The sequence below is a fragment of the Neovison vison genome, chromosome 6 (genome assembly GCF_020171115.1).
Source record: "Neovison vison isolate M4711 chromosome 6, ASM_NN_V1, whole genome shotgun sequence".
NCBI classification, from domain to species: Eukaryota; Metazoa; Chordata; class Mammalia; order Carnivora; family Mustelidae; genus Neogale; species Neogale vison.
In genome coordinates this window covers 111720102-111792190 of record NC_058096.1, presented here as the reverse complement: position 1 = coordinate 111792190, position 72089 = coordinate 111720102, and the positions used below count along the sequence as shown (strand labels likewise).

At 38.3% G+C, this 72089-nt stretch overlaps 1 pseudogene; it reads right to left on the bottom strand.

Moving 5' to 3' along the window:
- Positions 1-29967: 29967 nt before the first annotated feature.
- LOC122910117 lies at positions 29968-65669 on the bottom strand (annotated as a pseudogene).
- Positions 65670-72089: the final 6420 nt, after the last annotated feature.

Genomic DNA, 72089 nt, shown 5'->3' with positions numbered 1-72089 from the left:
AGTCTAAAAGTTAAAGAATAAGGAACACGTGAGGTTGCATTGTTAATAGGCATGCTGCAATGACCTAGAAATTCCTCCATTCCAGAAATGAATCCTTCCTTTGAAGTCTTATAAGAAATATTACAGGTGAAAAAACTCACTGTCTCTTTTCCAGGAAATATTATCCAGAGAGCAATCTTTGAAGTGTAATCCTCCAGGGTACAGAAAAAAAGAAGATGGGGAATCCAAGTTTTAATTTTGTTCTATTTCCTCAGGTTCTAATCATCTATGGCCATTCTCTTATCATCCCTTCTGGATTTTCTCTTTTGACAAATATTTATAGTGGAAAATCAGAATAAATAAAAATGTGCTAATAGGAGAGAATGGAGTTGAAATGTTTTATCTATAGCATTGGTGAGCATCTCTAACCAGGTAGTAAGAATCTGGGATAACATAATACCCTCCAGCAAAAAATTTTGAGAATTCAAGTAGATATGGAAAAAATACCTTATTAATTAAAAAATAGCACGGATTTACATTTTTTCTGTGTGGCTATGTGATGAGAGTGAGTTTCCTACTGTGTAAGATTCTGTTGACTTTCTACACATAAAGGATGGCAGTAGAAATTTTGACCTAAGACATTGTTTTCCTATAGAAAGTGATAGGCATTTACAAACATTTCTTGCTTTTTGTCACAAGTCTGGAAAGGGACAGAAGCTAAACTTTAAAGTTCAATCAATGCATCAGTTTTCATAATAAGTAACTAGCCAGTTGCTTGAGTTTAACCACCTTCATGCTTTTCTTCTTTACATAGGCTTGTACATGTCAACACAATCATGTCAGCAGGAGAAAATATGACATGATGAAAATATTCAAATGGGTTAAAAAGAGAACCTATAAAAGCTCAACCAATCCAAACTCTCAAAACACAGTATTTATAGTAGAAAAAAAGGAATAAATATTAATATTCACTCCTAAATTCTAGGTGAATGTGGGATGTGTGAAAAACCTGACTACACCTAAAAAGTACTCAAACAGCAATGCTTTGAAAGATATTTTTTTCCTATTCCTATAACTTTGTTTTCTTTTTAAGAGTTAAAAATACTTTGAGGTGTTTCTTACATTGTTGGTTGGGACCAAACCTGGCCTGAAGATTAAATTTGACCTCAGAATCTACTGTAGGAGGTTATGATGTTTTGGAAAGTCTATTTTAACCATAAAATAAACAAGCAATATCATATAATTTCATAATAGGGCACTACCATATTACTTTTGATATACACTAAATAAAGGATTATTGGGATTTAACTTACTGACAGCAAGAGAACTTTTGAAAAATTAGTTTTTTAAAACCCACTGCTAACCAGTAACTGATATTTTAAGTAAATGTTTATTGATTAGCAACTGTGTCCTCCATCAATTGTGAGTTTCATTTGGGGGCCTGACTCCCTGAATAGGGCATTTGGTGTATCTATGTTCTTGGCTTCAAACAAATAAAATATTAACCCTTCCCCATTGTGTGATAAATACTTGGCCCTAGATGCAGAGCCAGTGATTATTATTTATTTTTAATAAAAAACTCTCTGGAAGTCCATATCATGTTTAAAAAATAATCAGCTTATATGAATCAAATGGCGAATATATAGTACATTTTTTAATGGTACATTCTTTGCATAAAATAAATTTCTATAGGTCAAGGTAGACAATTGAAGATGACTTTGGCTTGTCCAGTGTCACATAGCCAGTAAGAGAGAAAGTGGGGACGCAATTCCCTGACCAAGGGACATATTTTCACTAAATCACACTGCTTTCCTCAACAACTGGCATTTGGTACTGGCTTACCTTCAAATTATCATGATATAATATATCATGAACAGAGCAGCATAGATTGCAAAGTCAAAAAAAAATCTTTATGGGAATCATCGCTCTGGCATGTATTAGCTATTTGGCTTAAGAAAATTCTTTCTCTTCACTGTGTCTCAGCTTCTCAGCTACAATTTCCTTAATTTTAAATAGAAATATTTACCTCATAGCACTGCTTAAGGATAACCTGAAATAATGCACGTAGTATTTTGTACAGTGACCAGCACATAGTGTGCCTTCAATAAATACTAGTACATACTCTCTCTCTCATTCTAGGGAAAGGAAAATGTCAAGAAATTTGATTGCTAGTAACAGAAACTCAACACAACCCAAGCAGAATAAAAAGGAGCATGTATTGCTCATATCCTCAAACTGTGCAAGAAGCAGGAGCCCCAGATATGAAGTCCTAGAACCAAGAACTGGAGCACCACTAGAACCCTCTCTATTTTCCAATCGCTGCCCTATTGGCTCAGATCATGACACCCTTCCACTTCATTAGAAATATGGCTGCTGGCAAACTCCAGGTCACATTTTCCTGCTCTACGACCGCAGGGGCACTGAACCTACTTCCTTGGTCTCCTATTAAGATGTCTGATTCCAACTGGTCACGTCACTCATGGACTGATCAACTAGGGAAGGAAAGCAGACTCCATTAATGCTTCAACTTTGATATTGTGCTCCACCCCTCAAAACCTTGAGAAAAGACCTTAAGTCAATATGGAAACATGCACTATGAAAACATAACTAATCATAATGCTGAGCAAAAGAGGAGCCTACAAAAGGACACAGAAAACATGGCACCACATATGTAAACTTTAAATCACACAATATAATACTCTCCTAGTACTTAAGGAATATTATATTACAGCTCCTATTACATATGAAGAAATTATAGCAATGTTTTTTAATTAAGCCAAAGTCTCAAACTTAAACTGAGGAGGGGAAAAGGAAATATAATTGTATCTCTTAATAGAAACCATTCCCAGAAGAATTTTCAAAAGTGGTGGGTGAAATGTTAGTCAAACACTAGATGTCCATTATATTTTGGTTCTTATTTATTTTCTATAAGTTGACACGGTTTCTTAAATTCAGCTGAGGTATGGAACAGGATAACTTCACCTTACCTAGCTTTAAGCTATTAAAAACTAATTGATGCAATTGTTCTTCTTATTTAACAAAGAAAGTCCATTATCATCATCATCATCATCCAAAGTACACTATTAGGTATAGAAATAAAGGTTAATTTTTTTCAAAAGATGTTAAAATAATTAGTAATCTCTTGAGACAACAAAAAAAGTGAGACACTTGGTCATCCATTACTGAAGAAAATAGTCTTTTTTGTGAAAAAATCTAGAGCCTGGTAAATATAAGAAAAGACACAGGCCTCAGATTTTTTTTTTTAATTACTGCTTTCTGCCAAAAGAGAGAAAAACAAAATCTTTGCTTTGTCATGAAAGAAAACAGAGGTAAATAGGAGAGAGGTTTTTATGTGAGTGATATCAACATATCTTTTACTTGGTTTAACAAAATATAGAAAGGTGATGGGTGGATAAGTTTTGTGCTTACTATATGCATGAAGGAATTGGTACTTCTTATTTTAAACAGACATGGCATAAAATTAAATATTAGCTAATGAAGCAGACACTTAACACTTTTCCTTTTTTTGTTTTATGAAAAGACTCAAAGTCAGATTATTTCTAAAAAGACCTGCTTAAGCAAATTGACTATTACTTGCACAATTTTTCTTGTCATTTATCATCTGCCCAGCTCCATGGACACACACATGCTTCTTGTTCTTACCTTGAATTAAAGACATACAAAAATAAAAGAAACACCAGATTTAAGTGGAGCATTAAACTCACAGAGCTTACTCTGTGAGGACTCAGATTGGGACAGATACAGAAGGTCAAATGACTATACACACTAGGGATCCAGCAGGAACAAAAACATCAGTGTGGAATGAGCATGGCAGTTGTTCAAAAGCCTATTAAAATATGACTCAATTTACAGGAATTTGACACTCTTACAATGTGCTAAATATACTGATTTTGTCTAGTGCATCTTTAAATATAATGAAAGGATTAAAAATGTGTACAATGAGCAACTGGTTCCCTTCCACCCGTGTTGTTTACTCGATGCCTTCACATGAGTGACGGAGTCACAATCCTTTAGAAAGCAAGATCTTTCTGCCTGTTTCAGGATAAAGCTGCTAATCTGAAACTCCAACTTTGGAGCTCTACTCCTAGGAAACTCACGATAGCTCTTTCCTACACTGCATATCATCAGCCTTGGGTCAACTTTTCTCGCCTTAAGAGCTTCCCTGTGATGAAGATGAAGTCTGGATGAAGAGATTGTCAATTTCCCAGAGCAGTATCACATCTGTTTTGATTTTTGCTGTCTCTTCAGAGCCTCCCACTTTAGGCTCTGGCTCATGGTAGGTGTTGAATCAAGTTTATTAAGTTAATTTATTGATTAATGCATAAACAAAGAAACAAAACAAACATGAAACAAGAAGAGCTTTTCAAATCTTCTATTGAAAGAGATCTTCTCTTGGCATCTATCATGCACCAAGTCAAGTAGGATTTCATTAATGGACATTACCACATGGCAAAGCATTTTGTAATGTGATTAGGGGACTTTTGCTTCTAAGACACCTGTTTGGATCCATCCCAAGCAGATAGGGCCTGGACATTACTGCTGCTAATATGAAGGGAGCTTGTAATGGATTAGAGTCTAGATCCCAAGGAACAGGTGTCCTTGCCATAAAATTAGCAATAACTATGAACAAGAGAAGTTAGAAACTGAAAGATCTTCTAAACAAAGGCTTGTATGTAATCTAGGCAAGACCTAGAGAGGAAGTTCATGGTCTCAATGTAGCAGCTAAATATGGTACATAGAAGATGATTAGAGGACTGGAGTTATGAGACCCAAATTCAATCCCTGATTTTGACATAATATGATTTTTTTGCTATGACAGAATATTCTGAGCTCATCTTCTACATTTCTTGCCTTAGACCTGGAATTACTCATTTCTCTAAAAATTCCTGGTTTCCTTTAGCGGGAAATTGCATCTCAGCATCATAATCTGGGTAATAGTAATGTTCAATATTACTTCATTTGGGCAATGTTTCTAGATCTCTTCAGTGGAAAGGACTAGGAAACATACATGTATTTAAAACAAATGACTTCATGAGATCATACTGATATTTGCAACTCAAATTCAGGATTACAAAGTTTTTACTTATCCTCTTTTGTATTGTCTATGCCTCCTTTCTTCCAAGAGTAGAATCTTCTCAATGATGTAGGAGCTGACAGAAATAGTTTACTTCACATGTATTTATTTCTTTTTTCCTTCACTATACACAGAACAGTCTCAGAATAACAATACTAATGCTGCAACACCAATGTAATTACTGAGGATAGGTAAACATGTTTTGCTTATGCTCTTCCCCATTCTCTCCCATGTTTATGATTGTTCGATATCTACTTTGAACACATGACCATTATCTACCAAATGTTCTCCCTTCAACTTATTTATACTTAGTTCTCTTGGTAACTATTTAATAGTCAACCCCAGAACTTAACGACAATGTCTAATGATTTTGAATTTCTGAAGCTTGTTCTCTAGCAATTCCTCAGAAGGTGTCCATGGGAAAAATACTTCCTGAGTTCTTCAATAATTGATAGCTTTTGTGTCTGCCTTTTCTAAGTTACAGTCAGTTTTCCCAGGCATAAAATCCTTGGCTACATATTCTTGAGTACCAAAAATATGCTACCCCATTCTCTTTTGGCATAAGGCATCGCTGTCAAAATGTTTGATGTTGGTCAGATTTTCTATTGTTTACTTGCAGGCTTGAAGACTATTATTGGCGTGCTCCTGGGACTTCCCCATTCTGATTCCCTCCCCACATTTTTCTGCTTCTTTTAATTCTATGTCTCTCCTGTCTGGATCTTGGTCAGTTTTGATTGTCATTTATTCTCTGTCATTTCCCCTGTCTTTTATGGAAAGTTCTGTTCTGGAAAGGATGCCTGGTTAGTTCACAAATTCTTAAGGGGCTAGGCTGCTCCAGCCTCTTCTGACCCTCCTTAGCGCAGTCTCCTTGACTTCACCCCATATTAGGCAAACCCCTCCCAGTTTCAACGCTGTTTTCAAACTGGCCTGCAGTGATTTACAATAAATACTCATAGTCTTTGTGGGGATTTTCTTCTTTTTACGTATGTCAGATAGATTCCCTCTCTTTTCACCCATCAGAGGTGTGTATGTTGGATGGTTGTTGATACATTTTGACATGTGTAGGATTTTTCTGTCACTTGATTTAATGGCATTTTTTCATGTTTTCTGTGTGTGTGTTTTAACTGTTTGCTTTGTTTTTGCTCTCTAGTTGCTCTATTTTCTTTTTATTAACATACAATGTGTTATTTGCCCCAGAGGTACAGGTCTGTGAATCATCAGGCTTACAGACTTCATGGCACTCACCATAGCACATACCCTCCCCAATGTCCATAACCCAACCATCCTCTCCCTATCCCCTCTCCCCCAGCAGCCCTCAGTTTGTTTTGTGAGATTAGGAGTCTCTTATGGTTAGTCTCCCTCCCTGATCCCATCTTGTTTCATTTTTTCCTTCCCCACCCCCACAACCCCAACTCCCTGCCTCTCTTTGTCTGGAGGAGTAACAAGATTGAAAAACTGCTGCTTTCACTGTCGTCCATCCCACCAAGGCTTAATTTTAAGTGGTTTATGGGACTTAAAGGATTGTGAAGAATTATTCTTAACCCCTCCATCAGATTGTACTGTGGAAGGCAGCTGTTCTGAGCCAGAACCAGGACAGAACTTGAAAATGCCAGGCCACTGAATTACCAAACCAAGGGGGAGTTACTGAATAAGCTTTGTACTATAAGAGCTGGGTATCATATCACTCATATCTTCAGAGACAACAAGACAGAGGAGCATGTTAAAGAGCATGTTAAGTGAGCCTTAAGAGGAATGTGTTAAGTGAGTCTACACAAAACCAGGCAAACAAATCTATATTGAGGGACATTCTGCAGAAGAACTGACCTGGATTTATTCCAAAGAAATGGCAAAAAAATAGAATATGAGAAGGGTGTCTGGCTGGCTTGGTTGGAAGAGTCTGTGCCTCTTGATCTCTGGGTGGGGTATAGGGATTACTTAAATAAAATTAAAAAATAAAAACAATTTGGTAAGGAGGAACTATACTAGTTTAAAGGAGGCATAAGACCCATAAAAACCAATAGCATTGGTATACTTTATAAAATAGGTTTCGACCTGTGTAATGGTGTATTTTAATGAGTTGTTACTCCATTCTGGATGAGAGATGACAAAGAGAGGAGAAGGGGAAAGGTCCCCATCTGAGATTATTATCTTGAAGAAGGAAACTTTGAATCTCTAACTGCTGTAGATAGACAGTTACAAGTAGAGGAACTCAAAGGACTCAGAGTGCGTATCACAAAGGTGTCTTTTGACACACTTTTCTCCACTGTTCAAATAGAGGAATTCATCTTTATAAAGCACTTTCCAGGATGCCTAGCTGGCTCAGTCAGTGGAGAATGTCACTCTTGCTTTCAGCTGAGGATATGGTCTCCGAGTTGTGAGGTTAAGCCCCAGGTCAGGCTCCATACTCAGTGCAGAGTCTGCTTAAGATCCTTTCCCTGTGTCCATCTCCACCACTCATGCATGTGCATGCACTCTCTCTCTCTCTCACTCTAATTAAATACTTTTTTAAGATTTTATTTACTTGAGAGAGAGAGAGTGAGAGAGAGAGCATGGGCAGGGGGGAGGAGCAAAAGGAGAGAGAAGCAGACTCCCCAGTGAGCAGGGAGCCCAAAGTGGGGTTCAATTCCAGGACCCTGAGATTATGTCCTGAGCAGAAGGCAGAGGCTTAACTGACTGATCCACCCAGGTACCACTAATTAAACATATCTTTAAAAAAATAAAAAGCTTTTTCTTTTTTTTTCCTGTTTTTATTTTTTTTAATAATTTCAATCTTAAAAGTTTTAGGTGTAATTCAAAGGATTTTTTTCCCCTGAACTATTAGAAAGGCTGTTGCTCTCATAAGGTCATACCATCCCCTGAATACTTTAGCTTATAACCCAGACAAAACATATGTACATAACCATGGCACCATCATTAAAATTGGGAAATGAACATCTATTCATTATGACATGTAATCGTCAAATCCCATTCACCTTCTACCCAATTGCTCTAGCAATTTTCTGTATTGCAAAAAGATCCAACCTAGGATTACATGTTGCCTTTAGTCCCACCCCCCCAACCCCGTTTCTTTCAATCTAGAACAGTTCCTCTTTCTTGGGCTCTCCTAACCTTGATACTTTCGAAAACAGAGCACATTTCAATCTATGGCTTTTCTGTCCTTGATGAATAACTATGCTGTCTTAGGAGGGCAATTTCTCCATCTGGAATTATATTGTCTTCATTTATAAAAGGTTTGAACATGGTGACCTCTAAAGCCCTTTCTAGCCTTAAAATTTCAAGAATCTGTCATAAGCTTACTCCTGTTTCACTAGACTGATTTCATGCCTCAATCCAGTCATTCGTCTTACAAAATAAGAGTTTATGAATATTTAAATGTACATCTATTCATACTGCCAGAAGTTACCATCAATGGCACATTGGCGTCTTTCCTTTTAAAAGATAGCATGTTCATATCTTTAACAACTTCTCAATTAAAAGAAGACAATGTCAAAGACAGAAAGAGACAAAGAGTTCAGTTTCACAACAAGACTGAGTCAATAAATTTAAGCCCAAGAAACTAAAGGCATTATTGAGAAATAAGAAGCTATCGACTGCAGCTGGATTCCAAATACACCTTTTATGTAGCCACTCTGCCCTTTCCACCAGAACTGCTTCTAACAGGAAATCTGCGTATCCTGGGGCAAACATAAAGTCTAAAAGAAGACAACCCCTCCCCTTCTTCTCACCATTATTTAGAGGACTCTTCAGGTTACATTCAACCTGGATGCCAGAAAGGAAGTTACCTCCTCCTCTTCAAATAAAATGCTTCCATGGCCTCTCACCTTGCTTGGGCACCAGTTTTGTATCAAGCAGTGGTAGAAAGCAAACAAATCCAATTCTCAGAGCTGCTGGCTTCATTTTACCAGTGTGAACCCAAAGCATGCTATCCTATTACAGCTCTTGAAAAAAAAAAAGGAAAAGAAAAGAAAAGAGTGGTCGAAATCAAATCAATCCCAACCCACACACACTCCCTCAAACCATAACACGGAATTACAATCCCAAGGTGGTCAAGTGGTCTGACCACAAATATCCTGGCAGCCTTGAGATTGGACTCTTGGTTTACACAGCTGAAATGGAAAGGCTGGGGCCTCTGGTTAACAAGGGGAAGGAAAGACCTATAATCAATGGATTCCCACTGTGGGCAAAAGTTGTCAAAGCTGCCTTCAGATAGATAGGAGAGGGGTGAGGGGTGAGGGCAGTTTGTGCCTGAACAAAAAGGAACAGTCAAAGAAAGGAAGAGGAAAACCTAGATATTGGGTGTACACAGGAAACTTCTAAGGTGGGTGGGTATAGTAAATGGAAGGGAAATTGAAAGATGAAAAAGACAGGAATATTATCCTCTAGCCTAGGTATGACATAAAGTAGAAACTGCTAAGTGCAACAAGAAATAGATTAAATCTTATAGATGTAGTATGATATCTGGCATTGGTGAACTATTAGTAAATGTATGATGGATGGAAAGAACGAAAGAAGAGTAAATAAAAGTGCTCAGTTCTGGCTTTGGGAAGAGAAATGACAGGGAATTAAAAACAACACTATATTTATTGTGGTAAAAACAATACTATATTAGACCCTGAAATGATGAAGAGGAAACTAACTTGACTGCACTTCGCGTGTGTGTGTGTGTGTGTGTGTGTGTGTGTAGCCACTTGATTTGAAATAACTTCTCTTGGCTCTGCGTCACACTGGGTGAAATCCCTCACCCACTCACAAGAAGAAGACAGACCCACATATGTGGGTACCTCTGTCACTCAGAATCCAGCAGAACATGATTTGTTTCCAGGAGCAGTCTTCCTTATCCAAATGTGAGGTTGTTCCTAGCCTCCAGGGAATGCAACGCTAAGGTGTCAGTAGATACATAGATCACTTCACCTCACTAGGTAATGCCATTCACCCATCTGGAGCATGCCCTGCTGGCTTTAGGACTCTTCATCCTACAGCATACTGTGGGACTCCATCACTACTATCTCTGTACATCCAAATCCTATTCCTACTTTAAGGCTTGTTTCATGGTCAAATCCTCTTGGAAGTTTCTGTAACATTCCAACAGGCAGTAATCCTTATGCAAAATCTCCTGGCACCTTGTCCCTGATTTAGGACTCTTAGTACATGCTGCCCTGTTTCATAGTTTCTGGTACCTGTCCTACTTTCTCTATAAGGCTTAGGGGGCAGAGGATTTGTCTTATTCATTTTTTGAAATTTTAAATTTCTATTCAGTTCCTTAACACATAGTGTATCATTAGTTTCAGGGGTAGAATTTAGTGACTGATCCATTACCTATAACACGCTGTGCTCATTACATCAAGTGCCCTCCTTAATGCCCATCACCCAATTACCCCATCCCCTCACCCACCTCCCCTCCAGCAACCCTTAGTTTTTTTCCTAGAGTTTAAAGTTTCTTATGGTTTGCTTCCTCTCTGTTCCCTTTTGTCTTACCCATTTTTAAACACCCAATACAAATCAAGACTTAAAAGGACTGCATAGAAGTTCAACAAATTTGGCGATAAGTGAATAATTCTGTTTATTATGTAACCAGGATAAGCTAGCTTAGGCTTCTATACAAATAATTCTAAATTTCAGGGACTGAAAACAGCAAAAATTTATCTCTCATTTATAATGCAAGTCCACTGTGAATTTACGGAAGGTTCTTCTCTACATCATTCTGACTCGAGTAGGCAAACTGACAGAGCCTTTGTTGCCCAAAACATCAGCAGTTACCATAGCAAAAAGAAAGGAACATGATGAGTCAGGAACTAATTTGTAAAGGTTTTTGCTTGGAGGTGACATATATCATACACCGATAGGATCATATTCCACTGACCAAGGCTAGTCAAAAAGGCATGTATTATTTTAAGAGGATAAAGAAATACAATTATACTATGTGACTAGAAATTCATCAAACAGCGCTAATGGTTACAAAAAGGCTCACAAGAAATTAACTTTTAGTCTCCAAGCTTGAGCTTCTCTTTTAATAGGTATGGAGAGAAGGCAGCGCCTACTAGTCTACCAAAAACAAACTCAAAAATAATTTACCTAGACTCCTGAAACAAAAATCATATGATTCCATCTTACTTTTTTTTTTATATTATAGATAGCTACATAGTTAGATGGATAAATAGGTAGATAGAGATACATGCATAGGTATAAAAATTTTTTTTCAATAAAATGGACCTATAAATCCATTAAATTTATTGTATATATAAGCAGTATGCTACCACTGGAAATAGATACACTGTTCTTAGTGAAACATATGAAACCATGAGAAAGCACTATATTTAATATAAATATATGTAATTTTTAAAGGTTAATTAAACATTATTTAATAATTATAATAATTGTTATTATTATTATTGTTAGATTTTTGGTGTGTGTGCCTTGATAGCATAGGCTTTCAGAGAAGGTATAAGTAGGAGAAAAGATTGTTGATGGGGTTATTGTAAGGCTGTATGACTTAACCTTTGACAAAGACAAGAGGTCTGTCAAAAGAAGATATAAAAGATTATAAAAGATATCATTTTGCTGTTGATCTTGAATATAAGTTGCTATTGACCTTAAAAGTAAGTTGTTGAATTACTTCCAAACAAGTACCCAAAAGAATTGAGAGATTTCTAAGATTTTTTTTTGTCTTCAGTTTTATCCTAAAAAAAGATACACATAGATAGACATGCATTTCTGGATCCAGGGATGAGGAAACAAAATTAGCAGATGTACTGAGAGGAGAAAGGGGGGAAAGAGCTAGGAGCAAGGCACTGGACTGACCAAGGCATTTAGTTTAGAATTTCAGACAATCCTCCCACAGTTACCAATTCTTGGAGCAGAAGAAAGTTCTTATATAGAACTGAGAAACAAGTGGATCCTTAAGGGAGATAAATAGGACCAAAAGCCACTTAATGGGCATGGAGGGGAGAAATACAGTCTTGGTGATCAAAATGCTTTGTATCATATTGATTTATGAAGTATTATATAAGGCCCCCATGTCAAAGCACCACTCAAGTATCCCTAAAACCTTCTACAAGTCCCTAAAAATGAAATTTCTCTTTTTTAAAAAAATTTTATTTATTTATTTGATAGAGAGAGAGATCACAAGTAGGCAGGGAGACAGGCAGAGAGAGAGCAGGCTTCCTGCTGAGAGCCCAATGTGGGGCTCGATCCCAGAACCCTGAGATCACGACCGGAGCCAAGACAGAGGCTCAACCCACTGAGCCACTCAGGTGCCCCAAAATGAAATTTCTCTTAATCCACCCATGGATTCAACTAATTCAAGAAGAAATAGAGATGGAATATCTTTAAGCATTCCCAGAGTCTCTTTATTTGCTTCTAATAATCTTTAGCTACACCCATTAAAATAGTGTCTTCCTATGTCTCTCACCCTCGAGAAGCCTCAAAGGCTGTTGTCGTTCTGCTCCGTATAACCTGGCTCCACTCTAGCACTCATCCTCCCAATTGTAACCTTTTGATATTCTGATTTTTCTACAGATTTATGTTATAAAAAAAAAATCTATACTTCAAAAAAATGTAAGTTCTGCAGTTCTAAAATGTTGCTTAGGGCAAATTAATTTCTTGGCCACAAAGATCACGGAAGATATGAGAGGAAGATGCATACCAGTGTGGGCTGGAGAATTCAGACCAGGGACCTGGCTCTGCTTTCTTCTTTTTTGCTAGACTGAGTTCCGTGGCTGAGGCTTCTGAGACCAGTGACAGCACTAAGGTGGAGAAAGCATTCTGAATGCCATGGTGCCTCAATGCCATCGTTCTCAGACCTTGTGATATCATGAGCCATGACAAATACTGTAGTGTTCCCGACGACTACTACTACTGCATTACAGGTGTGGCACACAGCTGTCACTTTGGGGACCAATTACGACCAGAGATACGGTAGGGCTTCAGTCACATAATTTTATGAGTCCTGTCTATAAAAAGAATTTGATTTCTTAAGATGCACTATAAAATTCCCCGTGCCCTGAGAGGTATAGTTATTTATCAATGAAGACGGGAAACTGAATACAGAAGAGTTCATTAACGTATTTGTTTATTGTTTAGTCAATTGTGTTTGGAGATTCTTAAACTAGTAACTGACTCACCCAGAAAAGTTTCCAACTCCAAAGTGAATGGTTTGATAGTTTTAAATACTGGGATTGTTGTTACAAGCATGTGCTTTCCTACCTTGCTACCCAGAACTTCCTGGGAAGGAAAACAAAAAAGAGAAACAAAAGTCTACATCATTACTCCTCTTTTAGCAGAAAACAAAGACTTTCTTCCTCTGCAGCTTAATTTTCACCCCCTCACCCCCACCCTGGACCAACTTAGTTCATCTGCATGTGATGAATTATGTGTATTCTGTCTAATCACCCCCTCTACCTCACTGTTCTGGGTGAGAAGAAGCTTCCAGCTCTAAATGAAATGCTTGTGATGAAACTCAAGGTCAGAAGAAATGCTGGCACTCAGCACCTGGTTTTTGCCAGGTGACTTAACGTGTGCTGTGGTCATTTATCTCTTGATAACATTTGCAACAGCATTATTAACCTCAGTCTGTAGATGAGAACTGTGAATCTAAGGTAATTGCTGAGGGAGGTCTGTTTCTCCCACTTGATCACTGCATTTGTTCAGGTCTGCTACTGTCTGAAACATGAAGGGAGGGGTTTCAGGCAGTTGTAAATATAAATGCAGACATGATCACCAGCAATTTCTCAACGACCAGAGAGCAGCATTATCGGGTCTTTTTGGTTGTCTTAATGTAATTCAGCTCTTGTATAGAGCTGTAGATTTCTGTGTGAGAATATGTTTCTGGTGAAATTCCTGGAATATACCATATGCACCTCAGTGGTAAATAAAGCCATAGTCAAAACTGGGTTATAGAAATGACTGAGACAAGGACTTGAGAGCCCATGTCTGCTCTCAAGAATCAGTAACATATATTCTAAGACCCTTCACAGAAAATGCCCAATTACTCAAAACGTTAACTTCTTTAAACCTGTAATCCTGAATTATAGAAAACTGACGAAGGGTCTAAGTAGCTCAGATTTGTGTTTCAGGGAGATGGACTTACTAGGTCTACTTCCCTCCTTAATAGACCATTCTATCCTCTTTTGATTTCCTTAGATAAGATCTCCACAAATATTTCTATGGCTAGAGATTACTTCTGAACTACAACTATACACATACATGAACATACATACAAACACATAAATACAAATGTACCCCCACACACAGATGTCCACGAATGTCCATATTTAAATTTAATTCACGCTTTAGTTTCAATCATCTTGGCTACAACTTTCAAGTTTTCTCTCTATGTAGAAAATTGATGGAGGGTAAAGAACATAGAATTTTGTACAAATAGCTTATATATGGATCATACTTTATAAGAGCTTTTATTTGCATTATCTCATTGCAATGATCCTCATAACAGGCTTACCGGTAGGTAAGAGAGATGTTACTAATTCATTTTTGAACAAAAACGGAAGCTCGGATTCATGTCATTATTACACACAAGGTAATACAACTGAACTGAGATCCAGATCATCACAACATAAATTCAGCATATATTTTTTATCATAATTCTTTCTGAAAAGTTACCATGATCCTGATACCTGCATCTATAACTATGTATTTCGCTAGCTAACTAGGTAGCTAGCTAGCTATCCATCTACGCATCCTATTCATCTTTTTTTCTATCAATCAATCACTCTATTTATTTATCCCTCTACAATCTAAATAGCCAGCCTTGTATTTTACTGTTTGAGGCTTTCCCAGAATGCCAGCAATGCTGGTGTTTATCCATTTTGGGAAAGTAATCCTCTCGCATTTGGCGGGACTCACAGAGCCCCTGGCCCATGGAGTTCCACCGATGCCCCTCAGGACTAGAAATCTTTTCTGCTCTCCTCAGCCACCGGGATGCATTTGGCCCACCAGTGTTATGCAGAAAATTTAAATACAAGCCTTTAATTTAGCAGATCCACCCACAAGGTTCCAGAAGCTTAAGTCAGCATGAGGCTTTGGGAAAATATCACTCTGGAAAAAATAGTACATGTGAGAAAAATACTGTGAATTTAGAAGCATTTGTTTTACAAACTACAGATGCAGAGTGAAAGAAAATGACATCTCGCTTTGATATGAAGCATTCCTCCATCACACATCCATCTGCAACATGTTTTGCAGCCACTTCCCCGCTAAACCTCACGGCACACAGATCTGCACATGAGGTACAATACAGCTGACCCCGTTTTACAGATGGAGAGGAATAGAAACATGGAGAGACAAGATGAATTTCTCAAAGTTTCAGGCACTTCTCAGACATCTGGCATTGGACAGGAGTAAACTAAGTCACAGTCACCCTTTCCTAAAGCTGAAAGAAGGGAACAGTGTTGGTTCCAGGCTTTCTCTCTTAAGAGAGGCTGGTTGGCTCAGAGCTGGTTCAAAGGGGATTTATCTTGAAGCCATTTTTGTGTAACAAAACATGAGTCTTTAGTAGATGGTGTATTTATTTGGGGCAGATTTTGGGGAAAGGCGGGCCGCAGTTTTATAATGGAGGGGTCTTGCAATGAAAAAGGCAGGACTCAGATTTTAGTCAGAATCCTGTCTCCTCAGGCAAGTTTCTCTGTTACATTGTGCTTTGGTGATCTCATCTTTAAAATAAAGGAATGGACTAGACCAGCAGTTCTCAAGGTATGATCCTCAGGCCGGTAGACTCAGCATCATCTCAGAACTTGCTAAAAATATGAATCCTCAAGTCTCACATTTTACCAACTGAATCAGAAATGCTAGGGGTGGAGCCTGACATCTAGTTTCTGAAGCCCTCAGGTGCTTCTGGTGTGCTTGCTGAAATTTGAGGACAACTGGATCAAAACTTCTCTATAGGCCTTCTATCGCCAAGATTCCAAATCCATCATGTTATTGAAACCATGAATTGAATCTCTCAGATAACCTTAAGAATATTTTGGGCTCAGGGTGCCTGGGTGGCTCAGTGGGGTCACCATCTGCCTTCAACTCAGGTCATGATCCCAGGGTCCCAGGATGGAGACCAGCCTTGGGCTCCCTACTCAGTGGGGAGCCTGCTTCTCCCTCTCCCTCTGCTCCTCCCCTCTGATAGTTCTGTCTCTCTTACTCTCTCTCTCAAAAAATAAATTAATTAAATATTTAAAAAGAGAGACTATTTTGGGCTTTTTGAAGCTTATATTAGTCAATTTTCAAGTTCTGTGAAGAAAGTAGGTGTTAATATTCTCTCTACTTCAGTGGCAGAGAAATCGAGATACAAGCTTCCAGAGTCTATAGGAATGAAGATGTGAACGAGTATAGTATAATATCTCTCTTCCCCTTCTCCCCAAATAAAATGCACTTATCCTTTCTTTCTGCAACTGAGGTTTTTTAAACACAGTTGACCAAAAGAGAGAATGAGCAGAACTGGAACTCAAGGGTATTCTCTCATTTACTTAATGAGCTTAATAAGATGGTACTAGCTGTTACCTCGCAGTCCCTGGGTATAATCTGGTGTAATATTAGTTGCTGGTTTCTACCTCTCTAGAATGATAGCAGGGTACATGAAATAATGTAAACTAAAGTTTTTATAATTCATCAGAAGCAAAATATAATTTAGAAACATTTCATGAGCACAGGTTTTACAGCGAGGCACCTGATTAGGGACTTTGAAATTTCCTCTTTCCTTTAAGAACATAGCCCGACATGTAGTAGGTGATAAGTAGATATGTATTGAATCACATTGGTCTATGCAGATTTCTGTGGGATACACAAAGAACAGTGTTCCATTCTACATGTAACTAAAGGAACATGGCAAGTTGAACTGTGAACAAGCCAATCAGACCTGAAGAGATTCCAAACCTTGTCAGAGAGGGAACAATGAAAGAAATAGAAGACATTTAATCCAAGGGAAAAAAAAAATGGTATTGGTGGAAAAGGAATGGCCATATTCAAACAGCAGAAGAGTAGATCTTCCATCTAGAACATGAACCAATGGATACAAAGAACCAGGACTCTTCTCAGCAGCCATGAGTTTACAATTACTGACGTTTGTGCAGTTGGAGAGGATTGGAGACTGATACAGTAGAAGGGATTTTAAAAGTTGGAAAGGTAGTGCTGACAGTTGAGTTGGAGGAGAGGAGAATCGCTGGATTACATGCTTGTGACACTTGGCCTTTTGTTATTAGGACTAATCCGTTCTCCTCAATTCCCTGCCTTATTCTGAGCCCTGGGAAATTGAAATCCCAACCTTATCACCTGGGGAGAGTTGCTTTTTGACTTCAGATTGGGCTGCAAAGTGGGAAATGCAGATAAAAATTCAGAGGGGGAGAGAAGAGAGCACATCAGGTTTTGATCTCATATCTGCCACTATCTCCTACATATGTGAGGGTCTGACAAGAGTCATATTGCAGAGACCCTCTTCCATATTCCAAATCTTCTCAGATCCTTGGAACAGCATTTGATCCCTGTCCTCTTTAGGATTTTGCCGGGGGATGGGGGTGGGTAACTCCTTCAAATGTTGCTAATCTTGAGCTCCTTTATTCCTTGCTGGTCCTTCTAAACTTGTCTACATCTAGACAAGTAAAGTCTCTTCAATTACCATGAGGAATGGCATCCAATAAGCTGGTTGGTTGCTTCAGAGCAAGGGACTCTTTAATCTGTCAGAACCATGGGGAGGGCTTGTTAAACAGCAGATTACTAAACCTCACCCCCAGAATTTCTGACTCAACGGATCTGAAATAAGGCCTAAGAATTTCATCTCTAACAAGTTCCCAAACAACGGTGACATTGCTGGTCTGGGGACTATATTTTGAGAAAATATAGCCTGATAGTCATTCTCAAATGTGGCCACAAAGAAGAATAACTTCCTGAACCACATAAAAATATAGATTTTTGAAATCCCCTTTGGATCTCCTGAAACAGAACCTAGAAGTTTGGAGTCCTGGAATCCATAATCCCTAAATTTTCTCAGATGAATGCAATAAAGTTAGATTATCTCTCCAAGATGCTTCCAAAGTCTGAGATAATGAGAAAGTGATCTGGTCCTTACTCTCTCACCTTTGGCTTGAGAGTCATGAAAAGGCTCTGGCCCTGCCTGAGAAAGGAATAGGAAACTCATTCCTTCTCTTCCTCCAAGACCCAGGTCAGCAACTTCAACTTTGGAGAGGGGTGGCTTCTCTGAATAGCTTAAGGAGAGATGATCTCATTCTCCTTTGTTTCATATCAGTACCCAGCGCACACCTTTTGAGTGAGTGCACCCATCACACTGCACTGGCATTGTTGGCTCTTAGCGCTGTCTCCCAGGGAAAATGGTGTGCTCTTGGAGGACAGAGGTTGCGTCTTATGAGTTTTGAAGGGGCAGCACTTAACCCTCAGCACATCGTTGTATCATCAAGACAGCTGGCCTGACACAGAGTGAGTTCTAGGCGTTGGGATGGGAGGGGAGATTGTTGAATAAATGAATGAAATGATGGAATGAATGAATAGACATTGTTCTTCCTCGTCTTTTCTATGACATCAACACAAAATAATGATAAACATTTATTTGGCCCTTGGAGGCTGATTTTAGTGAGTAACTTTGCTAATGCAGAGGGATTTGAAATGAGTCGGATGCCCTCATATATCTTTTCTGTCTTTTAACTTCTTGGTTCAACAAGTAATTGAAAGGAATCAATCTCCCCCTGACTGACAGTTTTGACAGCTGCTGTTCTCAGGATGTCAGTGGGTAATCTGTTATTCTTGCCAACTAAAAACTGAACAGAGACATATGCACTGTCAGTCTTACTCCTCTGATCTCACTTCTGGTGCCCAGTTCCCCCACTGCTGCCCTTTGGTATTCTTCCCTCCCCTCTTATCAGTGAAGTGCCTTTACACTCTGAGCTAGAAGCTGGATTTGAGAGCTCGTTTTCTCTGAGTATTATTACAGTGGAGTCTCCAGGTTTGCAAACGAATAGAGCATCATAAATGCAAAGCTGTTCAAATAACACATGCATCTTTTCTCTATGCTTAGCCATGGGAAGTGGATATTAAATGAATAAGAGTAATGATAAAAAGGGAGCTAACAGCATGAGTATAATTAAGCCAAATAGCTCGCTCCTTCGCGCTCTCTCTCTCTCTCTCTCTCTCTCACACACACACACACACACACACAAGCTCTGAACATTGACTTCCTCTGGGGCACACCCCAGTACACCCAAACCTCGCCTCAGAAAGGTATGCAACACCTGTCATCGTAATGTAAAGCACACACCTACCTTCACCCTGTCTACAACCAGGAAATAAATTTGACTTCCTGAGTCAAAAACTCTTTCAGCCCCTGGGAGAGATGAAAAAAAAAAAAAAAGAAAGAAAGAAAGAAAAACACTATTTTTTCCTATCCTCTTATCCTCTTGAATACTGATAGAAATGCAATTCCTTCAGTTGTTAAGATGACAGGTACTAAAAGATGAGGATCGATACAGGTGGATTTGATTTGTATTCGATGCTATAAGCACGTTTCATCGGTGCCGGTAAAATTAGCTAGCGGCATCATAGGGACGATTTGACCCTCAGAGCTGCTCTACAGATCCCCTAAGGGGGCGGGGGGGGGGCATCTTCTAGAGAATTCACTGGGGAGTGTAAGCTCTGTGCAGGCTCAGGCACTCTGGGTGGGGTTGCTACCATCTCCACTTTCTCCCCTGGAGCATTTAAAACCCTACAAAGAACCAGTCACGCAGACTAGGTTACACCTACCTTCCTGTCTCAAGAGCTCTGGGTCCAAATCACCCTTAGGATGAAAATTAGGAAGCATTTCCTCATTACCTTGGTAAGCCGATCCTGTGAGAACACAGTCTCCAGGTTACTTTTTCATTTGGAAACTTTGTGCATTCCTGTAACCCGTTTCCTCCAAAGAAGTTAGTCACACAAAAATCTTTCCTAAGATTCTCTCCTTTTAAGGAAACAACATATTCCCTAGAAAATTAACTTGTGTGTAATGTGTATGACTTTGTTAACCTCAGAAGCTTCTCTTGCTCTTTGCTTTCCTGTACTTTGGAGACCCATGTATCCTCCATCTAGAGAAGCACCGGGAGAAGCCCACACATTTCCAAGGACCTTAGGGAATCAATCTCTGTTTCCAACTGACTTCTCTCATGGCCCTTTTCAACCTGGCACAAAATGCCGCTGAGATGGAGCCTGGGTTAGTAAGCAGTTTCCCATCTGTTCATTAAATAATCGCGGTCAATATCTTAGACTTCAAGCTGCTGGTTTCATAGAAGAGAAGGTCCTTCAGAAAAACAGCTTAAAGGCCCTGGTTATAAATGCCACATTTGACAGGTGGCAGCGAGAAGCAGAGAAAAGAGATTTGTCTGATATCATTAAAAAAGCTCGTTTCATTACCCACCTTTTGTTAGTCTTCTCTTTTTCTCTTGTTATTGTTATGTCTTTTGTGTCATGCTTAATATTCATGATAATAACCATACGTATCATGGACTTTGGAGATTTTAAGCCTAGGATAAAGCAGAACTGATTGCTCAGGGTGTATTGCAAATCTTCCTTACCAGTTGTGTGATCTTGAGAATGCACCGGCCTTCTCTAGGTCTATATGTCTCAGTTAATAGGACCAGTGGAGCAGGGATACTGAATGTGCCTTCAAGCATTAATTCTCTCTGGGTTATGCTCTCAGTGACTGATAATTATCAAGGTGATTGTTATCTCTAGTGGCATGGATAAACAAGAGTTAAATGAGTGTATTTATGCACACAGGATTAATACACATGTATTATGCACACAAGATAATCTCTAAAAGCATATTGCCTTAACATTTAATTAATTTTATATTATGATTTATTTTATTCTATAGGGTTAAATGAAGAGAAGCCCTGATTTAGAATTTTGAGTTTTAGTTTCACTCTAACATTTCTATTTAATTTTACTGTATGACTATAGGCAAGTCACTTACCTTTACTAAGTTTCAATGACTTCATCTGTGAAATGATAGCAGATGTACCAATCTAGGGATATATCTATCTAGGGAAAGAGGAGAAATTTTATACTGCATTTCTCCAAACGTCCTTTTAGTTCTACCATTCAGTGAAATCTGATCTAACTCTCTAAATATGCCTGTCTTTATATATGAAATATCTAGATTATTTGGGCATAAAGGCAAAGAGTGGGGGTACAAAAAAAAAAGGCAGAGAAGATTGTAACAACAGAAGTTCCAGGGAGTTCCCTCCTTGGTTGATGAAGATGAGTATTTGTTGAGAATGCAAGGAGAGAATGATGGAGGCAGAAAGAAGCCAGTGTTAATGTGAACCTTCTCTTCCTAGGACTCTGCTTCACTCCTCCTATAATCTGAATCTGGTTTGCTTTAGAGGCAAAAAGCCCCTGGACAGCCATAGTTGGTGCTCTTCATTGAAACACAATTACTGTCAGAGAAAGCTATATTCTTCTAAGGTCTAGCAATAACTTTACAAACTCTGAATTTAAAAATTATGAACTCATAATTTAAAAAAATTAATTCATTTATATTAATAGTGATTTTAGCTAAATGACTTATTGATTTTTTAATAAAGGAAAAACATAGAAGGGAAAGCCTAGTAAAGACTTATATCTATACACTGAATTATAGCTTTGTGGTACTGAAAGATAACTTTTTAATAAAGTTTTTATCTCTTTATTTGAGAGACAGAGATCACAAGTAGGCAGAATGGCAGGCAGAGAGGCAGGCAGAGAGAGAGGAAGGGAAGCAGGCTCCCTGCTGAGCAGAGAGCCTGATGCGGGGCTCTATCCCAGGACTCTGAGATCATGACTAAGCCACTCAGGTGCCCCTAAAAGATAATTTTTAATAGAAAACCACTAAAGTACATTGAAAATGTGGAAGAAGTTATTACCCCAAAAAAACTCTATTTCTTAATGAACATCACATACAAGGAACAAATAAAATTTGTCTTGGTCTCTGGCTTCGGTACAAGCACATACTGATAAGCTGAGGGCTCTTGGGCACGAAGTCGACACTGACATAGGTTAGTTTGCTTAGAAAGTTGCTACAGTCTCACACGTGGTGACACATACACACCTACCCAAACCAAAGAGAAATGGGGGCAGAGGCATACTAAGAGAATTTTTATCACCAGGCCAGTCAGGATAAATATACTAGATTACCTACGAGTGCTCTTCAGCACAGGAATAAGTCACATTCCAGTATAAAAGATGCATTTTGTTGGGAAGTGTTCTTTATGGAGAAAGGTGTGGCAGGATAGTTTACTTCTCCACCATTTTTTTTTTCTCCTCTCCCAGCCATAATCCCACTCCTTATGGCAAATAGGCACATTCTGATTTGCTGTAGAGGGCAACGGAAGTCAGCATCCTGTATTTTAGGACCTAACTGCCATAGATTAGCTATTTATTATGTGAGCAGCCTGAAAATGATTTAGATAATAACAGAGCACAATTAACTACGCAGAGGTATTTTAATCAACCACGAGTCAGCATGTGTGGTCGAAAGACAGTCTCTTTGCTTAACGACCTTGATGAGGTTACTTCCTTCTTCAGGGTCTCAAAGGGATTGAATCAGACCAGGGGTGCTGAACATTAAAATGCCCTGGGAACCTCTGAGAACTGCTGATGCCCCAGCCCTGACACCACACCCCTGGCAAATCAGACTCCATGGTGGTGGAGTCTGAGCACTGGTGTGTTTTGAAGGCTCCCCAGGGATTCTGATGTACAGCCAAGGCTGAGAGGCACAGGTTTCTTCTCAAGGCAAGCAGTGGAGGGCATCAGTGCCAGGAGAGAATCGACCTTGGAGTTAAACTTTGAACTCTAGCATATAAAAAATAAGGATATTTGGAAGTGGACATGCATCTGTTGGGCCTACTCATGGGGAACAAGCTTCAGAATCTTGCCACTTGGCAGATGACAAGTTGAAAACCCAAAAACTGGTGCGTTTGGGTGGCTCAGTTGGTTAAACATCTGACTCTTGACTTCCGTTCAGGTCATGATCTCAGGGTTGTGAGATTGAGTCCTGAGTCAGGTTCTGAGATCAGCATAGAGTCTGCTGGTGATTCTCCTTCCTTCTCTCTCTCTCAAATAATCAATCGACCAATCATTGAAAACCTTAAAACTAAAGTCTCAAAAGATCACTTAACGTGTTTGAGGGAAACCAAGATTACTGTTTCCCATGGTAATATTCAAATCCTAAAGTTTTCTTTTCTTTTCCTTTTTAGTTTTTCTTGAGTGAAGTTGCTTGAGAAATAATACACCACCCAGCAAAATAGCACCCCAAAAGTGCTATTGCCTCATTCTGGCAAGGAAAACTGTGTTTTCCCTTAGGCCTTGCTTCGTAGGCTGGAGTTGCCATGGGAAGCAAGGCTTTATTGGGATGCCAGAACAAACAGGCTCTGAAACCACCTTAGCACAACTTAGAGAGCTGCCTATAAATCAAAGAAAGCCCTAGGGTCAAAGCCACTTAGACACACACACACACACACACACACACACACTCACACATACACATACTCCCAGAAAAATATTACAAAGGAGAAGGTGTGTCAGATCCAACTAAAATTACTGCACGTAAGTAATAATAACTGAAATTTATGTGTCCCTTTCATCCACAGTTCTCAAAAGACGCAGAATGTGCTAACATCACCTGTCTTTTGAAAGTTTTCCAACATTCTGAGGGATAAAAGAGGAGGGAGTCTGCATATAAAGTCAGGCAGGTAGAAGTGGCTGTGAGGGGCCATCCACTCTTTTCTTCTGGGCTCAGGCGCAGTTACAGAGAAACCAAGTCCTTTCTCTCCCTCCCATTGGCAGCGTCAGTTCTCCACCACTCCGGAGTATCATCTTCCTCCCACTCTGTTTTTCTCCAGGGGACTTCCTACCGGTAATAATTCTGCTGGGATGAAATTGTAACGCAGTATCTCCTAACACAACACTCATGTGCCAGTGCGGGCTTTAGGCAGGCTAACGACCTTCAGCCTGGCCACCTCTTTTCCCCATTCTTCCCATGTACTCAGTTTCCTCCTTTGCCATGAATGCCCACGATCCCACTAAAGAGTGAACTCTTTTGATGCTAGGAAAGAGTACCTTGTTATCCTTAGAGACCTAGCAATACCCAGATAGACTTGATATTTAAAAATATATATTTCTATCCTTACCTCATAATTCTGATATTCTTGTTCAAGATCACATGATTCTGCTCTACCATCTGTAGAAATGCAGAGCCAGGCCCCATCCCCAGCTAGATGGAACTCAGTAGGTTCCTGCACTCCTTTCCCTCAGGATGTGCTTCTGCTTCTTCTTCTTTTTTTTTTCCTTAATTTTAATAGTGAAAAAATTGAAACAAGATTAAGTTTGGAATCCTTACAAGAAGAGTTTCAGAAAAGAATCCCATTTTTCCATTTAATGAAGGATTATTTTGTTGTTTAAAAGACAAGGACAATAGAAAAAATAAAGAAAGAAATAAAATAAAATAAAAGACAAGGGCATTTACAGGAAGGAGATCGCCTGTAAAGGCTACCTGAATGGTTTTGCAATCACACGTTTGCCCAGCCTGTCCCTAGCTTCTGCAACACCCACCTGAAAAGTATGGATTCAGTCCCACTCAGAGCTCTGGGACTGAGCCTGACTCTAGCCATGCGGTTAATTTAATCTAGTTCAATACCGTGGAGTAGTATCTCAAAGAAGATTCATTGTCAACCTAACCCTGACATTGAGCCCTTAATGTTTAGAACTTGCTTTCTGTCTCATCCCTGACACCCAGTCAGCACCAGAACCCAAGTCCCTGTCACCCGTCTCGTGCCTGGTCTTTGTAAATCTCTTAGTATACCAACCTCCCTAGGATTGCATTCTTTCGCCATCTTCCAAATTCAACACCCTTTGACTGATGTGAAGACCATATAGAGCTAATTTTTGTGGAGGCAGCGGACGGATGGGAAGCAAATTTGGAATAATTCCCGAGTCCTACTGCAGACTTTTGCATAGGTCTTCATTCTGTTCTCATTGTGCCTGGCTCTTGATTGGATATTAGTCAAGGTGGAGCTTCACCAGAATATAAACTCTTAGGACTAGGGAGATTTTTTTTTTAAATTCTTTATTCCCTCCGTATATCATCCATGATTAGACTGGTGTCTCCTTTCCCTCCTTATTCTCTCTCCGTTTTTCCCACTCAAGAACAGAGGCAGCTATGCTGTCAAGAATGATACCTGCACTACTTGTCTGGATAAGTTCTAATTTCTCTACTCATTGGTAGAGAGAATATGGACAAGTTGCTTTATCTCTCTGAGCTTCTAATTTACTCAACGAGTAACTCAAATGAATTGTGAAAGCTGTATGTACAAAAATATGTGGGCTATTTTCTCCTTTTCCCATAATGTTATGAGAACAGAGTGGCGACACATACAAAATCTTCTTAAATATTTCCTCGGAAAAATTTTAGAGCAACTTGGTGAGGGTTTTTTTGTTTTGTTTTGTTTTGTTTTCTCCTACCCAATACTACTTGGGTTTGTTTTGGTCACAGACTCTAAACCACAGTTTGACGATCACTCATATAGTGCAAAGATTTGGTACCTGCAATTCTTTCTCCACTGTGTATTTTTCTCGAGTCTTTGACCCGGCACTTTAGCTAAAATTAAACTTCAAAGACGCCCTAAGCTAGTGGGAGAACTTCAAAGTCTTCCTACAGGGTCAATTAGCACCTATAAAATTTATCTCTGTTGTCACTAATGACTATTAAACCGAAGTGGGGGCTAATGAGGACTGATCACCACCACCTCCTGAGACTGTTGTTTTCAGTGGAGAATAACCCTTCACCGTCTACATTGACTCTCCAATGTGTGATTGGTGTAAAATTCATTAAATATTTTAGGTTTGGGTTTTTGTTTTTGTTTTTTTATGATTCTTTCAAATAAGGAGTTTTCCCATATTCCTGTGTACCTGCTAAAAAGCATAGCTTTGGGGCCTGCCTGGCCCTTAAAGTAAGTTACCAAGGCTTCCTGATGAAATGAGAACTCACCTTCCAGATGTATGTGAGATCCAAAAATCAAGTGAGCACATCAATACCAGACACATTATCTAGGTCATAAGGCAAGGCTGAACTCAAATCTTGCCTCTGCCATTTTGTAGTCTCTTGATCTTGAACAAGTTCATTGGCCCATCTGTGTCTTTGTAAGATGGAGCTAATGAAAATACAAGGAGGCTATAGTGAATGAAAAGGATGAATACAAAATACTCAGGGATCACTAGCATATGGTGACCCTGTGAATGGATTTTCTTTATTAATAAAGGCAAATAATATTTAAAGCCAATGGTAAAAATGGTCTTAAAGTTTGAATTGCTATTATATTTTAGGGATCTTTTCTTATATGAATATCTCTCTCAAATTATCATGTAATTATAGGTATATATTTCTATATAATATAGATAAAATGATTCAACATGCAGATAGTTGCTCTGGGTCTTATTTATATCTTCTAATTATAAAATTAGCATGTTCTAAATCTGTTTGGGAAGAACAAAAAATACAAAGGAACAGGAAAAAAAAGAAAAAAACAACTCCACCTATATACAATTACCCAGACATCTGTTATTTTGTCACTTTATCTTTTAAACAATTTTTACCATCAGGAATACTACTGAAATAAAAATAAAAACAAGTGTTTTAGATATATATGAAATTTCTGATAAATGTGAGAAAATTACTGGTTATTTTGCTAATAAATATTTGGCTTTTTTTATTATTATTTCCACTTTCTTTGGATTCTTCAACCTCTTCAGAGTAGGATTCTCATCCCTGACTATATATTTGAATCATCTGAGGAGCTTCAGCAACAGATTGAATTGAAGGTCAGCCTTCACCCCTGATCAATTACTAGAGAAGTTGACAGAGGGCTGGACATCTGCATTTTTAAAATTTCTCCAGATGAGTCTAATTTACATCTAAGTTCAGGAAGCCCTGCTTCAGAGGGACTGAATCCTTTACAAAAGGAACCCATCTTTCCTATCTGAAAACAATGGTGCCAAACCTTCCTTCCAGACCTGCTGTGTGGCCAAACCAATCTCTCCTCGGGGCCAAAACTCCTGGAAAAGCTTATAAATCTTGAACTATAATTCAGAACTATAATCCTTAGCTCCTTTGCTGGACCCCTCTATACCCTTCCTTCTTATCACTGGTCTTTGGAAGGTTACAGGTTACCACGTATCAGTATATTTCATTTTTAAAAATAGAGCTACCCTCTGACCCAGCAATCACACTACTGGGTATTTACCCTAAAGATACAAATGTAGTGATCCAAAGGGGGTGCACTACATTGCACCCCAATGTTTATAGCAGCAATGTCCACAATAGCCAAACTATGGAAAGAACCTAGATGTCCATCAACAGATGAATGGATAAAGAAAATGGGATATATATACACAATGGAATACTATGCAGTCATCAAAAGAAATTAAATCTTGTCATTTGCAACAATGTGGATGGAACTAGAGGGTGTTATGTTAAGTGAAATAAGTCAATCAGAGAAAGACAATTATCATATGATTTCGCTGATACGAGGAATTTGAGAGACAGGGTGGGTAGGTTGTGGGGGTAGGGAAGGAAAAAATGAAACAAGATGGGATCGGGAGGGAGAAAAAACATAAGAGACTCTTAATCTCACAGAAAAAATTAAGGGTTGCTGGGGATTGGGGGTTAGGGAGAGAGTGGTTGGGTTATGAACACTGGGGAGGGTATGTGCTATGGTGAATGCTGTGAAATGTGTAAGCCTGATGATTCATAGACCTGTACCCCTGGGGCAAATAATACATTATATGTTAATAAAAATAATCTTTAAAAAATTGATTAGTTTGCAAATTCTTTTTTCCTTCACAGCTTTTTCCTGTCAAGTTCTCCACCCCCAAACTCTTACTCTTCAACTTTAACACTGCCCTCTCCTGATTTACTAGGCAGAATGATATCATGAAGGAAAAAAAGCGTTCAGCAAGAAGCTGGTGGTGAGTTTGGTTCTCAGCCCTACCAGCCACCACATGATGGAAGGACTGAATGAGTAACACACTGTAAGCCCATGGGACCCTACATAGCACATTCTAGGAGGAACTGTTTTGTTCATTTCCCTTTTCCCCCTCTTCTACCTCTCTTTCGGATCCTTTCCCAGAGAAGATGGATACTTTTATTCACCAGAGGGCTGTGAGAATGTTTTCTAGAGAGACATTCCTACTCCACAGGGGGAAGCTGACTGCACTGACTGTCACTCTTTTGTGAGGATGAGCCACATCACAGAAAGAAGGAGAATATGGGAAATAAGAGAGTGAGAGAGTGATGGGCTCTGGTAATACCTCTATGTCCTCTTCAAGAGAATGTAGTCTGTAACTGCATTATTTTTTAAGGTTTCTTCACCGTTGGATTTTTGGTTCAGTTGGTTAGTTAGTTTGGGGTTTGGGAAAATATGTGGATGGGCAGAAGCTGTCCTTAGGAAAACCAAACTATATTCCTCTTCTCTCCAAAAACAGACTAATTCCAAGTGTAGCAATCACTTAAAGTTTCCTGAGGGTTTACTACATGCTGCTGTGTATTGTAAACCTCAAAATGGCACTCTAAGGGAGGATATATTCTCTAACAAAAGAAAACTACTCATGTTTTCCATGTATATGGCATCATTTTCCACCTCAAATTCTTGCTTATGCTTCCTTTGGAAAGACTTCCTCTTCATCACCCAAATTCCCAAAAAACTTCAAGTCTTGATAAGAATACATTCCTCTTCTAAATGCTCTTAACACTGACCTATTGTTCTCTTCATTTCTAATCTCTTTTTTAACTTTCGTTTGAGTTCCAAAGTCTCATAATGTTTTATAAGTTCTCTTAGACTATACTACAATCTTCATAATGTGATTTTATAGCAATGCTCACCACAGAACACATAGCAGGTACTCGATGAATTTTTTTTAAGATTTTAATTATTTATTTCACAGACAGAGATCACAAGTAGACGGAGAGGCAGGCAGAGAGAGGAAGGGAAGCAGGCTCCCTGCTGAGCAAAGAGCCCAATGCGGGACTTGACTCCAGGACCCTGAGATCATGACGTGAGATGAAGGCAGAGGCTTAACCCACTGAGCCACCCAGGTGCCCTCAATGAATATTTTTTTTTAAACATTTTATTTATTTATTTGACAGAGAGAGATCACAAGTGGGCAGAGAGGCAGGCAGAGAGAGAGAGGAGGAAGCAGGCTCCCCGCCGAGCAGAGAGCCCGATGCAGGACTCGATCCCAGGACCCTGAGATCATGACCCGAGCCGAAGGCAGCGGCTCAACCCACTGAGCCACCCAGGCATTTTTTAAGTGGGTATTTTTTTGTTGTTGTACTTAAGCCTACAAACCAACCGACCAAACTAGTACTATTATCATTACACATTAAAATACAAAACATCTTTCTACAAATATCAGAATGATGAACAAATGAGCAATTGTAGTAAATCAGCACAGGGGTAGAGGAAATCAGTGAAGCACATTATAGTTTAACACTTTACCATAAAAATTGAGGTTATTAACAAGTAAAGTCTCGCAGTCTCAGAAAATACAAATAATCCTTCATCACAAGTCCTTATATTTTTACTTCCTATTCTTGAGTTTAGAATCTAAAACCTAAAGATATCCAAATTAATATTATATCTAGTTATCTCTAATCAAGAACATCTTTCATCATGTTGTCCATAGAAGCCAATGCTACGGAAACATCTTTAATTAAACTCTAATCTTAACCCCTCAATGAATACAAGAAACATAATGAGAAACAGACTATCAAGGCAGAGATATGGGACCACAAATCCTAGAAGTACTACAGCCACTGACTAAATTGAGATTGAAAAATACACTCATTGCCACACATCTGTAGGCTATAGGTTCACAGAGTATTATGGGAATAAATCCATTATTTGCAGGGTACTAAAGTACTTAGTGGATTATTTTGTTATCCTATGGCTATCCCTAGCAGTTTCTAAGATGGACTCCAAATCCCTGGCAGAATTTTTCTGGAACAGGATCTGGTGCTGCAGGGATTCCTGTCTATAGTTGTGGAGCTGATTGTTCCAGGTCTAGTTTTTCCAGGCTTGGGAGCAGCAGGTCTGACTGTTCCAGAAATGGTTGCTCTAAGACTGGCTATCCCAGGTCTGGTTGCTCCATACTGGAAAGTTTCCAGGTTTGGTTGCTCCATATTGGAAGGTTTCCAGGTCTGGCTGCTCTATATTGGAAGGTTTCCAGAAGTGTTGATCAGGTATCCTGGTGAGAAGAACAGAAGCCTGGGTATTCTGTAGTTGCTGAAGTGTTCTGAGTCACAGTCTTGCTATTCTTTGGCTAATTGTTTTTCTGCAACCTCTTACATTTCATTCTCTGGTTCTAGAACCAGGTCTTAACCTTCTTATCGCTAAGGTTCAGAATGTTGGAAAGTTCTTACATCTTCTGGAGACTGAAGTATTTCTGTTTCTGTAATCTAGCATTGAGGACATAGAGCTGGGTCTGACAGAACATGTTTTTGCTTGTTTTGTTTTTCAAGATTATATTCATTTATTTCAGAGAGAGGGGGAGAGAAAAAGCACAAACAGGGCAGGAGGGGCAGAGGGAGAGGAAGAAGCAGATCCCCTGCTCAGCAGGGACCCTGACACAAGGCTCAATCCCAGAACCCCAGGATCATGACCTGAGCCAAAGGCAGACACTTAACTGACTGAGCCACCCAGGTGCCCCAAGAGAACAGAGTTCTGATCTGTTTCTTGCCCTGGGCTGCATCTTTCTGCTTCATCATGCTCTCCTCTATAGAAGATAGTAGTAGTTTTACTCTGAGACTGGTGAAAAAATCAGGGCTTCCCTGAATAAGCAGATCCATGGAGGGAGGAAGAAGAGAGATCGTCCCTGAGTGGGGTGTTTCAGCTGATGACATTTGCAAGGATGCATAATTTTCTTCAGGACCATAAATTTCAGGCATTGGAGAAGAGCCTCTAGAATTGGAGGCTTTGAGGCAAGGTGGGCATTGGGCCTGGAGCTGGTCCCACACTCATGTTGCCTTTGGAATTCTCAGTTAATACTATCTCTCAATAAGTAGTTTTCGAATTAATGATATTCCCAGTAGCCCATAGTTGTCATTTTTTTCTCCTTGCCTTTAATGAGGTTTATAAGAGTATGACTGAAACGTAACTGTAAGACCTTAACATTTCTCCTGATAATAATGCTTATTATTGCTATTATTCTAATTCTTATTATATGTTATTGAATAACAATTCTTACATGCAATTTCTTGAAAGTTATAAAAACAAAAAATTCCTCTCAACATTGGCTAAGCCAAAGTTGGTTCTTTCTTGTGTTGGTTCTTTCCAGTTTGGCAACTGTGATCATTGCTGCTATGAACTTTGGGGTACATATGGCCCTTCTTTTCACTGTATCTTTGGTGTAAATTCCCAGTGGCACAATTGCAGGGTCATGGGGTAGCTCTATTTTTAATTTCTTAAGGAATCTCCACACTGTTTTCCAAAGTGGCTGCACCAACTTGCATTCCCACCAACAGTGTAAGAGGGTTCCCCTTTCTCCACAACCTCTCCGACACATGTTGTTTACCGTCTTACTAATTTTGGCCATTCTAATTGGTGTAAGGTGGTCTCTCAATGTCTGATTACTTTCTTCAAGTTCCACTTCTAGGTATGAAATTACTATCCACTATTTCCTTTTTAGTTTGGTAAACCTACAAAACTAAAAGAAAGATAATGTGAGTGGTGATCTTTAGCATCGTGGTTCTTTACCAGGATTGAGTTTCAGAGCATGATATGATGTAAAGAGCTGTGGCCTAGAACCCAAGAGAATTGGCTTCTAACCCTAAATTGATGTCCCACTCACCTAGGTGAAGTGTGGGACACTTCTGAGTTCCTCACTTTGGACCAGTTTGAGCAGGGAATTTCTGAACTTGAGTATGTATCAGAATTATCTGACAGGCTTATTAAAATGGAAATTTCTGGGCCCTAACCCAAGAGTACCACATTCACATGTCTGGCTGGAGTTTAAGTATTTGCATTTCTAACAATTCCCGGATGTTGCTGATGTTCCTGCCCTAAGGACCACACTTTCGAAAACAACTGAAGTAGAGCACCTGTTCAGAAAAGACCAGGATGGTGAGGATGCAAGGGAAATGCCTTCACATTTCAAAAATAAAACATAATATATACAAATCAAAGCAAGACCATTATCTCAAAAAGTACAGAAAAAAAGATCACTTTTTTCCCCTTTAGCCCAACATGCCCCCTGGGGACTCCTGATTAATTTTTTGCCCATAATGCTGCATCTCAGAGGAGAAGTGCTTACCCTTTAATATTCTAGGACAGATGTGACTCCATACCCCATCTCTTGGTTCCCCAGAAAATAGCTGAGATAAGATAGAATTGTTCAAAATTGAGGCATCCAAGTGGCTTAGTTGGTAAGCATCGGACTCTTGGTTTCAGCTCAGGTCATGATCTCAGGGTTGTGAGATCATGCCCCATGTTGGGCTCCATGCCTCAGTGCACAGTCTGCTTGAGAGTCTTTCCCTTTCCTTCTCCCTTTTCTCTCCCCTTATTCATGCACACTCGCTCTCTAAAATTAAATAAATAAATAATATCTTAAAAATATTACTTTATTGATACTAAAGTTCAGCTAGAAGAGAACAAAAAAGAGGAAGCAGAAAAAATTCTAGCTTACACAGTACAAATATCTGACAATTTTATTAGTAAATAGGTTTCAAAAAACTGTAGCCCTGAGCTATTGCATGCCAGTCTCCCAAAAGGGCTACATCATAGCTGTGCATCCTTAGGAACTTCCTAGGCCTTTTGTCTGATTCCTCACGTTCCAGACAGAGCCCCATCCTTCCCTATGGCTGGAATGGGGACATGTCCCCATTCACCTAGCCTATGCTTTCTTCTGGTCACTGTGTGACTAAAGCTATTTAGGGGTAGCCTGCTTGGGTTAGCTTGAGGGACATACCTGTTTCTCTAACAGCTAGTGGGATTTGATAGTTGATAAAGCACTGACCTAGCCTAAGTCACCACCAACACCTAGGCTCTTATCGGTACATTTAGTTAGGCAAAGTCCAATAACACTTTAGTCACGGTGTGGTTCCAGCATATGTGTAATGAGAATTGTACACCTACAATAATTAGGCTGTGGGGCAGGACAATGGCTGTTGTCCTGTCACTAAATAAGTATGAAGTTGTGCACACTTAGACTAATTAAAGGAAAAGAGGATGTTCAGTTTCCATACATGCAAGGTGTTATAATTAGCTCTTTTGAGTATGACCAAAAAGGAGGAATCTATAACACTTATTAGGCACTTACTATATTCTGTGATTATAGCATATAATTTCTCAGAAATAGGATTGTCTAAAAATAAAGTAGGTTACCTGAAAAGATAATGGGTTAGATGCTACTGGCTTCACTCAAACCAGATTCATGTTCAAGTTCCACTTCTTCTAATCAGACTTCAGGTTACTCCCATTCCCTGGATCCTAGGCTTTGAATGACCCTGAATCTCTTATTTTATATTTTCTAACTCATCTTTCTGCTTCTACTCTAGCCCTTATAATCCATTGCAGTTAGAGCAGTTATTTAAAAATGTGACTATAGGAATGCCTGGCTGGCTCCAATGGTAGCATATGACTCTTGATCTCAGAGTCATGAGCTCAAGCACCACACTGGGCATGGAGCATACTTAAAAAAATAAAAATAAATAAAAATGTGAATAATACCATACCTCTACTTAAAACACTTCAATAACATTCAAATATACTTGGAATAAAAACTGAACTCCTTAAGATGCTCTGCATGACCTGACTAATGCCCAGCTCTCTGCTAAGAGATTATTCTACTCTCTTCCCTGTTCATCATACTCCTGACCTCAGGCCTTCATTCTGTTTTGTTTTGTTTTGCTTTGCTTTGTTTGACCAACCCATACTCATGCCTCCTGCAGCCCCTTCACTTATGCCCTGTCTTCTTGGTGATGTTCTCCCCAGAACAAAGCCAGTCCCAGTTCGTCATTCCAATCTCCAGCAAAATATTTCCTCTTCAGAGAAATTCATCCCAATCACCCTCTTTAAAATCTAAATGCCTCTACTTGCAACTACCAATTCTAAAGCTCTTTCCCCACTGTATTCTGCCCACAGTCCCTATTACCACTTTAAATTACTTCATTTATTGGGTTATTTGTTACTACCTTTTTCTTTTCCCCCATGGAAATGTGTGCTTCATGACAAAAGAAGACTTGCCTATTGTATTCACAACACCCCTCCCCCCAGGACCTAAACTACTATCTGGATGGAAGAAAAGGTAGACAGGGGAGAAGGAAGGGAGCAAAGGAAGAAGGGAAGAAGAATCAAAAAAGGAGTTAAAAGATTCCTTTCAACATTTCAGGAGGCAGGACTTGTTTTGCCAGCTACTACATTTTAGTTTTTAAAGGTTTTGTGTGGATTTTAAAGACCAATAGACTTATACGTAACCCATTTCAGCTCCCTTCTCCTCCGGAACAAATTATTTTCTTCAATCACTCTGTTACAGAGATGGAGAAAACTGAAAATTGGTAAGGCTGACTTGCCCAAGGTCACGTGGAATATCTGAGACAAGTTCTTTCCACTGTATCACCCTGGAATTTCTTAAACACTCCAGCCAGACTTACACCTTTTCTCTAAAGAAAGCAAGAGAGAGCAGAGTCCTTATTTTTAAACCTGCATTAAATGGAAACCTTTGGAAGAGCAGGTGGTGGTAATGTTATGAATCTGGCTCAGCAAGGGAACACTGAGGTCATGATATTTTTCACATTTAGTAACTTCAAAAATATAGGGATGATGTAAACTTCCAAAGACTTGTTGCCAACCTAGTGATACTGGTAACTTTGGGCAGGCGGTTGTATCATTGGTCAGGGAAAAAACATTCATGGCCAATGAGCTCTCTCCCATCAAGAGAGATGCTCTGGTAATGCTTTCAGATGGCTGTCTTGGATTCACATTCTGCCTACAGTAACACTAGCAAGGCTGCTTAAGTTTCCTATTAGATACAAGACAAAAATATCCTATGATGTGAAGAAGTTGCTAAGACCAAATAGTACCTACTTCATGGAGTTGAAAGATTTAATGAGTGAACATATTTATTAATGTGCTTCACACATACTCTGGCACTTAGTAAGCACTCGTTAAATGTCAATTTTTAAAATGAGGGGGGAAAAAAACAGATTGAAATGAGAGTGAATTTGAATGTTTGATTTTCTGAGTGACATCGGGCCACTCATAATTCAGCCTATTTTGAATTCTGCTTCAAATATCTCACCCTTGATGGAAGAACCACACGATCATAGGTCAGAACTTAGAGGACATTCATAGTGATCACCTGGTTACAAATGAGGTAACTAAAGCAAAATACCACCAGCATCAGCAGGGACAGAGAGACTTAATCCAGGGCAGTGAAAGACAGCAATTTAAACCCAGATCGATTTTTCCTCAATCCATTGCTTTCTTCTATGCCCCAGACAGTGATATTTATTGCACTTTGCATCTGGCCCATTTTTTATTTTTTTTTTATTTTTTAAGATGATTTATTTCAGAGAGAGAGTGAGAGCATGCATGTGTGTGCATGAGTGGAAGAGCAGAAGAAGAAGGAGGGAGACAAGCAAACTCCCTGCTGAGCTGGTAGTCCAAGGATGTGGGATTCTCCATCCCAGGACCCTGAGATCATGACCTGAACTAAAATCCAGAGTCCAGTTCTTAACCAACTGAGCCGCCCAGGTGCCCCTGGCCCATTTTTTAAATTTCCTTCTACAATAAATACTTTTGGGTCCCTGAGGATAAGATATATAGCTCCAACTTTAAACCTGAAGCCCCCCAGTAGGTTTGCATTCATTCTACCTATCCTACTAGAAGATCTCATGACCACACTCTAGATATTTCATCACATGGAGGATCAGAAACAGCAGATCCTATGCAAAGACACTTCCAGAGGTAACATTCTGTGATTCTTATTACTAATGATGATTCCAACCCAGTTATTCTTTTTTTTTTTTTTAATAAACATATAATGTATTTTTAGCCCCAGGGGTACAGGTCTGTGAATCACCAGGTTTACAGCACTCACCATAGCACACACACCTCCAATGTCTATAACCCCACCACCCTCTCCCAAACCCCCCTCCCCCCAGCAACCCTCAGTTTGTTCTGTGAGATTAAGAATCTCTTATGGTTTGTCTCCCTTCCGATCCCATCTTGTTTCATTTATTCTTTTCCTACCCCCCAAACCCCCCACGTTGCATCTCCACTTCCTCATATCAGGGAGATCATATGATCGTGTCTTTCTCTGATTGACTTATTTCGCTAAGCATAATACCTTCTAGTTCCATCCACGCCATCGCAAATGGCAAGATTTCATTTCTTTTGATGCCAACCAGTTATTCTTGAATGGTTCCCAAATATACTGTTTAAGATGGAAGGGAAATAGGTTAAAATGGTTATATCCAAACTGATTATTTAAATGTTCCTTAAAAAGATAAGTGTCAATGATTTAGAATTACATTCTATACAATATTTTATTCCCAAGAAAAAAGTATAAATGATGAATGTCTATAAAGGACAGAGAATTTTAACCTTAAATATGTGTTAATAATTCTTTTGTTTAAATATTCCAAATTTGATGGAATTAACATTTTCTATTCATTAGGAATGATTCTTTTGTTAATAATTGATAGCCTGTCGTTCATTGTTTTGTAAAAAAAAAATCCCCAGGAATTTATAATCAGAGCTAAAAAAACTAAAAATTATTTTACCTGAGTTTACACTAGCAATGTGCCCTTGTAGTTTTTTTTATATTTTATGATATAAATCAACTAATTTTTACTATTAAATTATGTAGAAAACACATTTAGCTCCATTTGATGGAACTTCAGCTTCCATTTAAGATTTAAAAGGAAAGTTAAAAAAATTCACTTTATTTCTGTGCAGATGGGGGTAGACAAAGTTACTGCTCATTGTGTAGCTATTAGTGATGTCTGCCTGAATTCTCAACAACTTCTTTAAAAAGAGTGTTTAGGTGATCAGTGAAAATCCTGGGTTTGAATTCTGGCTCTAGTGTTTCGCACACCCTCTGTTTCTGAGATAGGTCACTTCCTTTTTCTGAGTTTTGTCTTCATCTGTAAAAAGAAGGTGGAATCTACTAGATAATTCATCCCCCTCTCCCGATAAGTCAAGGATCTGTCGATAAACACCAAAAGGTTTAGGAGATGGCACAATTAAATTCCTTCTACACTCCCACGTGCTGAGGAATGACTTAGCAGCAGAAAATAACCATGTTCCTCTCAATGTGGGTTTAGCTTCTTCCAACTCCAAGCAGCTGGACGGGTAAGCAGATGTATTTGTGCTACTGCAGAAGAAAACACCAAGCCGCCTGTACTCCTCAGTGTTTGGCTGAGAGATAATTTAGGATTTTTCACTTCCACACATACTGGTAGTCCTGAAACCCTCCCAATTTGGTGTATGCTTGTGCATTACATTTCTTGTGGGGGTTCACTCCCTCCCTCTAGCACACAGCCAATGAGAGTTCAAATCCTCACCCTGCCTGACCTTAATCACTACAATAGCTTTCCAGTCTCTACTTAACTTCCCTCTTCCTCTGTCTATTTTCATCCCTGTCCCAGGCTGAAATCTCTAAAGCAAAAATCTGACCACAGCTAAGACCTGCTTCAAAAGTCAATGGTTCGGGAACCTGGGTGGCTCAGTGGGTTAAGCCTCTGCCTTCAGCTCAGGTCATGGTCTCGGGGTCCTGGGATCGAGCCTGCATCGGGCTGTCTGCTCAGCGGGGGACCAGCTTCCCCCACTCTCTCTCTCTCTCTCTCTGCCTGCCTGTGGGCCTACTTGTCATCTCTCTTTGTCAAATAAATAAACAAATTTAAAAAAAAAGAAAAAAAGTCAATGGTTCCTGATTGCCCTCAGAATAAAACCTAAACTATTTAGCTTTGCTTTCCATAATTTGGTCCCAACTTATCTTTTGGAACTCAGTTCCCTCACAACGTTCTTACCCAGACACTCTTTGTTCTACCTCAAGGAAATGTGTATTTCTCTTGAATAAAATCAGACCATGTTTACTGAGCATGCTCAAGGAGCCAGGTGCTTTTACGTACAATAGCTCATTTAATCAAAGAATATTCTTCAAGACAGGTATTAGTATCCCAGTGTTCAGGAAAGATTGACTAACTTGCCCAAGGTTCCTCAGTTTTCAGAGGGGTGAGCGGGGCACAGACACAAGACTTTCTCTCTGTGCTTTTTCAACTTGCCCATCCTCTCTTCCTGAGACAGTTTGCACTTTCATTTCTTTGCACATACTCTTTCATCATTCTAGAATGTTCTTTCCATTTCCCCATTTATTCCTTAGACCTATCTAAAATGTCATATTCTCTGTGAATATTTTTTGTTTTCTTCTAATGGAATAAACATTCTCTGTATTCCAGTACTTTGCTTATAGACACACATAATATTTTAAATTATAATAGAGATATTTGTGTGCATAGTTTAGACTCCTGTGAAAATGTAAGCTTCTGGAGGGCAAGAGCCATGTTAACTCCACACCTGTCATTTAGTACAATGCCTAGAACACAGGAGGTATTCATTAAATGTCTTTTGGAATGAATGAATAAAATTTTATTTTATTTTTACTATTCTCATGTCTAAATTTAGATCTGAGAGGGATGTAGCAAAATCAATCACAAAATATTACCCAGTACTAGGGGTTGGAAGAGAAAGAAAACTTACAAAAGAGCAGAGCTTATATTTCAAAAATAACTAATTTGTACTCAGAAACGTTGTACTCCCTGTAATAAAACTGATTACTTCTAAAATAAACTGCAACCATTTTCTTGTAAAAGATGAAGAGAAGAAGAAGAAGAAGAAGAAGAAGAAGAAGAAGAAGAAGAAGAAAGAAGAAGAAGAAGAAAGAAGAAGAAAAGAAACATCTCTACTGATACCATGGTTAAAAATAGCCATTTTGTCTAAATTGCTCCAGCATTAGTTGTATTCCAATCTTGGAGCAAAATAGAATTGCAGTCTTTCTGTCAGGATAGACAGTGATGTTTTCTTGCATGAACTCACATCCAGGCAGAGGGTTGGGTGTGTTTCATGGTGAGCACTACATTTTTAGTATATTACAACAACAATCACAAAGATACAAGGACATGGCCAGTGTAAGGCTTTTGTGGAAAGCGTTCTTACAGTCACCCAGCGAGGCTTTGCAGAATTAGTCAGGCATGCCTATTTACCCACCGAGGGAAGAAAACGTTTCAGCAATTTAACATGCCAAGTACATATCATTTGTATGGAAACTGCCGACTATTTTAGAGAAGGTAAATAAAAGCAAATCAACACCAGCAAAGCATGTTTCACATCTTTGAGATGGCATTAATGAAAGAGAAAGCTTTCTTTTGGTAATACTTGTTACATACAGAGAGGCCCACAGGCCTCGCAGTTCCTTCCACAATGTCACTGCTCTCAAGGCCCTCCCACCTCTGTCCCAGCAAGGAGGCCACACAGCGGCCCTGATGTTCCTGCCGCTTATCTCTCAAGTCGGGGCCCAAACATATTCTAAAACATGGATTGTATCATGTCACAAGTTTTCATATGAATCTAAAATCATTCACACTCACTGCCCAGAAAATGAAATGAGGCTTTTAAGGCCTATCTCACTTCCAGCTTGAACACCCTCCCCCATCCCACTAAACACAAGACTACATCCTTCAAGGTACACCTCAATTATCACTTTCCCAAAGAAGCATCCCAGCTTCAATTTAGATGAAACCTTTTTCTGAATAGCTCTATCTGTTTTTTGTTTCTGTGCTTTGTGTTGAGTTCCCCGGTTACAAATTGTAAAAGCCTCAAGATTAGAAACCACATCTTAATGACTGAACAAATGAGATTTTTTTTTTTTTTTTTTTTTGCAGTTAAACATAAGAAGGATTTAGGCATGGCTGCCTTTTCTGCATAGAAAAACCTCCTGATCTCCAAGTGTAATCTCAATAAAGAAGATTCAAGTCAGGTTGTAGGGAAATATCATAAAGTCACAAACATTAAGAGACAAGAAATCACTTCATAACAATGGACCACGTTCATGGGCTTTTAGAATTCTGCTGGTTCTGGGTATCTTATCCAAAACTAAATTTAAAAATTCAGTAAGCTAGGCTTGTAAAGAATTTTTTCAAAGATATGAAGAAAAGATGAACTTCTTGGATTGTAAAATCATTAAAAGTGTTTGCTGGTAATTGTTTTCCAAAAATGGTACTTTCTCCTCCTGTCTCTCAGAGTCTTTTGGAAGTACAGCATCCTCAGCGTTTCATGTTACAGTCGAAGAAACAGGTGCAGAGAGATTAGCTCACCCAAGTCCAGGGAACAGTAAATGGTAGAGAAACAATATGAAAGCAGGAGTTTGACGTTGGAAATTGACACTGGACTCTTGTTACGATGTCTTATCTAAGCTAGCTTTCCATTGCCTCTCTCTTAAAACAAGACTATTCATCTGTTTTCTTTGTTTCTCATGGAAGTAATAGAAGAAGGAAGCTTAAGACCTTTCACTAAAGTTAAAGCCTCTTCAAGACCCTATAACTCTGGAATGTATTCTTGGGTTTTTAAGATATATCTTGCACATATGTGAGATCTGACTACCCTAAAATGTACTTTAGTTTAAAACATGTTTATGTTGAAATAACAACATCCTAATTTTGCAAAAGCTCATTATATTTATTTAATCTCCAAGACAAATTGCATATTTTCCCAATCCATTGGTAATTGATTATACCTTCATTTAATCCATTCTGTTACTTTTTTTTCAAGTTCATTTTATAGGTGTCTTTCTAACTTCTTATCTTTTATGCTTGGTGACTTTCTTTCCTGATTGATAATGAGAGCATTAAGAAATAGTCTGCTTTGAGTATAGTTTTGATTCCAAATCATAAATAAATTACTATAGGTACTGTCAGGTATGAATAAGTGATGGTATAACTATATGATATTATGCAGCACTTAAAACACTTTTTTTAAAAAAGCTTTTATTTAATTTGACACAGAAAAAGAGAGATCACAAGTACGCAGAGAAACAGGCAGAAGGAGAGGAGGAAGCAGGCTCCCCACAGAGCAGAGAACCCAATGCTGGTCTCAATCCTAGGACCTTTAGATCATGACCTGAGCTGAAGGCAGAGGCTTAACCCACTGAGCCACCCAGGTGCCCCTACACTTAAAACACTTCTAAATGATTTTTATCACAAGCAAAAAAAGTTATAAAGCATGTTATACAGTCTGAGGGGTTTGAAGTGGCGGGGGGGTGGGAGGTTGGGGTACCAGGTGGTGGGTATTATAGAGGGCACAGCTTGCATGGAGCACTGGGTGTGGTGAAAAAATAATGAATACTGTTTTTCTGAAAATAAATAAATTGGGGAAAAAAAAATAAAGCATGTTATATGATACTGTACCAATTTTTAATGCTTTTTTTTTTTAAATATTTTATTTATTTATTTGACAGAGATCACAAGTAGGCAGAGAGACAGGCAGAGAGAGAGGAAGGGAAGCAAGCTCCCCAATGAGCAGAAAACCCCACATGGGGCTCGATCCCAGGATCCTGGAATCATGACCTGAGCCAAAGGCAGAGGCTTTAACCCATTGAGCCACTCGGGTGCCCCTTTTTAATGCTCTTTTATGCTTGAAATATACTTCAAGAATATTCACTGCACTTATCTCTAAATCTTGGTATTATAGCTGCATTTTGTTTTCTTCCTTATGCCTTATATTTTCATTTTGAACATGATTGACAGTTATAATCGCTTAACATTTTTCTATTCAATATTCTATCATGTTTCTAAAAGATGGTTAAGATAATAATAAACATAGGGGAACCTGGGTAGCTCAGTTGGTTAAGTGTCACTCTTGGTTTTGGTTCAGGTCATGATGTCAAGGTCATGGGATTGAACCCTGAATCCATGCTCAAGCACGAAGTCTCCTGAGATTCTGTTTCTTCCTCTCTGCCCTTCCCGAGCCCCTATGCTATAAATAAATAAATAAATCTTTAACACAAAGATAATAATAAACATATGTGGGAAATGTTTATGATATTAATTTTTTTAAAAAAACACTTAAATGTGTGCTATAACCTTAACCCTGAAAAATTTAATTACACAGATAGAAAATTAGAAGTAAATAGATACAAATATAAACTACTGTGTTCTTAATTGGGAAGTCATCAATTCACTTTATTTTCTTCAATATTTTTCCAATTTTCTGCAATGAAATAAAGTGAATTTTATAAGAAGTAAACAAGAAGTAGATGTTATTCATTATAAAAGTTTATTCCAGAGAGTTGTTGGGGATTTTTTGTTTGTTTGGTTGGTTGGTACATGCCCACATGACCTCTAGGCTGTTCAAAGAAAATTCCAACTTCTCTTCCCACTTCTTTCCTTGTCTGTCTCTCATTCTATTCTCCACACTGCTGACAGGTTCTTGAGAATCTCTCTCTATCATTTTCTAATCACAGGGCTCCCCTGATGGGAACACTTCAATGATTTTCACCACCTCTGAAATGAAATTTGAAATTTTGGACATCAGCAACTAAGCTTTCCATTTCTAGACTCCGAGTGTATGTCTATGCTTTTACTCACTTTTTCTCTAAACAAATTCTATGTTCAGGTAAAAATGAATACTAAACTCAACTCTCTGCTTGCAGGGACTTGAGTCCTTGCAAAAATAATCCTGTTTTTTAATAACATCAGTCCCCACTCATATGAAAATGTAATAAAAATTTCCTAGGCCCTTCCTAATTACCTCTACTGGAATAAGTAAACTTGTTATATCTTTTAATGGTCTTTATTTCATACTGCCTTCGATTGTAGTCATTTATGTTAATGTACATGTTTATGTATCCAAATAAATTATCTTGAATAGAATTCAGTACATGTGTATTTCCTTACTGGTACTCTTTGAAGTTCTGTATCTTACCCAGCTGTATAGAGTCACTGTCACCATTATATGGTGGAAGCTTGCATACAGTAGGTGCTAGCTAGAGAAGACTGGAAGGAATTATTAAAGAACTATTTTCTTTTCTAAGTCATGCTGTTCTTATATACCAAAAATCTAGGTTGTCAATTTGTTAATTTTTTTGGTTTTTGTTTTTGGTTTTTGGTTTTGTTTTGTTTTGTTTTACTCAGCAAACAGTTGCATATTTGAACTTTAAAACACCAGCATTGTACAAAACTCCTTTTCCTGCTCTGAGGAATTGAGTCCATTTTGTGAAGCCAAAACTGTTAGAAGACATCTCTAAGTCAGAAGTATGAATGAGAGTTGATTGTGTGTTTGGGGGAAGGATGTACTAGGAGGATATCCAAAGAAGCACCCTGAGCATGTCAGCATTATAAGGACAGAGGACAGAGCCCAGTGATAGAGACTAGAGAGGAATAAGTGGTAGAAGACTCTGGTAAGTCAAAAGTCCAAACCTCAGAAAATATGTGAGAGAAGCGCTTTTGCTTATGGCTGCCTTTCATTCACATGCTCCCATGACATGATATATAGGGGAAAACACTTGTAGAACCAGTAACAATGTGGTTCCTTTGCATTTATTTTCCCTTCCTTGCATATTAATAATCAGACACACGTAGCTCTCTCTAAAGTGAAACTGTTTTCACTACTTAATGAGCCTTTCCAGTTGAATTAAAGCTGGTCTGTTCGTGGGATTCAAAAATGTCTCGTGAAATCTTGAAATCTTGGGGTTGGGCACAAGAAATAAATTACAAGGGCATTTGGTTCAAAATGTCAGACACCAAAATAGAAGGCGGTAGCTGAGTAGTCCACTTCCTCATGCATGGTCCTCCTCACCTGCCCCATAGGCTGTGTCTGACTATGCAACAGAAACTGAAGGAACAGATTTTTCTAAAGCCCTTAAAGCCACTGTGAAACTTCCTTAGAACCCATCTCAAAGAAACGGTAAAAGAGAGATTCTCTGAACCTCTGCGTAGAAGCCAGCATGAATTTAGTACAAGAAGATTCCAGGCCTCTGGAGCCCCTTGAGACCTCAGCTTTCCCCTTCCCATCACACTCCTCTCTCTGACCTCATTGGAACCCTCTAAGGGAGTAGGAATTATTAATCTAATTGACTAGAACCCAAAGGGTGATTTTGAAAAACAACAGTGTTTTAAAGTTAGATTCCATAACCTCCTTTTTTTTTTTTTAAACTCTGGCTATCCCTTTAGGAAGCACGCTCTATTCTTTATCCTAGCCTCTATGCAAACTGAAGGCTGGATAAGTGGATGCTGGGGTTGCTTCTCCTAAGCCTCAGGCCTAAGTTGTGTTCTCTTTTGTGGGCTTTCCCAGACAATAATATCAGCACTTTCTTTCCCATTTGGCTGCTGATCCTTTGGTGAATATGCTCTTTGGCTAGGAACTCCGGAGAAGAGGAGGGCTGAGTGGTAGGATTTGGGCAATGAACCAACCGCACCCTAAACCACACCCAGAATGCATCATAGTCCTTTTTATAGGATTTTGGAAGGATTAAATAAGAGAATGCATGTAAAATGCTAAACACAGTCCCTGGCATATAGTACCCACTCAATAAATGTTAATTATTGTTAATAATACACACAGATCCCAAATATTTGCCATTAGCTATTCGTACCTGATCAGATAGCTCCCAAGTTTTGGGAAAAGTGCTTTAGGGCTGAACACCTGAATGTCTGACTGATAGACACTGGAACAAAATAGGTTGTCTTAGCTTACTGTGAATTTTCTTCCTATGGTTTAACAAAGAAGTAAGAATTTCCTTCGAGGCATACCACTTGCTCTTCTGGGAGAGTTCACTCTGTGGAATGTTCTGGTTATGCACATTAAGTACCTATACTTTGGCCTTTGGGTAGCCAGTACCCAGTGAAAGGATTCAAATGCAAATTCCTCAGACCTGCCTTGACAGATTCTGCTTAATGAATCATCAAAGTAGGGAGTGAGCTCTATCTTCTCAAAGATTTTTCCTTTCTATATTAAAAGATCCTTTTGGATTTTTTTCTTGCTAGACTAAAGACAAGAGTTGGGAGTAAAAGACTGATACTCTTGTAGACCCATGAAGCATCTTGGGAAGCCAGAGACAGAAGAACACAGCCACCCCAGCTCCCTTGTGATGCAATTTAGTGGGTAGGCTCGAGGAAGCATTGCTGTCTAATAGCCAATATTTCATTTTCCCCTTCTGGCTTAGCAATTCCCTTTTGCTATCTTCATGTTTTTGATAGATGCTTTTAAACCTCATGCTCAATGCTCAGGGTGTGGCAGAAGAGGAGAGTCCGTGCTCAGGGGAATCAGTAAGAAGCAAGAACAAGTAGCGCACCAAAGAGGCTGTGAGACTGCAGAGAGTGAACCAAAGAGCTGGTGATGGCTCCAGTCTGGATAATAGAAAATGGAAGCTTTTCTGAAGTATGTTCAGAGGTACTTCTGGAGGGGGAGACTCATCCACTGATTGGGGCATCCTTTATTAACTTTAGCTATAATTTAACAGATGATTTGAAAGGATAGAGAACTTGCACACTATAGTAGAAACCTGGACCTGAGTAGCACAGACCACCCTTTGGAGAAGTGGTCTTGTTCTTGCTTCTTACTCTTTCTGACCTTGAATGTGTCCTCTTTGGTGTCCTCCTCAAATGAGGAGTCAAATGAGGGCCAAGGTATATCACCTTTAGATACTTTTTGACTCTCAATACCATTGACTACATTATTTTATATTCAGTCAATGATCTAATTGAGCATTTGTCTTTGCCATGTTCAGGCACCAGAAAATAAAAAGATGAATAAGTCATGGTCCTTGAGCTCAAGGGTCTATAGGAAAGAGAGAGAAATGCATAAATAGGCGATTTACATGCATTGTAAATGTGCATGCAGGGTGCTGTCAAAGTATAAATAAGAGAGAGGGACAATCTCAGATTGAGGCTATTGGTTATAGCTTCCTGAAGATGACATACAAACTGATTCTTCAAGTTACCTCAGATTGTCCATTTGAATTGTGTATGCCCTTTCTTCTATTTCATAAAATATGGTGAGTATGGGAGAGAGCTCTTCTTGATCATAGCTTTTCTGGAACAAACACAAATTAGAGAAGAACAGATTGCTAAGCAGTAGCAGCCATTAAAATACATATGTGGAACTGAGAGCCAATACAGTGATATCCAATACGCTGGTTTTCAGTTGACTTGAACGCTAATTCTGATGGCCACCTACTTTACCAGGTCACTTGGGACAATTCAGGGGACCACTTGGAATCCCATTTCCTTCACTACTGAAAAGGAAATAATACCCTTGCTTGGCTCCCCCCAGGGGGGCTGTAATGAGAAACAGATGAAGTACTGGACATGAAGTGGCCTCACAAGATACATGGGAGCTCTCTCTTTGGTGGGGAATATATTCTGAAGAGTTTGGCCCTCCTTTAAACCAGGAGAACAGCTGGTATGGGGAGGGACCCTTGCAGAGAAGCAGACAGTATTTTACTGGAATGAGAGTTCCCATCAATCACCTATACCCATGGGAAATTGGAGTCCCAGGACCAAGATAACAGAGAATGGGATTTTCCTCCAAGCAGCTCCACAGACCTATTTGCCATCAGCCAGCGTGAGGTGGAAAACAGGGACAGACGTGGGTGAAAGACAAGAAGGAAGGACAGTGTCAGCAAAGGTCAGGGTGTCGCACATCAGTCACCGTGACAGCTGCCGGGGCTCAGAGGGCTACAGAGCACGGTGAGGACGGCCACTGGATTGGATTCGGACACATTCCCGAGGCTTTGCATCACACACCCAGGATGGTGGTCTTTGCTCATCTCAGCTCATTCTCCTGCTCAGCCTCCCCGAACGTGTGCTTTCCAGGCTGCCGTATCTGCTTTCCTCCCAGAAAGGATTACTCATATGCACTCTCACAGCCCTGCCATCAACACCAGGGAGAGCTTCTGCCTCCCCGATGGGCCAAAGGCCCTCGGACCACAGGTTATGAAACCCAGGAGCTCCACACAGATTCCCTGGAAAGTAGATAGGGCTGGTCCAGCATGTGCCTCACATCCCAGTGTACCTAACACTCCACATCTCTTTTGTACATATTTGGAGAAGCGGAAAAGCATGCTAGGAAGGGCCCTGGATTCTGAGCCACTTACTTCAAATCACCTGAAGGGAACAGATAGTTAACTTAAAACTACTAGTTGCTGAGTGGTATGCTGGGATTGCTCCCAGATTTTTTACAATTTACCTCAGAGCTATTTTTAAGATGGATATTTTTAATATGACATTTCAGATCAACAAACTGAGGCAGAGAGAGGGTAGGTAAGTTGCCCAAGGTTACCCAGTGATGAAGTGTTGAAACTAGAAATCCAACCCAAATCAGGCCCACGACAAAGTCCAGTCTCTTGCCTCGCCCTCATCTAAAAGAGTGGAACCCTGTTGGTGTCTGGGGTCCCTTCTATGTCCAAAATGCCATGACCCTTCTTAGCTATGTGCTCTGGGAGTAAATGACTTCATTTATTTTTAACTGTAAGCACTCTTTGTATCTTACTATCCAGTATGTTTTCTCTTCTTAGAGTACATTAGGAACTTAAGAAATATTTGTTGAGTTGAATTGACCTGTATTTTCAAAACCTCATTTCCTTCATTTCTAAAATGGTGACAATGGTCCTTATATCACTAGTCCCAACAGGTTGTTATGAGGCTCAGATGAAATCCTGTGTTTAGTAGCATGTTTTTAAAATATATAATTGTGATACTGTGTGGGATATATTATTGTGCTATTATATATAATATGCAGACACACACATAAGTGTATGTGTTATAACTGTACTCAAGGACTATAGCAAAACAAACACTCAGTGACCAGAAGGAAAAAAAATGTTGCCAGAATTCTGGAAGTCTCATTGAGCTCTCTTCCAGTCATTAGCCCCTTACCATAAGGACAACCACTTCCCTGACAGCAGAAGTAAGTATTCTCTGCTTTTGTAGGATACTTAATGGAATAATCCATACGCCTTCTTATGTCTGTCTTCTTTCACTCAATAACTGTTTGTGAGAGTCATTCCTATTTGTTGGTATAATTTTATATCATATAAATGAAATCTCTGGTAGCGTCACTGGATGTATCTTGAAATTTTCATCCCCGACATAAAAGAAACAACTGAAACATTTAGCACAAAGAATAACAAAATCACAGATTTCCCAGAATAATGTGCATAGTGACCACCTTTGAAAATAGTCTTCTTCCCTGATGCCTTTTTTGTCATCCACATTTTCAGAAAAACCTTGGAGGGCAGGTATACCAGGATTGATTTTGAAATGGTATGAATCCCTTCAACCAAACAAAAAAAGCAAAAACTTAAATAAAATAAAACAAAAAAATCTCTCTTAAAAAAATTGATAATATGTAAGTTTTGAGGATTTGCTTTAGCTCTTGTTCATTTCAATCACCTTTAGTCACCTTGTAAATATGAGAAGGAATTTATATTCAGCTACTTTGCTGAGGGTTGTTTCCTCTCTACTGTTTTTAATAGGGACACTGATATGAAGTTGCAGAAAATCAGATCTAGAAAGAACCTTAGATGTTACCAAGAGCCATCCCTCATGTGCAGATGAGGAAATTGTGACCTATGTGATGAAGTGGCTTATCAATTCCAGTCAAAAGACTATGAACAGAAATTGGACTACTCATTGTACCTGGAATTCTAAATACTTTTCTTTTAAATTGTCTATAAGAATTTAATAACAGGTATCAGCATTAGGTAGAAGACATAGTTTCTTGTTTTTTTCAGTTTTTTTATTAAAATAAATTATTTATTATTTGCCACCGGGGTACAGGTCTGTAAATCATCAGGCTTACACATTTTACAGCACTCACCATAGCACATACCTTCCCCAATGTCCATAACCCAGCCACCTTATCCCTACCCCCTCACCTCCAGCAACCCTCAGTTTCATGAGATTAAGAGTCTCTTATGGTTTATCTCCCTCCTGATCCCGAATTTTGTTTCATTTTTTCCCTCCCTAGGCCCCATGACCCCCTGCCCTTCCTCATATTAGAAAGATTATATGATAATTATTTTATCTGATTGACTTATTTCACTTAGCATAATACCCTCTAGTTCCATCCACGTCATTGCAAATGGCAAGATTTGGTGGTTTTTTGATGGCTGCATAGTATTCCATTATAGATGTATATATATCTATATATACATGCATAGATATGGATATAGATATCTCACATCTTCTTTATCCAGTCATCTGTTGATGGACATCCAGGTTCTTTCCATAGTTTAGCTATTCTGGACATTGCTGCTATAAACATTTGGGTGCACGTGCCCCTTCAGATCACTGCATTTGTATCTTTAGGGTAAATATCCAGTAGTGCGATTTCTGGGTTGTAGGGTAGCCCTATTTTCAGCTTTTTGAGGAACCTCCATGCTGTTTTCCAGAGTGGCTGCACCAGCTTGCCTTCCCACCAACAGTGTAGGTGGTTTCCCCTTTCTCTGAATCCTCGCCAACATCTGTCATTTCCTGACTTGTTAATTTTAGCCATTCTGACTGGTGTGAGATGGTATCTCACTGCAGTTTTGATTCGTATTTCCCTGATGCCAAGTGATGTGCAGCACTTTGGCCATTTGGATGTCTTCTTTGCCAAAATGTCTGTTCATGTAGAAGACAAAGTTTATTGTAAAAATGAAAATAGAAGTAGGGATTGTAATTTTAATGTAATAGGGGAAATAGTTCTCCAATATACTAGGATGCTTTTTTCTTTGGTATTATTTGTTTGTTTGTTTAATGCACTGATCTTTTTACCGAGTTTGTTGGGGACATTCATTTGCCTCAGGAAGTTATGAAACTACCAGAAGAGTAAAGCAAATAGAGGTTTTTGTTTTTGTTTTTTCATTCTGACCTCTAAAATAAAATCATTTAAACCAACTTTATTGAGGTATAACCTGATAACAGTAATAACGCATGCATTTTTCCTCCACCATTCAATGAGTTTCGACAAATGTGTAGTCTCATGTCTCCACCATTATCTTCAAGAGGCAGACTATTTCCAACATAACTGAAAGTTCCCTAGTGCCAAGTCATCTGCCCCACCCAAGCAGGTCTCAAGCAACTACTAACTTGCTTTTCCTGACTAAAAATGTACCTTTTATAGAATACCATAAAATTGGAATCATAAAGTATACAGTGTTATATTTCACTTCTTTCAGTTAGCATAATGTTTTGAGATTCATTCCTGTTTTATGTATTAATATTTTGGTTTTCTATTGGTGAATACAGTATCCCATGTATGGCTACACCATAATTTGTTTTTTTCATTCATCAGTTGATGGAAATTTAAGTTGTTTCCAGTTTGAGGCAATTATATATAATGTTGCTAAGAACATCTGCATATGTGTATTTGTTATTTGTGTGAACATATACTTTTATTTCCCTTTGGTATATATCCAGGAGTGGAATTCTTGAGTCATGATAAACATTTATAAACACACATATAAAATAGATAATTGCAATGCAATTATAATTATTAATTACATATAATTATAATATTTATATTTTTTTTACTTTATAAGGTAATACCATAGTGTTTTTCAATGAGGCTGTACTATTTTATATTCTCACAAGCAATATAAGCAAATGCTCACCAACACTGTATTTACAAGTCTTTTTAACCAGAATTGTCTATTTCATCTAACTTATTAAACTTACTGCCCTAACTTAGTATTGTCCTATGTTGAGTATTGGTATTAAATGATATCTGCAAGCTGTAACCTTTCTTTTTATCACTGGTACTAAAAATTGCTCAATTTTATTGATTCTTTAAAGGCAATATGTCTTCATTGATTTTTTCTATTGTTTGTTTTCTATGTCCCTGCTTTCCACTGTTTATTACTTTTTACTTAGTCTTGGCTTCACTACTATTGTTTTCCAGTTTCTTTTGGAAACCTACACATGCCTTTAGACCTTTCCTCCTTCTTCTATAATTAAAGAATTTTGTGCTAGAAATTTCACTCTAAGAACTATTTTAGTTAAATCTCACACATTTTATGTTTTGTTTTCATTTTCATCCAATTTAAAATATTTTCTAATTTTCCTTGTGATTCCTTTTTAATTAATGGTTTGTATAGAAGTATATAATTTAATTTCTAAATAGTTGGGAAAATTTAATATATCCTTTTTTTGTTACTGATTGTTAATTGTGTTCTATTATAGCCAAAGAAAATGTTTTGTTTGCTTTCAGTTCCTTTTATATTTTTTGACACTTGGTTTATGACCCAGTATATAAAGATGAATGTTCCATGCATACTTGGTGGTGTGAAGGTGTATGGGTCAGTATTCTACTGTTGCTGGGAAAAGTATTTAAACATCAATTAGGTCAAATCAATTTATAATATTTTTGTTCAGTTTTTCTATATCCTTATTTATTTATGCTTTTATTAGTCATTGGAACAGCAATGCTAATCATCTACTGTAATTATAGACATGCAAGAATATGAACTTACACACTAATTACTACTAGTAGTTTTATTTTCTGGCATTAGTTCTATTTTTTTGTTGTTTGTATTTGAAGGTCTGTTATTAAGTAAATATACATTTATGTTGTTCTGTCTTCTAGATGCATTTACCTGTTTATCTTTATGAAATATTCCAGTTGTCCCAGGTAATAGTCTTTTTCCTAAAGCCTGAAAGTTAATATAGTCAGCTCAAAAATTTTAAGATGTGTGTTTACATGATCTCTTTTTCACCCTTTTATTTTTGTAGATATTTTTTAAAATTTTGGAATCTTTTTTAGATATAGAGAAAAGTAGTAAAAATAGAACAAAATATTCCTATACATCCTTCACCTAGTTCCCCCCTAATATTAACATCTTATATAACCATGGTACATTTATCAAAATTAAAAACTAACATTGGCACATTACTATTAACTAAATTCCAGGATCTGATCCATTACATGGCATTTATTAATCATTACACTTCTGTTTCTTCTGCAGTATAAAATTTCTTACTCTTTGTTTTTCATGACCATGGCAGTTTTGAAAAGTACATGTTGGGTATTTTATAAAAAATCTTTCAATATGTATTTGTTATATTTTTTTATGATTTTTAAATTTTTTTAATTTATTTTTTTTAAGATTTTGTTATTTTTTTATGATTATAAGGATTATTGGTTTTGGGGAGGAATACCACAGAGGTCTAGAGTGTTCTCCTCACATTATATCAGGAGGTTAATAACAGCAATGACTTATCACTGGTGTTGTTAATTTTGAATAAGTTAGAGTCTTTCAGATACTCCCCCCATTAAATTACCATATCTTGCCTTTCATACTCTATTATTTGGAAGCAAATTCCTAAGTCCTGTCCACAGTCAAGAAGAAGGGAATTAACCTCCAATTTCTAGAAGGAGGTGCATCTACATGTATTACTTGGAATTCTGTAAAGAAGATTTGTTCCATCTTTCCCATTTATTTATTGGTTTAATCATTTATACATAACAGTATGCACTCAGCATCTTTAGTTTATACTTTCAGCTATAATCCAATATTACAGTATTTGTGGGTTTTTTTTTTTTTCCCTCATATTATTCTAGTTTGGACCATTGGAAGCTCTCTCATACTGGCTCCTGTGTCACTTTGAAATGCTCCCACAACCTCTTTTTTAAGCACTTTCTTACTTACTGGTACTGTAAAGTGCTCTGGTTTTATTTCATGTTCCCTGAATTAGGTCTAGAATTAACAATCTGCTTAGGAAATTTGGTTCCTTTTTTACTGTAGTTCCAAGTTTCTTACCTATGTCATTTTCTTACTGCCTAAAGAATTTCTTTTAATTTTTTTTTTTGTTTTTCAGGGAAGATCTGATGATAGTGAATTACCTCAGTGTTTGTCTGGGAAAATATTTATTTCTCCTTCACATTTGAAGCTTTATTTTTCTAGATATAAAATTTTAAGTTGGTGATTTTCTTTTGACTCATTTTTCCTTTCAACACAAAAATATCATCCAACTGTCTTCTAGCTTTTATGGTTTTTGATGGCAAGTCTACTGTAATTCTTATCCTTTTTCCCTCTATAGATAAAGTTTTGTTTTCCTCTGTCTCCTTTCAAGATTTTCTTTTACTCTTTGGTTTTCTGGGTTTGCATATAACATGCTTAGATATACATATAGATGCGTGTATGTTTGCTTGTTTATCATATATCTGTTTGTCATCCTCTGACATTCCTGCATCTGTGGTTCCATTGTGTGACATTAATTTGGTTCAGTTTTCAGTCATTACTACTTCACTTTTTTTTCCTTTATTTTCTATCATATCGTTTCCTTCCGATATTCCAGATCATATCCCATAGCTCTTCATTGTTCTATTTTTTTCTTTCTTTTTCTTTTTCAATCTTTTGTAATCTTCTTCCCCCTCGGATTTCAGCTGGAAATGTGTATATTTGCCTATCTTGAAGCTCACTGATTCTTGAGCAATGTCAAATTTACTGAAGACCCATAAAAGACATTCTTCATTTCTGGTACAGTGATTTTTTTTTTTTAATTTCTAGAAATTCCTTTTGATTCTTCATATTTTCATCTCTCTGCTTACATTTTCCCAACTGTCCTTACAAGTTATCTATTTTTAGCTTAAAGCCCTTAACATATTAATGATAATTATTTTAAATTCCCATGTATTGATTTCAGTATCCATGTCATATTTGAGGAGAGGATGGATTTGCAGATGATTTTTCTCTTCAGGCTATGTTTTTTTCTTGCCTTTTGGCATGATCTGGTAGATAGATATATTTTATTGGATAACAGAGACTGACATAAATAGGTCTTTAGTGTGAAAATTTGTGTTAATTTGGCTAGAAGTTGGGTTATGTTTAATATTTGCTGTATCTATAATTGCCAGAAGATTCAAATGCCTTTAGTGTCCTATAGGCTTCCTTCAAAAGTCCTCTGTAAAGAGTCTGTGTCTTGCAGCCTTTATAGCTCTAATCCACTGTTATTACACTGGAGCCCTATTGGTGTGATGGTAAAGTGCGTGGTAAAGGAATTTTTTATAATCCTCTGATTAAATTTTCAGTCTTTTAGTGGACCTATGTCTCAGAACTGTAAGCTCCACAAATGTTTCCAGGAGCAGAATTGCTTTCTGTTTTGTTTTGTTTTGTTTTTGTTTTTCCCTAACCCCGTTAAGTATGTTTTATTACTTTTTCTCTTAGCTGAGACAGAAGGCTGGAATGAAAAAGATTGGAAGGGTTTCCCTTACCTGAGTTGGGATATGACTCTGGAAAAGTCCGTTCTTCTGAATAGTAGTCTTTTGTCATAAAGGCTCTGAGTATATTCCTCAATGAATATACTCACACTGGTATGAATTGAATTTTGCCCCTCCTACCAATTAGATGTTGAATTCCTACTTTCAAGACCTGAAAACATAGACCTTATTTGGAAAAAAAAAAAAAATGGTCTTGGTAGATTCAGCCAAATTAAGATAATATCATTAGCATAAGTCTTAATCCTCTATGACTGGTATCCTCATAGAAGAAGGAAATTTGGACACAGGTATGCATAAAAAGTGCCATGTGAAGACAGAGCAGAGATTGGAGGGATGCAGCCACAAGCCAAGAAGTACTAAGGACCGATGGCCACCATCAGAAGCTAAAAAGAAACAGGGAAGTATTCTTCCCTACGTATTTCAGAGGGAGCATGGCCCTGCTGACACCTTAGTTTCAAACTTCCAGCCTTTAGAAGTATGAAAGAGGGAATTCTTGTTGTTTTAAGCCATACCCATCTGTGGTACTTTGTTATGGCATCCCTAGAAAACTAACAATTACTCTTCCCCTCCCCTGATATGAAAGAACCTTACTTGAAACTTCACCATGGTGATCTGGTAGTTTCTGGATGTAAAGCCCACAAATTTGGGAGGAATCTCCTTAAGACTACACAGCTCAGCAGTTTCTTAGTCTCATGCTACTCCACAGTCAATCTCTAGCAGTTCATCAGAGTTACCAGTTAATAGTTATTATAGGTTTATGGCTCCAGGAGCCTCCTTTTAAGTAAATGGATTTTAGCTATATGTCTCTATATGCACATGTCTCTCCAAATATCAGAGTGGTAGATTGTCTTCTTACCCACTTCTCTGATATGTCCAAGAATATTTACTGATGTCCAGTTTGCATATATTTTTCTTGTGGTAATGATAGAATGAGAACTTTCAAGCTCTTTACATATAAAAAATGAAACAGAAAGTTGAGAAAGCTATTTAGAAACCAAGATCTGAATGCTAGGTGTGCTCATTGCTACTGGGGTGTCATTGGCTGTAGGTCATCTCAGTAGGTAGAGCTAGGAAATACATGTATCTTTTGCCCCAAGTACACATATGCATCTGTAATTATTCATTTATAATACTTTTATTTTTAACTTACCTGTGTCTTTACATTAAATATGTATTTCTTTTAGACAGCATATACTTGGTTCTTATATTTGTATCTGGTTAATTAGACAATTACTGCCTTTTAGTTAGAGTATTAACATCATTGGCTTTGATGACATTATTAATACGATAATTTTACATCTACCTTGTTATTTGTGTCCTCCCTTTGGATTCATTGTATTCCTTTTTATTTGTATTATTAGTTTGGTAGGTTTACCTCCATTTCTACTTCTTTGCTTTAATCGTTGTCCCAGCAGTTTCAATATACATTTTTAATTTAACAAAGTCTATCTTTATGTTAGACGCTTGTGTTGCTTAAGATCTAATGACTAGAAAGAGTTGCTTCATGTGTTTTATCTGGTTTTATAGCTGTTTATGAAAGAAGGGCAAATGCACTAATTACTTTTGGAGCTGGAAAAAGAAGTCTCTAAAATAGAATTTACAGGCAAGATAATAGTAGTAAATTTATACATATTTTAAAAAAACTTTAAAATTTTGAAGATTCATTTGATAGCTCCAACAAACATCAAGACTAGGCATAGACAATTTTTTTCTATACTACTGGGAAAGTAATTTTTCATCTATTTCCTGAGATATAATGCCCTACTTAGAAGAAAGATAGTAGAGAAAGGAGAAATCTTTCAATCAGAAGAATTTTGAGAAGAGGGGAAAGAGCAGAATATGTATGAGTTCAGGGGACAATATTCTTAGGGTTTTTTATTTGTTTTTGTTTTTGTTTTTTTGTTTTGGTTTTGGTTTTACTTTTTATCAGAACCTGCAACTTAGTGATAATTATTAGAGGTTTTAGAAACATTTCATTCGGGTGGAGGAGCCTAAGAACATAGGAACTCCTGGGATATGCCTTTAAAGAACAAGGAGGGCTAAAGATCTCTAGAAGAATCCTAGCCTTTAGTTAAGCACCACTTTCAGAATTGCAATATAGGCATAGGAACAATGGCATGGAACTGGGGTCTGGTAGTATGAAGAAAAAAAGGTCCTGAGCAATGATCTTGATTCTTTAGTCTCTGTGGGAATAATCTGCCTACCTTGGGAATAGGACCCAAAAGTATCAAAAGAAAATTAAACGGAGAAAGTCCTGATCCTCAGATACTAGCTTGTTTCCCAATTGAGAGAGAAAAAGACAGAACAAGTTATACTTCAATTATCACCTGTTAAAGGAGCAGCAGAAGCCACCTGACTTCACTGGTCATATCAGTGGAATATATAGAAGATGTTACATCAATTTGCATCATCCTTACAGCCATGAGGCTACTTACACTACTTTTTTTCCCCACCATACATCCCATATCATTTTGGGGAGAAGTCAGGGTGGGAGTGGCAGACTAGAAATCTGAGGAACTAAGCATATTCCTCAGACCTTCCAGAAAACACGGAGCTATCTAGAAAGAATGCTTAAATTACTGTCTAAGATTATATAATTGGAATTGAAGATATTTATGATATGTCTCATGCACAGGCACTATAAATCATGTAAGACATACAATAGCTTTGTGTTTTAACATAGCATTCTTGACAATTTAATTAATTTGATGCCAAGTTCAGTTACTTCTATGCCAGTGAAGATATGTATGTGTTGTCTAGCTCTTCTGCAGTATGATTCACTGGGATAAAGTCTATGTATTTTGTTCTATTTATAACTCTGATCATGATACCTCCACCAATTAAACATCTTTATTTTAACACTGAGGAATTTGAAATACAAGAAAGGAAGATTTTTTTTCAAGACTATTCAATTAGTGAAGGACAGAGTTGGAAGCCAAATCTAAGCCTGTCTGTTCTCAACCATTATATTATATTTCTAAATATTACCTTTTTTTTTTAGTGAGAGAGAACCATGCAACTTACTCTTTAGGATAATTTGTCCTGGAAAGGTGTTAAACAGCCATATAGCCATATGAAGATATGACTATAAGCTTCACAAGGACAGAAACAATGAATGTTTTGTTCATCACTAAGTCCTAGGTGCAATGTGTGGTATATAACAGTTTTCAATAAATATATATTAAAGGAAGTTAAGAAAGAAGGGAAACAATAGAAAAAAGAAGAAAAAGTAGGAGCTATATGTAGCAGTATAAGTTGTTTAGTAGGACATGTCAATATAGCTCTTTTTGACGAATCCTAAGTGGCAGAGTTCACCAAAATCTAAAATCCTAATACTAATTACTAAAGAATATGAACAATTTCTTACTTTACTCTACTCTAGGTCCTTACTTTTGTTCCGAACCTCATCTGTCTCTAGTATGCTCTAAATAAAATAATCAGAAAGGGAGTAAGTCTGAAATATGGGGGCAGAAGTTATGGAGACAGCTAGTTTCATATCTAACTTATATCCTTTTTTCCTCCCCACTAATAGAACTCCTATATCATTTGGACTGACAATACGCCCAGCCTAAAGATAAAATTTTCCAATTGGCGTAACAGCTAGAGTGGTTATGTGAATAAGTTTTAGTCAATGAGGTATGAGTAAAAGTTATTGAGAGAAAAAGTTATTGAGATTTCTTGGAGGTTTCCATAAAGGGAGCAAGACAGAAATCTGTGAAAATCCCATATTTCTCCATTTTTTCCCCCCAGCCTACAATATGGTTGGAAGGTGGAAACACTCACAGCTCCACTGGGTGTGAGACTGCCTTGATGAGAGTAGGTCCTGGGTACAAGGCATGCCAGTAGAGTCTGGATTCTTAATGATAGTGGAGACACCAGTTCTGAACTTAATTCCAAGCTGAATTCTGAATTTTTTTCACATAAAAAAAGAGAGAGAGAGTGAAATATATTTCTTCCTTTTTTAAGCCAGTATTACTTTGTGGTTGTTGTTATTTATAGTTGAATTTCATTCTAGCTGATTTATGTTAAGACTCAGAGATGACTGAGAATCATGTATAGGCTAGGGGTATCTAGTACAAAATATACTTGCCAATTTTTAAAATGTTCAATATTTTTAAGCTCAATATTTCTACACTGAAGTATATAACTCAAAGTAGCCATAACCAATGTAGATATTTGAAACATCTCTTGCCTAGTCACATAGCTAAATCATATTCTCAGCCTCCTTTGCAGTTAGTGTGTCCATATGACTGAGTTCTAGTCAATGAAAGGTGATGTGTACCACTTCCAGGCTGGCCTATAAAAGTTTATCAGATAAATTCCATGCTCCCTCTTTTCCTTATTTTGCTAAAAGGGAAGGACTTTGTGGACATAGAGACTAGTAGAGGTGCAAAATGGAAGAAGTTTATATTCCTGAATGTCTAGATAGAAGGATTACTAGACTTGAATTTTTATGTAAGGAGAAATAAGCTCCTGTTCTTTTAATCCTTTGAGATTTGGGATTGTTATGACAATAGTTTGCCTACAATAGCTAATTTAACTAAATTCAAATGCCAGTGTCAGAGTCAAAATACCCTATAACCATAAGCTTATCAAATGATATAAAGGGAAGTCTGAGCTCTATTAACACTATAATTAAGGGGAAATAACTTAATCTTTCTTATCTTTAGTTTTATCACTGGTAAAATGGGGGAAATACCATCTACACTAGAAAGTTATTGAAAAGACTGATTAATATGGTTTTTATGCACACCTTAAACATTTGAGGAAGATTAGCAACTAACAGTATATAAGGAAATGAGGGTCTAAGGAAAGTCCACCTTCACAGGTAATGGCAAAGAGCTGGTGCACAGAACTCCCCTCACCATCCTGCCCCAGTATTTTGGTCTATTGAAACTACCTTGAGGTAACTTACTCATGGGTTCACTCTGCTTAAATTTTTATTGGAAAAATAAAAATAGTATGCTGCCAGAAAGCCTTCATTTCTCTGACTTTCTCTTAAAAATCAGTTAGAAAATAATTAAAAATGATCTTACATGAGTTGGCTATTTAGGAAATGCTGTAAGTAACAAGTACCAACCTAAAATGGATATCCCTAGGTACTGATTCCCTGGTAACTATGGCAAAGCCAATTCTATTTGCTAAATATTGGCAATGGCCAGTGAAATAACAGTCACCAAATCTAGGGTACTGTCTCTTGTCTTTGGTAACAAGCTGCAATGTATCATGGCATGGCGCTCAGAAGGTGAATGGTGGCTGTAATATGACTTATAAGAGACATACATTTGGTCTTCATCCAGTTTCTGGCACAGAGTTTCTAAAACCCTTGGTATTTTATACGTGTTTAGAACAAGGAAGATGTCTTTTGTTATGTTAACGAGGTGATTTTAGAACACATCAAAGGATGGGGGCTGGTTGCTAGGCAAGCAAATGGTAATTAGAGAGTTAGAACTCTCAGTCTCACACTCTGACCTCCAGGGAGGAGTGGGTGGCAATGGGAGGGGCCCAGGATCAGATTCAATCACCAAAGGCCAATGATTTAATCATCATACTTCAGTAATGAAACCTCCATAGAAACCCAGAAGAATGGTTGAGGGAACTTCTGGGTTGGTTAGCACATGGAGATAGGGGTAGAGTGGCAAGCTTGGAGTCAGCAAGCTTGGAGTCAGAATGGAAGCTCCATTCTCCTTCTCACATAACTTGCCCTAAGCATCTCTTCCATCTGGCTGTTTCTGGTTTATATCCTGTTATAATAACCACCAATCTAGTAAGTAAAATGTGTCTCTGAGTTCTGTTAGCTGCTCTAGAAAATTAATCAAAGCCAAGGAGAGGGTCATGGAAACATTTAAGTTCTAGCCAGGTGGTCAGAAGTTGGACTTGAGAATGAGATCTGAAGTTCAAAGAGGGAGTGATGGGGTGGGGGGAGGGTAGTCCTGCAACACTTACCCTGTGGGATCTCTGGTAGATAGGTATCAGAATTGAGTTGAATTCTTGAATACCCTTCTGGTGTCCAAGAAATGTTCAGTGTGTTGTGGGAGGACCATCCACCCAATACATGTTGCAATTGTGTCCAGGAACTAAAAGAATCACCAAGAGAGACATTCTATGTGATTTTGCTTGGAATAAAAGAATTTGGGTAATGAAAGTATATAGAATAGCACATAGTTTCCCACTCTATAAAACAGCTAAGGAAAAAGTATATTAGTCAAGGGTTCCAGAGAACCAGAACCAAGAGGAGATGTGTGTGTGTGTGTGTGTGTGTGCGCGTGTGTGGTGTGTGTGTGTACACACCACACACGCGCACACACACACACACACACACATATATATGCTGTATAAACTGCAATATATGTAAATTTTGTCTAAACTGTTAATAGTCCTCTAATAAATTTAAAGATAAATGTTTATATAATAACAATAATAAAGATATTATGAAATATTTTCCTAGATATTTAACTTTCTGATGTTTTTTATTCCCTCCTGAAGATCTGAGCTTCCCTCTAACACAAGAATCTTTTCTCCTGGAGAACTTATTCTTCTATCATTTCTTATACAGCCAAAATAATGTTAATGTACTATAGGTTTTATAACACATACTTTTTTTCTCCCCAAGAAGGCATGAAATATTGAGAAAATCAAGAACAGATGACAAAGATAATAGACTTAAGCACATCTATATCAATTATTATATTAGATTTAAAGGAATAAACACTTTAATTAAAAAAAACACAGATTGCCAAATTGAATTTAAAATGTAAGATACCTTGTTTTCAGTTTACAACATTATGAAGTTTAATTTTATCCCAAATGTAAATATATGTAAATATTATATATATATATATGTATATAAAGATCCTTGAAAAGCCATGACAGTTTGAAATAAGACATACCCTATCTTTTTTTCTAGCTTATTTAAAGCTGCAAGAACAATGTGTTAGTATTGGTTAATTAAGCCAATTCTGAGCAAAAACTATGGTAGAAGAAGTCACTAGAGTGAGGATTAGACACTTTTTCTTTGCTGATGAAAGGAACCAGATTCAAGAGGAGAGTCCTATAAACCATCCCTCCCCTTGCCCCCTTTTCTAATTGAACATTTAAGTGATATAGTGGCAATCATCTTGCAACCATAAGATGATAAGCATGAGGAAGAAAAGCCAACATACTTAGGATAATGTAGCAGAAAGATGTCTGAGCTTAATTTTCCTGATTACATTAATGATCTGCAAAACCAATGCTAGCAAGTGCTTAATTCTACATTTCTTATGTAGAAAAAAAAAAAACCTCAATTATGTAATCACTGTTATCAAGAATTCTTTTGATTGCCATCATACCTATTTCTAACCATCCTAATATCTAAAAAGAGAGGTGCAAATTAAACAACGGTAACTTTCAATTCCCCTGGTACCATATTGACAACACTCACAAGTTTGATCATTCCAAAGAGTGAGGCAGAAAAGGCAAAGGGATTTTCATGCTGTGCAGGTGGTTTACACATTGGCACAACCATTTGGAGAACAGTTTAACACCAATTTAATAAAGAAGTTTGGAGTCATGTATATTCTACAACACAAAAATTAATCTTTAATTCTCTAGAGAAACGCTCTCATATTGATGTGAGGAGAGATGCAGAAAGATGTTTATTGTAAATAATTGGAAAGTTTCTATGTATTCACCAAAGAAATATTTAAATAAATTGTGTTATAATCCTGCAGTATGATAGTATTCAACAGTTAAAATGAATGAACTAGATCTGTATGTATTAGAATATATAAATCTTGGAAACATAATTTTGAGTTACAAAAAAGTAACATGCAGAAGGATTCATGAAGAAAGATATCATTCATGTAAATTCTTAAATTACACAATCATTATATATTGCTTATGAACACACAGATTGCACTGAATTGCTAGTTGTTCCTCCAAATTCATTCTCCTTTCCTCATAGTGAAAAGAATTTTAGTTGAATATAGCTTCCAACTAGACACTACATTTTTCTACTTTCCCTATTTAGAATTCCAAAGAGCTTTTATTTATGTTGGAATATCCATTGATATTTATCAAATTCAAATTTAAAGTTGAGGCATTAAAAATATAATTTCATTATAAAAGGATAATATATGTTTATATAAATATATTCTTTGATGATAAATAACTTTAAAAATAAATTTGGTGAAAAAACATTTTTGAAAATCTTTTTAATGTATGACTTGATTCAAGAGAAGTAGGAATCTCGTCTGCTTCAACAATCCATATTAATATTGTTCTTCTTGCTGCACATGAAGAAAATTTGTCCTCAAACAGATATATAGCTGGGTGGGGTGATTACAGTCACCTTGAAAGAATCCTAGTACCCAAGGAGCCCTGAGATTGCACTTTTAAAACTATTCCCTTAAAAGCTGGTGAAACAACCAAATCCCACAGTTCAAAGCAGACTATCTACCCTGTCCCTTTCACCATCCTATAAACTGCTTTGAGGGAGAAATAAGCTCCAGTCTCCTTCGAGCCACTGTGTTTGGGGACTCTTGGTTAGAGCGGCTTAGTTAATATCTTATGTAATAAACAGATACATAGGCAAAGTAGAAAAGTGATCCAGAAATATACACCCACCACAAACCATAATTGGGAAAGGGTAGACGAGGACCTTAAGTGTATCTGTATTATTTTCTTCATCCTTAAGTGAGGAAAACATGGCAAAGAATTGACCTCCGTTAAATATGGGTTCTTGGTGATTATTATGTTATTTTCCATATATTTGAACATTTTATGAAAAGAATTGAATGTTTTTTGGGGATCCCAGCACAAAATACCTACTTACTGCACTGGCCATTATGCTCTCCAAGGAGAGAGATGAAAGTATCAATGTTTTTCTTTATAAACATAAGTTCACTGATACTTATTAAATAATTATAATTACACATAGATTTTGAGAGAAATGAATACAATGAAAATGAAATATGTATGCATAAATGAATGCATTGCAAGTCTTTTACACACTATTATATTTACTTGAATTTTCTTGAAGTAAAGAAGCATATTTTCCCAGAGTTGGTGTATTAGCATACACTTTCATGCATTACTGATGTATTTGTATTATCAGTTTTCATCTAAAGATTTCAAAGTAAGGGGCGCCTGGGTGGCTCAGTGGGTTAAAACCTCTGCCTTAGGCTCAGGTCATGATCCCAGGGTCCTGGGATCTAGCCCTGCATCTGGCTTTCTGCTCAGCAGGGAGCCTGCTTCCTCTCTCTCTGCCTGCCTCTCTGCCTACTTGTGATCGCTGTCTGTCAAATAAATAAAATCTTAAAAAAAAAAGATTTCAAAGTAATTTACAATTAATGGTAATTATTTACATCTTACAGGTATTTAGAATTTGGAAATTGTGTTAAAATCTATGGTTCTCTATATCATTAACAATAAAACTGTTAATTAGCTAGGACACAGGTTATTATGAGATACGTATGGTGGGGAAACTGAGCCCTGGGGGTAAAGTGATAAATGCCCAAGGCCACAGAACAAGTTATTCTCTCCACGGAGAGATCAAATACACTTTTGTATTGACCTTGATTCTCAAATGCCTTCATGTGAAATGTCCCAACACATTTTCCCTCACCTTTCATTAGCCAGAACAGGGTTGTATGCCACTCCAAACCAATCACTGGCAAGAGGGAGAGACACTAGCAAAAATCTTAGCTCAGAACTCATTGAGGTCCATTTTCTGTTGCATGTTGGAAGCCACTTTTCCTGAGCACACTGTTACCTCAAACCAAAACAAAAGAAATTCTCTTACAGATAAAGAAATAGAAATGGCCTTGAGGGGAACACCTCACAGTGTCCTCCACAATGACGTAAACTCATCTTTTTTTTTTTTTTAAAGATTTAATTTATTTATTTGACAGACAGAGATCACAAGTAGGCAGAGAGGCAGGCAGAGAGGGAAGGAAGCAGGCTCCCCACCGAGCAGAGAGCCTGATGCGGGGCTCAATCCCAGAACCCTGGGGATCATGACCTGAGCTGAAGGCAGAGGCTTTAACCCACTGAGCCACCCAGGTGCCCCACGTAAGCTCATCTTTTGTGCTAAGTGACCCGGTAAGGTAGGAAAAAAAATCCATGATGCAAATGTTAATGAGGAGAGGATATGCTCCATTCCCTGGAACCCCTTGAATTTTGTTCAGCTTTCTTTAGCCCCTTTGAACACACAACAGTTTGTATACATACTAGCAGGGCTAGGCTAGAATTCTACATAAGAATGGGAGACATACACACTCTCTCAGCTCGGTTGAATTTCATCCACTGATTGTGAATTCTGTGAGAGCAGTGAGTTTAAACTCTCCATCATTTTATTCCTGGAGCCTCAGTCAGTGTATTGCGTGTAATATGTGTTCAGCATGACTTCTATGCTATTAAATCTTGCTATTTCTTACCATTTCTCACCACTTCCTTTTTGTTTCCACTGAAATTCTCCCTTCTATTTTTTTTTTTAAGATTTTATTTATTTGTTTGACAGAGAGAGACATGGAGAGAGGGAACACAAGCAGAGGGAGTGGGAGAGGGAGAAGCAGGGAGACCGATATAGAGCTTGATCCCAGAACCCCAGGATCATGACCCAAGCCAAAGGAAGATGCTAAACAACTGAGCCCCCGGGCACCCCTGAAATTCTCCCTTTTAGATAGAAAGCTCGATTCCTCTGTAAAGTGTCAGAGCAATAACCAATACTGCGCTAGCACTGACTTGGTACCAAGCACTTTCCTAAGTATTTTATTTATACTGTATGTTTATCCCTCCCACCCCCACATTAAATTAATCAGAGTATCACCCAGAAAAGCCCCAGCCTGGATGTTGTGGAGGCACTGTGTTCTGTGCGTCCTTAAACTTGGAACTTACTATCAGAGAGAGGAAAAACAAACATCCTGCCAAAAAAATCCTGCATGTATGTTACCATGATAGTGAACAGATAGTACAGAAGAGAGCCAAATGGCATCGAGAAAGATACACTTCTCGCCTCAATCCATAAGCCCTGGAAGGTCCCCCTCACCCAGGGATTGGTGTCCAGTGAACTCAGTGGGCCAGCCAGTAAGCTCACACTAGCCACAGGACACCCACGGCTGTGGGAAGTCCCCTGAAGTCACTGGAACATACACAAGAGTGTGTGTCTATGGATATAAATATAAAATGCTTCACTCACCTCGGCCCCCAAATCTGACCTCATTTGTCAGTGCTACCTTGGCTGGTCTGGAGCACAAGGAAATAACATCTTGACCAGCTGATGCTCCAACAGATGCCGGAGAGCTGTGTGCTGGAGATGTGGAGAAAATGGCATGCTGGCCGGCCTGCATCTTCACCTTTGCTGCCCTCACAGGCCTGCTGGCAGGTGCCTCTTGCCCCAGGAAGTGCCCAACACTTTCTGTTGTTTTTTTTCCTCTAGTGTAGTTTGTTCCCTGTTAAAATAACAAGATCTCAAAAATGCAAATGGAAGAAGAGAAAGAAATTCATCATCTTTCTTACCTAGCACAGTCCTATTACTTTAAAAAAAAAAAAATCCCTTACAGTCTTTTCCGTATGTTTTTAAAAATTGAATTTTATTTTACCTCTGGCTTTTGTTCTGAACATGAAACAGCAATACGGAAAAATGTCTATGTGATATCTAGAGGGATCATAGAATATGTTTGATTCAGGACAATTTTGAGAGTAAAAGGGAGCTAAAATTCATTATACACATTTTTGAAATTTCTATTTATTGACAGAGAAATTAGTTCTAAGATATAGATGTACCTTAAATAGTACTATTCAAAATCTATTTTCAAAAATAAAATTCACCCTAAAAAACTTAGGTACCATGTATCTATGTACATTGAAGCAGTTAAAGTTACATTGAATTTTTTTTTTAATTTCTTCATATTATCTGAATTCAACAACCTTATGTAATAATTTTATTTTTAAGATTTTATTTATTTAGTTGACAGAGACAGCGAGAGCAGAAACACAAGCAGGGAGAGTGGGCGGGAGCTAAGCAGGGAGCCTGATGTGGGACTCAATCCCAGGACCCTGGGATCATGACCTGAGCCAAAGGCAATAATTATTATTAATCATTAATTTTCATTTTTCATTTAATTATTGATTATTAATTAAATAATAATAGTTGATTATTGTTTCTGCAAGCTCACAAACTATGAATGTTTTAGTTATATCTGCTTCTAATACATGATACTGGTGTTTCTTAAAGAACATATTTTCAATATGACATTATTTTAACTTTTTCAAACAATTAGCTAAAATATTTCTTCAAAGTTGCAAATTAACTATTAATACAGTTGAAATTGTTGGCTTTTTAGTTGATCTTCTGTACAGACAAGTTTTTATGGACAAAACACTCTTCATAGCACTTCAAATATTTCATGAGTTCAGTGCAAAACTCACAAAATAAGAGACAGATTCTATTCTATTTCATATAAAAATATGTTAACATTTCAGCCATATGCCTTCAAAAATACTGTCTTTTCCATTTAGAATACCTTTCATCAAAAATATTTTTACAAGCCAAAACTTATTAAAAAGTCGCCTCTTTCTTTATTGGTTGAAAGTTTCACCAAACTTAGATACAACAAAATAAAGTTTCTTCTTGAGTTCATTTTATTCTAAAACAGAATGTAAATGTATTCAACGTAATTAAGAGCCTCCTGAAAAATAAAAATCTCTTTCCACAAGTCTACATATTCTAAAACACAATTACCTAATCCCAGAGTCAATTTTTTTTATAAAGTTTGTACTTTCTTGGTTTGTTTCGCTCTAATAAGGATAAATCTCAACATCTTCCTCTTTGTAAACTTTATTTTCTGTAATTACATTATTCCAAAAGTTTCAGAGCTGAAGTTTTTTAAAGCTTCCCTCCCTGCATACTGAGATGAGGAATTTTCAAACTGATTTTGAATGAAGTACAAAAAAAAAAAAAAAATGTATAGGCCTCATTTAGAAAAAGTTCAATGCCATTGCAGGACACTTAAGTTTATTTGCAAAATAAACTTAATAGTTTCTTAAACTATAGTTCTTAAAAGTGTTCTTCAAAATGTAAACATTCCAAAAATCAAAGGGTAACGAGCAGTGCAAAGAGAAAAGATCAGATTTTCATGCCACTGTATTTTTTTTTTTTTTTAGATTCTATGTCAGCTTCCTCACAAAATTCTCTGTCTAGAGGGGGCACTTCAATTAAACATTTCTTCATCGTAAGACATGTAAGCTTTGTGGACGTTTCTCCACCATGTAAGCAGTTGTGTAGAGTTCATGCCTGTGTTCCTCTGGCACTTCCACCTCCCTGGGCCGTCTCAACCTCTCTGTGGGCACTGTGGTGGGAGAGGCACCAAGCTGAGGGCTGGAGATCTCTAAGGCTTTAGTCTCCTGGATGCTTTGCACATGAGAGCAGACCAGGATTCCAGCTGTCTCTGGGTCTTCCCCTGCTTAGCTGTGCCTTTCTAAAGTAATCCCCCATGACTCTTTGCATAGGACAATACCCTTGGCTCCAGGATGGTTAAGAGAAGACTGGTATCTGCTCTGCTCTTGGTTCCCCTCTTCCTCTTGCAAGCATTGGGGCTGGTAGGGTTGGGTTTCCCCTCTTTCTCTTTTTAAATGACCACTATCATCCTTAAATAGAAATCTGTTGCTGAGTCTTCCAGGCCTTAATGCTAGAGTAGGGAAAAGGGAATGCTGAAACCTTTCTCTCTCTTTGCGAGTCTGCTTTACGTCTCACTCTTTCCCTGTGGACATAAAATTCCTATTTCGGTTGCCAGAAACTGAATATTAACTTCTACTCTCTCTGCTTTGCTGTTGTACCTATCCTAATTACTTTTTCTGCTTGCCCACTCTGCATCCCCCCAAACAATGCTTGCGCTGACTTGGAAGGAAATCAGGCCTATAAAAATGCAAAAGAGACAAGCATATCCATGTATCTCCCAAATTATCACTCCCTCTTGCAATATGTTACTGGAGAAATAATTAGTGGGTCGAAAGTATGTACGTATGAACGTCATCCGATAATGTTGACAAGCTGAATTATAAAATAACTCCCTATAAATGAGAGCACTGGTTTCACAGTATCCTTGTAAGCAATATCATTTTGAAAATTTTTGATACCTTAAAATCAAAGAATAATCAAGGAATAATCCTTAGATTTCCTTAGTTTTCTTTTCTTTTTTTTTTTTTTAACATTTATTTATTTGACAGAGAGAGACACAGTGAGAGGAAGACCACAAGCAGAGGGAGTGAGAGAGGGAGAAGCAGGCTTCCCACCAAACAGAGAGACCCATGTGGGGCTCAATCCCAGGACCCTGGGATCATGACCAGACGAGACTGCAGGCAAAGGCAGACGCTTAACGACTGAGCCACCCAGGCGCCTCTAGATTTCCTTAGTTTTCTAACCTCTAATTCTAACCTCTAATTCTGTAGGCACATAAACTTGAACTCACGAAAGACGTGATTTAATACCTTGATCTGGGGATATAAAATGACGAGGCACTGAGCAAAACTGGGACGAAGAGATTTTTGTTAATGAGATCAACAGCTTGCGGATCCCAGTGTCACTAGGAAGCAGGCTTGATTACCTGGGCTACTAGTCTGACTACTAGGCCATTCAATAGTCTCTTAGATTTGCTTAGGTTCTGCAGGTCTCCAAAGCTGTTTCCATTTTAGATATAGGATTTAACTTCTCCGTGAATGCTATGGGGTATTAGTAATTCCATGTGATAGCCAAACTGAGACCCAAATATCTTAAGTGATGTGCTCGATGTGGATGGAAAAGAGCAGAGTGGTAGATAAAGAAGGTCAGTCTCGGGGCTCCTGGGTGGCTCCTGGTTAAGCCGCTGCTTCGGCTCAGGTCATGATCTCAGGGTCCTGGGATCGAGTCCCGCATCGGGCTCTCTGCTCGACAGGGAGCCTCCTTCCTCCTCTCTCTCTGCCTGCCTCTCTGCCTGCTTGTAATCTCTGTCAAATAAATAAATAAAATCTTAAAAAAAAAAAAAAAAAAAAAAAGGTCAGTCTCATTTGGAATTCTGACTCTACTACTGAGGGTTCTGTTATGTCAGAGAATTTCCTAATATCCCAAGATGCTTCCTCACCCGCCAATCAAAGTTCACCTCGGGGTTGTAATAAATACTTCAATCTGTATAAAGGAGTTTTTGTTCCAAGCTTGAAAGGGAGCACTCAGTTAATGAATGGTTATTCTCATTGAGGGACGGTGCAGTTGCTTGCTCTCTTACAGCCTCATTGCCTTTGCTCTTCCTTAGAAATAAATCTTTTTCGGGGTGCCTGGGTATCTTTAAGTATCTGCCTTTGGCTCAGGTCATGATCTTGGGGTCCTGGGATCAAGCCCCACATGGGCTCCCTGCTCAGCAGGAAGCCTGCTTCTTCCTCTCCCACTCCCCCTGCTTGTGTTCCTTCTCTCGCTGCCTCTCTGTCTGCCGAATAAATAGATAAAATCTTTTTAAAAAATAAAATAAATCTTTTTCAAATCAGAACGACTGACTGACTGCAATACATCTTGTTAGGTCAAGGATCAGCGGAGATAAAGAGAAACGGAACCAAACGGGATGTTTCCATTTGAATTTACCTTACAAAATCTAGAATCATAAAAAGCAAGTACTATAAGAACAACGCCTGTGAATCCCTCTCACTACTGACAGAAACCTAGGTGAGGAAGGAAAAGGCTGGCCCAGAGTTCCACAGGGAGTCAACTGCAGTCAGTATTTCTCTCAGAGCCCTGGTCTCTGAAATCAGATCCAGGCTTTCGACACAATGTGTGTTTTATCCTCCTCAAACCCGGCAAGAAGAGCCATAAGTTTTACCAATGAAAAATGACAAGGCCTGCCAAAATTCCAGCGAACCCTGCACACTTAGTGGGTGTGCACAAAGTACCAGTGTCTGGGCCAAGTGCTCTGGGGGAGAGGGTTGAGTAAGGCATGGTCACTGCTCTCTCGTCTGGTGGCGGAAGCAGGCACACACATGAGTAACCTGATTCCAAGGCAGAATGTGATAAGTGTTATCTTAGATCAGTGGAGGAGACAGGTCACACGACTGGAATAGCATGAAGTCAGGCCTGAGGCTGAGGCCATGCTGTTATTTAGGAACCCTATCAGGTTCATCTCACGGCTTGGCAATGGTCCCAATACCCTGTAGCTTCTTGTCCTGGGTGCGCTGGGTCATAGGATGTTCCCCTGCCTCTCCTGGGTCTACTGTGAAGGCCCCTGGATTGGAGAGTGTAATAAAGACAGGTAGAGAGAGAGGTTTGTTCTACTTTTTAAAATAGGATCTTAGAATGCCTGGCCCAGTGGAAAAATGGCTATTTCAAGATGATGTCTCTTTTCTCTTCCAAGCATGTAGGGAGGTGGCAAACATCAGGGCCTCCCCATTTCCTAGCCATTCAGGAAGTGAACAAAACCAAAAATATGAAATTCGTTTACTTTTCCAGGATAGTTCTTATCTCATTCAGCCTTGCCTTAGCTGTCTGCAGGTCTGTCTCGCCAACAGGGACCATAAGGTTCTGGAGGACAGAGCCCTCTGACTCACCTCAGCTCCCACAGCACCCAGGGAAATCTTTATTGCATTAAATAACCACTCAAGTTCAGCTGACTTGAACTGACCCTTCTGCTATTTCTTTAACTCTTTCCCATTTCCCAACTTGCTGGTAACTTTTCCAAAATGCCTTCAAACACAGAGTTAAAAGTGAGAGGGAATACATAAGACCTTTCTCTACTGAATATTGCATTGTGTAAAATAGATAGCAAAAAAGCAAGGGTGAGGGGAGGAATTAACTTGGATAAAAAAGGGAAAGAGGACTTGAGCAAGAGCCCAGAGGTCTGAGCTCTGCCCTGACTCCATCTGCCTGTGGGCATGTGGTTCCCCCCCACCGAGCCTCAACCTTCTCAGCTGAGAGACAACACGGCTGAGCAGGCTGATTGCCAAGACCTCACTTATTTTAAGTGATCTGTCATTTTAATTATGACTATTCTCTACACATTTGCAGCAGCAATAATCATGGTCTGATAATATTAGACTTATAAAGCATTTGTAGATTCATCATTCTCTAATATCTGTTGAAGAGGGAGCAAGTTAAGCTGCCTAGTCCCGTGGTCCATGCCCTCTCTGAAGCAGACTTGACCTCTGAGCTTAGTCTGGCCTAGATCAGATTTCTGTGGTCACACTCTGATCCAAACCAATTGGTGGAGCTTTGGAGTGGACTAGGCACTGCTGTGAAAGCATCCAAGAAACCCACAAAGTTGTGCTTCTCCGTGCACTGGCCAGACCCACCAACCAGAGCTCCAGGAAGGCATGGGGCAGAAGACCCTCCTGTCTTCTTTTTCCCTTATTCAGTCTTCTCTGCCTACTTCTCATGTACACTTAAGGCTTCAGTCATCACCTACCAGTGATGATCACCAACCCTGGAAGGCTAACCTGGACTGGGGTCTCAGTTCCTGACCCACTTTTCTAACTAATCAACCTCAGTATTGTGTCCTTGAAGCTTGATGTAATCCACTCTGTCTTCATGGACTTCCATCATGTCAGCCTCTGTTCCTGACCTCCATGGCTCCTGCAGCACCTGCCTGCTGAACTTGGCTCAAAATTTCTGGTTCAGCTCTGATGTCTTTCATGTCCTTCTATTGTTACTCAGCGGCAGAGTCCGGCAGATTTTTCCCTGGCTGTATCTACCCTCTGCCGCCACCACCCCAAGCCCCAACACCACCATCTTACTTAGGCCTCCTCATTGCTCCCTT